Here is a 68,801-nt window from a genome sequence, read left to right as displayed (position 1 = left end):
AACGTTCATTTTTTGGTGACGGTTATGAACTGTCACAGAAAATAACGTTCGGACGTAAAATCAAACGTTCGGACGTTATACCCGACCGATTGGCGTTCGAATGAGAGAAGTTGACGTTCGTTGGAGATCGTGTTCGAACGTATAAAATGTACGTTCGAATGTTAATGCGTCCGAACGTTAATTACATTAAACGTTCGAATATTTGTTCGAACGAAAACGTTAATGTTCAAACGTAGCGCGTTTAATGTTCGGACGTATACTCGAATGTAAACGAAGGAGCGTCCGAATGCAAGTTTTCTGTTCGAACGTTAGTCGCTTTACCGTTCGAACGGTTTGTTCGTTTAAGCGTGAGTACGTTCGAACGTATAGTTTAACGTTCGTACGATTCAATTGTATTTACGTTCGAACGTTTGTTACAGTGTGAACCAACGTTCGAACGATTTTTATTTACATTCGAACGTACAGATCAGAAATACTAATTTCATAAAATTTAAAAACATAATACCAATAGTATCATATTACATACCCAATTAAGAAGTAACAATGTCTTATAAAAGTACAAAATTAGATATTAAAACTAGTCAGAAATATTGATAAAAGTTATTTCTTCTTTTTCCCTCGCCCACGGGGATTTTGTTGCAACGACATAACACGTTCCATTTGCACCATCATCTCCCGTTGCACTTACTCTTGCACTTCATTGCGTATTCTTTCCTCCTGGTCTCTCTGTTGGTCCTGCAAACGCGTCTCTAAATGAGACTGTCGTTCTAAGAGAGACTCTAACTCTTGTTGTCTGGACCTCATATACTCATTCTCACGCCGTGCAGCTTCTAAATCTGCCGTAAGATTATTAATTTGTGAAGCCGATGAGGTTGAGGAGGATGAACATTTATGCTTGATAGATCGTCCCAAACCTCTTGCCATACTAGACTGCGGCCCGAGCACTTGCGTGAATATGTCTATGTCACTAGGAGATGATTCCTTAGAAGCCGACTGCATCTCCAACATTTTGCTCTGCAATTTAAAAGGTAATGATCGTAAATAATTAGTAACGTATTAAAAGAAATAGAAATAAGAAATAAACTATTAAAATATTATATATCTATTTATTTAACAAAATTAACACTGCTTACATAATTATCTGCAGCGACAGGATCCATCCACTCACTATGCTCATTAGTGTGAGCAGCAGCATAGACATGAATGAGGGAAAAGTTTTCAAGATCATCACGTTTCTAAAAAAGCGAGAATATTAGCAATTTTAAAAAGATAATATTAGTACTTATCAGAAATAATATCAGGAAAATAAATGAATTCTATAATTTTTTAATTACCATTTTTTTAGCAAGACGATGGAATGACCTTGAACCGGCACGATGGTGGACAGTCATAACGGATCTATTCTGTGCATTTGTAGAACTCAAGTGCTACAAAATATATTAAAAATGTTAATTGTAATATGTATACATATAATATATAAAACGAATATGAATGTAAATAATTAAAAGAGATAAATGTAAAATACCTGATAATCTGGAGATGCGAAAAGATCACAACACTTTCTCCAATCATCTAACTTCATCTGCTGAAAAGGAGACTGCGCAGCCTCTTCCAACGTCTCAAACTTCTTGAAGTGGTCATGACATCGTCCTTTGTGACGTCGGAATAGTGTAGCCATCAACTCATTCACGGTTCTCAAATCCTCGCTACGGCCAAAGTCGAGGTCGAATTCATCCTAATAAGGGAATCAGGAAAAAAATATAATATATTAATCTAGGTTAAAAAAATGTACTGAAAAGTAAACTCACCAGCACACGACTTCGAATGTGCTCCTTAATCTCATTCGGAACATCTCGCCATGAGCGCACATAAAATGGAGCATAAGCTCAAACTAATGTGCCAATATAGGAGGAAAGCGCTGCTGCACTATCATCCACTCCTCCAGTGGAATTATCAGGAATTGTGACCTTCAGTTTACCATGCCTTCTATTTTTTTCAAGAGAGATTCCACGTGTATAGCCACGACCGCGACGTGCAGATGCATCAACTACATGATAATAGATATACTATAATTATAATTATATAGTTATTGAGAAAAAAGTATTAACTATATATATAATTATCAACGACAATATTTCCTTACTGGTAGGTGTCGACTGGCTGTTGTTCTCTTCTGTGTTAGCTTGATCTTCAGGAATGGATTCCTCGAGTGGGAAGTCCTCAATGGGTTCAGGACTTGGACTTGGCGGAGGCACATTTCTTCGTTGTCGTTTTGGCGGCATTCTTGAAAATAATTAATTATATCAAAGAAAATTAATTAGAAGAAATTATGAAAATTCAAGATATTTTATAGTCACCTATATGAATAAAATATTTAGTACTTTTATTCTTCAGATGAATTTTCCATGCTTGTTTCAGAATCTCCATCAATAACATCTTCATCATCATCATGCACCTCTTCTTCATCATCTTTATCCACCTCCTGCCCGGATTCTGATTCGTCTTCATCTTCTGACTCGTCTTCTTCTTCTTCCTCCTCACTGACTTGAATTGAATGATCATTTAATACAGACGGGTCGAGATGTACGGGTGGGACATCATCTTTACACAAGGGGAGCAACTCGAGTGCACCGAGGTCAACAAACAAGTTAATACCCTCTCCATCTTCCTGGTATGCCTCAACAATCGGAGTGTCATCTTCATCTCCACTATACTCGTAATCTGCACCCGTTCCTGCTTCATATATATTTCGAGGAACAAATTTTGTACGACTCGCCAAGTTATCTCCCCACTATCTTCATCAGCACTTTTCATTGGATCAATCAAGTAATAGACTTGGGTAGCTTGACAAGCCAATACGAATGGATCATCTTCGTACCATTTAGATGCAGTATTGAAACTCGTAAAGTGATTATCCCTATGTATCGAAACCCGACCACCGCCTAGATCCCACCAATCACATTTAAAGACATATGTTACGAACCCACCCAGATATTTCAATCCGATAATATCACGTATGACACCATAATAGTCAATATCATCTGTTCCATGACTCCCCTCGACCAACACACCACAATTTTGAGTCTTTCTATTACGTTCACGGTCCAAAGTATGGAATCTATAACCTCGGACCGTGCATGCAGTATATCGAAGTGCTCTATTTGAGGGACCACGGGCCAATGCATACAATTCAGAAGAAATTGATCCGGGATCACGAGCACGTTGTTCCAAAATCTATAAATTGAAATAGATTATATTGATTATTTCATTATCCAGAGTTAAAAATTTCACAATATAACATATATATAATTTTAGTTCATACACGTTCTTCAAACCATCCGGGAAATTCTTCCTCGTGTCTTGCCTCTATATTTTCTACGCCTTCCGTCCTAAGTTTGTCCATGTGGTCACTGTTATAACATGTTGCAAAAGAAGTATATTTTGAGCACAACAATTCTAATTAATTTAAAGAAAACTATAATTATTCAAAGAAATGAAATGACATACCTAAGATAATCATCAATCTCTCGGCAGTTATTTAGCACATACCACCGAACTTTACCCAACTCTCCATCAATTAAATCGTAACCTGTTTGTGCACCCAAGGGTCGTACATTCTGGGAAAACACTGATAGCTCACGAGGAGGCGGAGTAGCAAGATCAGCATTTCGCTCTTGACGATTAAATCGTGTCTCAACACCACGAAGATATAGAGAGCAAAATGTTAACCATTCATCGTGTATATAGGCCTCTGCTATTGAACCCTCAGCTTTGGCTTTATTCCCAACAGTGCGCTTCAGTCGACCCAAATATCTTTCAACTGGATACATCCAACGGAACTGCACCGGTCCACCCAGAAGTACCTCTCGCGGTAAATGTATTGCTAAATGGACCATGACATCAAAAAATGATGGTGGAAAGATCTGCTCAAATTTACATAGTATAGTAGCAATGTCTTCTTCCAATTTCGACAACACATCTCGATTTACTACCCGAGCGCACAAATCCTTGAAAAACATACATAGTTCAGATATGGCCACACGTACATTAGATGTAAGCTTCCCACGAATTCCCACAGGTAATAACTTCTGCAAAAATACGTGACAATCATGACTTTTCAATCCATTGATTTTCCAATCATCAGGACTCACGCATCTACCAATATTTGAAGCATAACCATCTGGCAACTTCACACCTTGCAACCATTTGCAGAAATCCATCCTCTCCTCCCTCATCATCGTAAAACATGCATGCGGCATGACCACCCTGTTGCCTTCCACCCGTAAATGCAGATTATGTTTAATTCTCATTCTCTCAAGATCTTTCCTCGTCTTGATCGTGTCTTTCGTCTTTTTGTTAATACTCATCAATGTACCCAGTATATTATCACAAATATTCTTCTCTATATGCATTACATCCAAACTATGTCGCAACTTGCATGACGACCAATACGGCAAGTCAAAAAAAATACTACGCTTTGTCCAATTCAATTCTGGTACGGCTCGTTTTCTCTTGTTCTTTCCCCGACCTTTGCCAAAATTGTTCGCTCTAACATGTTCCAGTTGTTCCACTATCTCTTCTCCAGATAACTCTTTTGGTGCAATCCTATCCTCTACTCTCCCATCAAACTTGGCACATTCTCTTCTCCATGCATGATTTGCTGGTAAATAACGTCGATGACCCATGAAACACAACTTCTGAGAAAATTTTAGCCACTCACTAGCAGTTTCTTTATTACACGTCGGACACGCTAACTTCCCTTTCGTACTCCAGCCGGAAAGATTCCCATACGCCGGAAAATCATTTATGGTCCACATTACCGCAGCATGCATCTGAAAAGATGTCGACTTAGATGCATCATAAGTTCTAACCCCTGTTTCCCATAACTCTTTCAGCTCTTCAATCAACGGCTGCATGAATACGTCAATATCATTCCCAGGTGATCTAGGGCCAGGGATGAGTAAAGTTAACAAAAAGTTTGGCGCCTTCATGCACCTCCATGGTGGAAGATTGTACGGAATCAATACCACGGGCCAAGTGCTATAACTTGTACTCATATTCCCAAAAGGGTTGAATCCATCGGTTGTGAGTCCCAGGCGCACGTTCCGAGCTTCTAACCCGAACTCTGGATACTGATTATCGAAAGACTGCCACGCAAGTGAATCAGCTGGATGCCTCATATACCCGTCATTCTTAACTCTTTTCTCCTCGTGCCACCTCATATCATGAGCTGTTTTCTTACACATATATAGTCTTTGGAACCTAGGTTTCAAGGGAAAATACCGCAACACCTTAACCGGAACGTTTTTCTTACCTTTCCACCTCGACTCTCCACATACAGGACATGCTTGTTTCTCCTCGTTCTCCTTCCAGAACAATACACAATCATTCTTGCATGCATGTATGGACTTGTACTCAAATCCTAATCCCTTTCTCAACTGCTTCGCTTCATAAAAGTTCTTAGGCAATGCAGACCCTTCGGGAAGCACCTCGTTAAATAAGTCCAATACCATGTTTATTGCTTTCGTCGACATCCCACACAATGATTTAATGTGAAGCAACCGCACAATAAACGACATTTTGGAATGTTTTGTACAACCTGGGTAAAGCTCGCGCTTTGCATCTTCCCACAGTGAAGGGAAATTTTCACAATCAGTCCCTGATCCACCAGTTGAGGCATTGTCGTTAACCTCATCCATAAACATCCCAGCTCCAATGTCACCCAACATCTCCTCCATCTCATCATGCTCATAATCATCATCCATGTGCCGCAAATAATTGTGATGATCGACCAATACATCTGCTGACCCTTCATATGGCTCACCATGCAGTACCCATCGCGTATACCCCAGATCCATACCGTTCACAAATATATGACGCTCTACTTCATCCAATCCTATCGCACACAAATTTTTACACCCTCGACATGGACACTTAATGTAACCACGACTATCAGCAGAAGCCCGTGCAAAATCAATGAAAGTTCTTACTCCACATGCATAGGGTACGTAATCCTTTCCAAGTCTATCGTCCAGACGCATCCTATTTTTATCCATTTCTAAAAATATCTATATATTAATAACACGTACATTGAAAATTCACATGCATGTCATGCTCCAATTCTCATTACTTTGTTGATAAGGTAGTTGGTCCTATCCCATTCGAGATTATATTCTCCATATTGCACAAATCTCGTCACTCTACTAATTTCTACGTTAGTAGAAATTTCGGCAGCACCTCCCCATAATTCTCCAAGTATACATGTTCAAATATCGGGATTGTCACCCGACGAACAGTATACCCGAAGAACAATGAAGAAGACACCGAAACTTCATATTAAACGTGGAAAGTAGCGAGTAACAAAAATGTGCAATACAGATAATATAATCTCAAACTGTCCACACTGGACAATTCAGGAATCAGTGGACACATAAATGTACACTGATTCCCAAACGGGTCTAAGGGTATTTATGCAATGACACACGCATCTAGCAATATAATCATACAACAATATCTCCATATTTGTTAAACTAAAGAGGGATGGAAGATTATGTGACCCCCTATTTCGTGTCTTGTACACAACGAGGGAGAATGATCTTTAAGAAATGTTTAAATTTTGGTCTAATTACTTAACCGTCACAAACTGTCCGACCTCGACACTCCTCTCAAGGCCGAAAAGACTATGACAGTCAAGCAATTAGACCGAAATTTAGAGATTATAATTGTTATATATAATTTTAAATGTTATTATATAATTTTAATTATTATCATTCTACAATTATAATCTTAATTCTTATACTTAATTTAGTGAGTTATTTACTTATATAGACAATAAGTATATAATTTTTATATAAGAATCTATTTGATCCTTATTTCCTTTCTCTTTAGTTTATAATAAATAAGTATATTTACATATTCAAACTCTACTTATTTAGTAGTTTCAAGACTTTTTTATTGAAGAGTATTTTAAAGGTTATATTATAATTTTAATTATTATCATTCTTAAAATATAACTTTAATTGTTATACTTACACTATCATTCTTAAATTTCAATGGTATTATAATAATTTTAATTATTATAATTCTTAAAGAGTTTTTTTTATTTATTATTACTTAATTTAAAATATTATTATCACAATTTTTCAAATCCATATCACAAAAATACATTGTATAAATATCATAAAATTCAAATAAAGACAAGAAATAAAAATTTTTTCTTACCAAACTCAACTCTCTCTAACTCTCCAACTCAACTCTCTCTCTCTCTCTGTTGCGCGCACGGGAGAAGAAAAAATGTTCAATGGCGCTCCCGTGCGCGCACTGCTTAAGTTCTAAAATTATTTGTTTAAACGTTCGAACGTTTAAGTTGTACGTCCGAACGTTAACTTAAACGTTCGAACGTTTAAGTTTTACGTCCGAACGTTATTTGATAAAATGCTCGTAGCGTTCGGACGTTTACTGTACACGTTCGAACGTAATAATATCTTTATAACATAAAATCTAGCGGGAAAGTTCCCGCACTTTAATCATATATGTTCGAATGTATCACAAGTTTTCGTTCGAACGTTTGTAAATTTAGAGATAAACGTTCGAACATTTAACTTAAACGTCCGAACGTTTATTTCATCAAAGTGTTACCATATTTCAGAGTTAAATTTTCCGCACTAATTTAAGTAACGTTCGAACGTTAACATATTTGGTGTTCGGATGTACATAATTTTCTGGTGATTTTCATCAAATAACGTTCGAACGCATAGTCTACACGTTCGAACGTCTGAATAATCACACACAAACCTTAATCGAGCGGGAAATTTCCCGCTCTTATTTAACGTTCGAACGTTAACTTGAAACGTTCGAACGTACGATTCCTACCATACGAACTTCTTACTTATTTGTAATAATCTAAATATATTCAAACGTCATTCACAAATAATAATTTAAATATTTAAAGTTCATATCACAACATACTAGAAAAAACTCACAATATATTCACAAAATAACATGCCACATGTATTAACATATTTTTAAAGTTGAGTAAGTAATAAACATGTATTAACAAAGCCTAATGAAAATATATTTCTAATAAGAAACACAATATTTCAAATTCATATCACAACATATTTACAAAAACTCACAAACTATTTACAAACTATACAAATAATAATTACAATATTTCAAGAGTAAGTATAAAATCACAACAATATATTGATAAAGTTTAGAAATATACCTAGCACTCACAATATCCTTTTACAAATCAAAATCTTCCAACTTCCCAAAACAAGCAATCCTTCAAAAAAATACAACACTAACTTATTAGAAATATTCTATAACAAAAACACATTCTATAAATATCATAAAATTAAAATAAAGATAAGAAATAAAAATATTTTCTTACCAAAACTCAACTCTCTCTAACTCTCTAACTCAACTCTCTCTCACACTAACACCCTCTCTCTCTCTCTCTCTCTCTCTCTGTCTCTCTCTCTCTCGCTCTCTCTCTCTCTCGCTCTGTTGCGCGCACGGGAGAAGAAGAAATGATCCGCTTCCTCCCGTGCGCGTACTGATTAATACCGCAAATTATTAGTTTAAACGTTCGAACGTTTAAGTTGTACGTCCGAACGTTATATGCTAAAATTTCACCCGCTCATAACGTTCGGACGTTTACAGTACACGTTCGAACGTACCCTTCTTATTTATATCATAAAATCTAGCGGGAAAGTTCCCGCACTTTCCTCATATATGTTCGAATGTATCACAATTTATCGTTCGAACGTTTGTAAATTTAGAGATAAACGTTCGAACATTTAACTTAAACGTCCGAACGTTTATTTCATCAAAGTGTTACCATATTTCAGAGTTAAATTTTCCGCACTAATTTAAGTAACGTTCGAACGTTAACATATTTGGTGTTCGGATGTACATAATTTTTTGGTGATTTTCATCAAATAACGTTCGAACGCATAGTCTAAACGTTCGAACGTCTGAATAATCACACACATACCTTAATCGAGCGGGAAATTTCCCGCTCTTATTTAACGTTCGAACGTTAACCTGAAACGTTCGAACGTAATAGTCCTGCTCTTATTTAACGTTCGAACGTAATATATAAACTATACCATATATATAAATGAATAATATATATTAAATTGTTACTTATTAAATTCTTTATTATATACTAACTTATACTATAATATGTATTCTACATTTTATATATCTATAACTATATACTACATTGTATAGTATGATAGCATAATACTTTAAATGAGAACATAAATGTATATAATATATAAACTATACTATATATATAAATGAATAATATATATTAAATTGTTACTTATTAAATTCTTTATTATATACTAACTTATACTATAATATGTATTCAACATTTTATATATCTATAACTATATCCTACATTGTATAGTATGATAGCATAATACTTTAAATGAGAACATAAATGTATATAATATATAAACTATACCATATATATAAATGAATAATATATATTAAATTGTTACTTATTAAATTCTTTATTATATACTAACTTATACTATAATATGTATTCTACATTTTATATATCTATTTATATCTATATACTACATTGTATAGTATGATAGCATAATAATTTAAATGAGAACATAAATGTATATAATATATAAACTATACCATATATATAAATGAATAATATATATTAAATTGTTACTTATTAAATTCTTTATTATATACTAACTTATACTATAATATGTATTCTACATTTTATATATCTATAACTATATACTACATTGTATAGTATGGTAGCATAATACTTTAAATGAGAACATAAATGTATATAATATATAAATTATACCATATATATAAATGAATAATATATATTAAATTGTTACTTATTAAATTCTTTATTATATACTAACTTATAATATAATATGTATTCTACATTTTATATATCTATTTATATCTATATACTACTTATTAAATAATCAATAAACACCATAAGCTCATAAACTATTCACAAAATTCACAAACAATAATCACAATTATTTCAAGAGTAAGCATAAAATCACAACAACATGCATGTATAAACATATTGCTAAACTTTAGAAATATAACAAGCACTCGCAAAAAAACCAATAATCTAATTGTCAATAATATTATATAACATCGTAATCTATAACATAAACATTTATAATATAATATTAAATTGAAAAACGTTCGAACGTAATAATAATTACGTTCGAACGTTCTGTGTATATAAGGCCAAAACCGAACGTCGAAACGACATTTCTATTACGTTCATCGTCTACTCCGTTTCACGCCGCCACGCCTCCTTCGCCGCCGCCGTCAACTCCGCCACAACCGTCACTAAAGGTAGGCATTCATCTTTTATTCAAGTAACATGTATTTTTTTGAAATTTGGATTGAGTTTTGTGTTAAACCGGATAAGTGATGCCGGATTTTCAACTTCATTTTCCGGCCACCACGGCTAGTCATTTGCCGAATAGTCACCGTAGAAATGTTTCTTGAAGTGTATACTTCATTTCCACGGTGACATTTCGGTATTTAGAACCGTGTAGAGAAATTTTTGAGATTTCAATAATGGCTGAGTCGACTCAGCCATTCTGCGTCGAAACGTTCGAACGTTTCACCAAGACGTTCGAACGTACGACGTTTAAATTACAAAACCGTTACGGCTTCCACGTTCGAACGTTTGATTATAACATCCGAACGTAATGATTTTCTACATTATTCATGCTTCGACGTTCGGACGTCCATATTTATGTTCACACGTAAAACATATACGTTCGAACGTTTTTGTTTTAACGTCCGAACGTACGTCAGCCAATATTTATTTACTGCTTATGTTCGAACGTACATTGTTACATTCGAACGTATTTGTTTTACGTTCGAATGTAAATATATTGACATTATTTTACGTGCGAATTTATAAATAAACATCCGAACGTTTTATCTTTACGTTCGAACGTTATAGATAAAACGTTCGAACGTTACGGCAGAGCATCTTAGAATTAATACAAAAAAATGCATTATTGTAAATAATTTTTTTTTTCCTTTTCTATTTTCAGGATATGGCTCTTCCACTGCATACTAGGAAACGAGGGAGGGAAGGAGCCACGTCGGACACTGCCCGTATTGGAGCTCGTACTGTTATGGTAGAGCGAGAGATCTTAATTAATGAGTTCGACGAACTCTGTTGGCAGCAGACGAACCTGAGAGATGTTTTCCTCAGTAGAGGCTGGGGAAATATCTGCACATTGAGGGGGAAGGTATACCCCTCAATGGTTCAAGAATTCTATATGGGGATATGTGACATGCCTCAGGATGCATCCTCTCACACCGTGACTGTACGCGGTGTTTCCATTGAGGTATCAGCAGATGTCATCGGCGAGCACCTTGGGATTCGTCGAGGAGTGGAGACATTTGCACACTCGACACCCCGTGAGGATGTAGGCACTTCTACATCATCTACTGGTCGGGGATGTGAGCCAGCATCAGCCAGAGATGCAGGCCAGTTAGAGGCTGAGGATACTGGCGTCGAGGCTCGGGATGATGACCGAGACGAGGATTTCTACATCCTCACCGGGAGGGATCGCATGCAGATCGAGCGGAAGAACGCCTTCAACCAGAACCATCTGCTGCATTTCTTCCGCATGTTGCACCTTATTGTTGCAACAAATGTCGATCCTGTGGCTCATAAAACCACATTTAGTCGGCTTCGGGCACAATTTTTGATACGAGTGGCACGTGGAGATCCTATAGATTTGCCATTGCACATCTTTCAGAGGATCCGTTACGAGGCGAGCATCGTCTCCACGGATAATCTCCCATATGGTGTCCTCATCAGCCGACTATTACTTGCACGGGGAGTGCCGACCCAGCCAGAGGACCGGGTCAAAGATCAGATGAGCCCCCTCGACATGACCACGCATCGACGTAGCATTGGACAGGCGAGGGGACGTCAGCCACCCCCTGTAGAGGATCTAGTTCCTCCGACGCAGCCTGAGCCAGGTCATGTCGGGAGTAGTAGTCAGCATACGCCGAGTACATCTGCAGGAGATGTGCGGCCTGCTTGGGTTGATGCGGTCATCTCACAGCTGACTGCGCATATCGATCATAAGATCGATCGATCGCTCGAGGCTATATCGGCGTCTGTTGCCGAACTCACCCATCGTGTAACTATCCTCAACGACAAGGTTGATACCTTGACTGAGGAGGTACGGAGTTCGACTTTTGCGGATAACGTTATCATCTGACTGTTAATATCAAATTTTGTATTTTATTTTTAATATTTGTAATGAAAAATATTATTGAATATTTCTATCGTTTTTTAATTTCAATTTTTAACCTTATTTGATGTTATATTTTTCAACTTTAATACTAAATCACTGCATTTCAAATATATATAAATCAATAATATATATTTATATATTACAAAGTGTGTATATATAAATATATACAATTCAATTTTTTAGACTTGTTCACAAATTATGCACAATAAAAACCACATAATTTTTAAATTAAAGTCATTTAATTTAAATTTACAATGAACGTTCGAATGTTATTACTTAACGTTCGAACATTGGTGCAAACATTTTACGTTCGAACGTAAAATTAATAACATTCGAACGGTTGCGCCAAAACATTTTACGTTCAAACGTAAACAGACATAATGTTCGAACGTATATGTAACGTTCGAACGCATATTTCCCATACGTTGAAACGTAAAAAAATCTCATTCTATCTTTAGTGACGGTTTCCAGAAACTGTCACAGAAAATACCTTTTAGTGACGGTCTAGAGACCGTCACAATTTCCTAACCGTCACTAAAAACCAATTGTGTTGTAGTGAAAAGGATACATGCTCTTTACTTAAATCTTTGTCCTGGCATAATTTCCCACTTCCAACCAAGTCCCTACAAAAGGATGCACCCAGATTTTACTTGTACTCCAACAAGTTCAAAAAATATCAACAATTTCAAAAAACTCCCCACATCCCCATTATTGGAGGATGGCTACGCATCTCCCGGAGTCTCCTGTTGAGACTCCCTCTATGACTCCAATTCTATAACATGATTATTCAGCCTGTCACATTCATTAAAATAAGCTTGCATTTTTGAGACATCACTCATATATGACTCAAGTTTCCTCTTGAAACCCTCCACCTCCACCTCAGCCTTGTCTTCTCATTCTCATCCCCAAGTCGTATAAACTCCCTATTGGACAACAATGATTAAGATGGTTCAGGTATAACTAAGTGGCCTAAACCTCTAGCATAGCCCGATCGAGATCCCAAAACCTCCTTGAACACGGCATTTGCATTTGCATTATCATCCCCCACATCTTCTGGTGGAATCTTATTCAATAGCTCAACCATCATATTCTGCATTAGAATATAAGCATATCAGTTTTAGGCATTATAATGGATTCATCTCTACATATTTCCAGCAAAAAGTAAACGGTCCAAACTGTTTTCACTCACGTAATTCAGTTCAGTAGCTTCAGTGACAAGTCTCCCCTTCTTTGTAGACCAATGCACCTCTTTATAAAAAGCAACATAATTTTGAGCTTGTTCCCGCTTCAATGAATTTACAAACCTTGTTAGTACATTCTTGTATATGAGTTAGAAATTAAACACAAAAAGAAGTATGAGTTTATGCTTTTACCTTTTCCTCCATTAGCCTAACAAAAGACTTCCTGCCACACGTGTGATTTATAATTTGATTGGACCTATTATGTTTGTTCCGCCTTGATAGGTTCTACAATTTAAACAAGTTTTTGAATATTATTATTGTATGAAATGATAAAACCTTTAATAACTAATTAAAACTAGCTAATAAACTTTAAAGAAATAGCTTAAGGAAAGTTGTTACCTTAAAGTCTTCACTTGCCCATCTTTCACACAAACATATCCAAACGGCTTTGTCCACCAACTTTGTCCCTCTAGAAATTGTAGCTTAATGTGTATCACACTCCAGGTACTTGCTGTGCAGTAGGTAGTGAAAATCATTATATTTTTGAGCAATTGCCATTGCCACTGTCTCTTGAAGGTTGCTTTTGGTCCAATCTAATACAAAATCAGCCTATTAAAAACATTGACAGATTATATAAAGTTAAGTAAATACATGTGGATTCAGTAGTTTTTGCCTTATTTGACACAATTCTTACTTGGACATGATCCATTAGCTCATCCTTGTTCTGTTTATCAACATAACTCCAGCTTGCATGTCGCATGTCTACATAAAATTTCACAATCCAGGTCACGCTTGTTGAAAGCATCGTCAAATTTTGACATGATACTCCTATTTGGCCATCCCTAATTTCCACTGCTATTTTGCCAAATTTGAGAATGAGGTCAAATTCTGTGCTTCTAGCTAGTCCCCGTCAACCTTTTTTTTTGGATGGAGCTAGAGAAGAAGACCACACAATTATAATAATATGTTTAACACAAGGATAGTAACTGCTAATCTATTTAATATTCCTAGTATCAAACCAAAACACATGTAAAACAAACTATACTATACCTGCAGGTACATCAATGTTAGACATTCAAATCTCATTAGCTGGAATGTCACCTCCTCAGGGATCTAACTCGATCCTTAAGTGGAGGGCGTCTGAAAATGAAATTGTCTCGTCTCTCAGAATGCAAGCTCGAGGTTGTGTTTTTGCTCCTCTACCACGAGCTACGACGTGATTGCCAGCACGCTCACCTCATGAATTTTTGGTTCCACTCATAGGCTGCACCATTATATAACCAACCACAACCCAAGTTTGATTTAAGATACAAATAATGGACAAAATAGTATGAACTATATGCGTTACCAACCACAAATTTGTACAAGAGAGTGATTAGCCAGGTGACAAAAGAGTCCATTTATAAGTATATATAAAGATACTTATATCTGTATGCACTATACAGATACAAGTATCTAATAATGTCTAAAAACCGAAATAGCACCCAGCTTTACCCAAAGTGTAGAGACCTACTTGAAATACCAAGTATAATATGTTTCTCAAATGTAAACTGACAATTTCAAATAAATTATTAAAGTACGAAGTCCTGGCAGTTAGTGCTTATAAAAGAGTGCATGATCTTCTCATTAGCAAGGACCCTAGTAGTTGAAGCTCAAAACAAATATACTGCTAGATAAATATTCAGAGAGCCCAGCTACTAAATGATTAAAAAAAAAAAACAGATTTCACATGCATATAGTCCTACCATCGACACTTTTTGAGTGCTTAATAAACTTATGAGATTTGTTTCAAAATCGTAACCCATCCCCAGATTTTGTAAAGCTGAACAATTGTGTTTCTTGCGAACCCAACCATATTATTTGAGACCTTTACAAATATCATTACACATTATTTGATTAACCCATTGTTGAGCAGTGGAGATTAAAGGTAATGGAGGACTTATTGGGTTTCTTGGTGCTCAGAGAATATCCTGGCCTCTACCGAGTGCATAACTATGTCGAACTTGGTGTTGCTATAGTTTGGAATCTGCAGTCGTTTCTTAGATAACCCTCAGTTTTCACAATTGCAGAGTGAGAATCTTAGTCTTCGACATGGTGAAGGAAATAATGTAACTAACCATCAATCTAACCATGTATTCACTTGTACCATGGTAAATGGATAGTAGCAGGTATACCAACCCTCATACAGCAGTCTGAAGAGACTGTTCTTTGAAACTAGAGCCAAATTATTTCAGTTTCCTACGTAAATGAACCCCCTTTACCTCACCTTGCTATTGACCTCAGTTTCCAGTCAAGTTTTGCATGAATAGTACTTGGGCAACACAGTTTGGTTGGTCATGAATAGACTTGTTTTTGCATGGATACTACTTGGGCAAGACTTTTTGGGCCATTGGTAATTATTTTGGCCATAATGCAATAGTAACAATTGCTCCATTTATATAGCTGGAATTGTAATGTTACTGAAGCCTACCAATGACCCCAGTTTCCCATTGATGGCATTTACATTATTTCATTTTATTTAGCTCCAATTTCATTGTCTATTTCTAAATTTCATCTCTTAGGTTTATATTATATACATGAAGCTCTTAACGAGATTATTACATTTAATTGACATCAATCTAAATTACACAATGAACCATTGTCACCCATTAAATAGGAAAAATGGTCAACTTAAATGTCAGAAGAGAAGTTTCCCGAAAAGCATTGTTTATTAGATTTTTAATTTTCTATTCTTTTCACATTAAACTAAGTCTACTATATGGTGCTGGTCAATGTTATACGAGATATCTAAACATGTATATGAAATCTTACAAGTTCTGCTCCTAGAAAAAAATATCTCAGCACTTATGGTTTTTTTTTTTTTTTAAATTTTCGTGATGTTTTTGTTTTTTTGATAACAAAACCATGAACTTCATTAATCAACAAAAAAGGATTACATACATAAATCAAACCACAAGGTTTGAGATAAAAAGTCTAGAATACATTCCCTCCACATAGTAATTCTACGAACCTTTCTTGCATAATGAGCAAGACAATGAGCAGCCACGTTTGCTTCTCTATAAACATGTTGAAAACCACATTCCCTAAAACAAGATGACAACTTTTTAATCTCTGAATAAAAACCACCAAGCAGTGAATTAGCCATGCTGTCCTGTTGAACTGCTTCAATTGCCAAGAGACAATCACTCTCCACTTGAATCTTATCTATTCCCATACTTGCACACAGCTGAAGGCCATGAAAGAGAGCAATCACCTCTATGTGCTCTGGTTCAGCAACATCCCTCTCTAAAAAGCTTGCAGCCGTGAGAACACTACTCGAGCTATTTTGCAGAATTGCACCCGTCTCAGCTTTCCCAGCACCATCAACGTTCAACTTGAGCATGTCTGGATCCAGAGGCTTCCATTTAAACACATCTCTCATTTGCATCCTTGATTGTTTCTGAGCTTTCCTATTACTTTTCAGTAGTGAGATTGCATGTGCAGCAACCATATGAGGAGGAAGGAGTAGCTGCTCATGAAAGTAATTATTCCCCCTATACCAAAACCCCCACGCCAAAGCCAAGAAAGTAGCCACAATGTCATACTTTTTAGCGTCACAGAGACCAAAAGCCACCTCAAAAATATTCAAATAATTATCAATAACAAAAGCAGGAAGATAAACAGTCCAGGTCCTCTTTAAGTGCACACAGCTAACCAAAGCATGGTATAAACCTTCTCGTTCAACATTACACAAGCTACAGATCCCATCATTTGGAACATGCTTTCTTAGGAGATTCTCTTTTGTAGGCAAACCATCCTTGTAAGCACATCAAGCAAAAATCTTAATCTTATTGGGCACAGGCATTTTCCATAGCTGTTTCCACACTACTCTTTGGGCACTTTCTGATGAGGACTCAGCTTCTTGTGTACCTTGCTGCTCCAATATAAACTTGTAGCAACTTTTAACACTAAACAAACCATTAAAGAGAGCTCTAAGTTTACTCACATCTCAAGTTCTAGAGTTTGCACACAAAAGGGAACTCACACAATCATTCCTGTTGTCTTCACTAATCACATTCCCTTTCTTAACTAGAGCATTATGACTCGAGATCCATTTATCAAGCCAAATGTTAACAGAATTACCATCACCTATCTTCTATCTACATCCCTCCACCACCAATTTCTTGGCTTCCCAAATACCACGCCACGTATATGAAGGAGAATTGTCGAAACCAGCCTGTAGAAAACTTGGAGCCGAGAAGTATTTGGCTTTGAGCAACCTATGCAGTAAAGTATTTTTGTCTTGAAATAATCTCCACCCTTGTTTAGCTAACATTGCCAAATTAAAAACCCTCAAATTTTTAAACCCCATCCCCCACGACTTCCTTACACAAAATTTGTTCCAACTCAACCAATGTATTCTCCTCTTATTTTTCTTTTTCCCCACCAAAACCGAGCCATCATACCCTCTAATTCCGCACACAAAGTTGAAGGAAGAAGGAAACAACTCATAGTGTAAGAGGGTATAGAAAGAGCCAGGTCCTTTAACAATACTTCCTTACCCCCCTGTGAGAGTAACTTCTCCTTCCAAGTTTGTAATTTCTTCCAAACTCATTGTTTGATGGATTGAAAAGATTGAGCTTTTGACCTCCCAATGATTGGTGGAAGACCTAAATACTTCTCAGACTGTTGTAGTTCAGAGTTTCCCCACAAATGTTTTATCTCCTCTTGAACTCTCCTTGGCACATTAACACTAAACACCATGGCCGTTTTTTCACGATTGATTCGTTGGCCAGAAACAACCTCATACTTCTACAGGATAGCTTGAACTCCCCTATTCTCCTCTACCTTAGGCTTGCAAAACACCAAACTGTCATCCGCAAAGAGCAAATGAGTAATTTTTGGAGTCCCTCTACAAATTTTTATGCCGAAAATATTTTGTCTCGTTCTAGCATCTTTCAACAAAGTAGTCAGCCCCTCAGTACACAAAAGGAATAGATACGGGGACAAAGGATCCCCTTGTTTAAGTCCTCTAGATGGAATAACTGGACCCGTAGGCTCACCATTAATAAGTACATAGAAAGGCACAGAACAAACGCACATTATAATCAGATTGACAAACTCTTGACTGAATCCCATCACATCCATAATGGATTTCAAAAAGCCATACTCAACTCTATCATACGCCTTACTCATATCTCATTTCAATGACATAAAGCCATTTTTGCCTTTTTTCTTAACTTTCAAAAAATGCATTACCTCACAAGAAATCAATACATTATTAGTTATTAAATGCCCTGGTACAAACACGCTTTGACTTTCCCCAATAATGTCAGATAATACCATTTTCAACCTATTTGAAAGGACTTTAGCAATTAACTTATAGACCACGTTACACAAACTTATAGGCCTATAATCAGCCACTCGAATAGGAGACTTCTTTCTGGGAATTAAGGTAATAAAAGTGTGGTTCAAAGTTGAAGGGAAAGAACCTGAATTGAGAGCATGCAAAACTACTGCAGTAACTGAAGACCCTACCACATGCCAATATTTTTCTAAAAATATTGGAGACATACTATCTGGGCCTGGGGCTTTGGAAGGGTTCATTTGTTCCAATGCTTCTTGACTTCAACTTTAGTGTATTCTCAGCTTAACTCTTCATTCATGTCTAAAGTGACTTGGCCTCTCAAAGCGTGTAGAAATTCTAGTGAAGCACTCGGATTGGCAGTAGTAAACAAGTCTTTAAAATAATCAAGGATCACCTTATCTTTACTAGACCCCTCTTGCCACTGCCCACTATCATCTTGAATCCGCACCAACTTTTTCTTTCTTTTCCTTTGTGAAGCTTTCATATGAAAGTATATCGAATTCTAATCACCTTCTTTTAACCATAACGCTTTTGACTGCTGTCGCCACATAACCTCATCCCTCTCCAACCAGATTTGTACGTCATCTCTTGCCCTGTTCAGCACAAAAGTATCAAACCAATGACTATCTTCATACAGCTTTTTTAACTGCATTTTTGCTTGCTGTAGCTTCATTTGAACATGACCAAAATTGTTCCTATTCCAGGCATGCAGTTTCACCCCACACTCTTTAATCATCCCCACTACCTCCTCCATAGTTGACTGGGAGCTACTTCTTTTCCATTGCTCTTTAATAATTTCTTCACAATTTTTATCCCCCACCCTCATTTCATCAAATCAAAAGAGTCGTCTAGTTCTAGAAATCTAAAACTCCCCTTCCAATTGAACCCAAATGGAAAGATGGTTTGAACATGCCACAACACCGTGACTTACTCTAGTAGTTGGAAATAAGTTACACCAAGCCAAATTTGCTAGAAACCTATCAAGTCTTTCGCTAACACAATGACGTCCCACCCTTCTATTAGACCATGTAAACTTGTAACTAGTAAAGCCCAAATCATGCAGACCACAATCCTCCACAACATCCCGAAAGGCTTCTAACTGTCTCTTAGGTCTGGGCTTGCCTCCCTGTTTTTCATGTTGAAACATAATTTCATTCAGGTCCCCCATCACTAGCCAAGCCTCCCCATTTGATCGACACAGACCCTAAGGAGATCCCAAGTTCTATAACGTAAATGTGCCTCAGGGTAACCATAAACTGTGGTTAGAAACCATTTACCCCCATCCACTATAGCATCATTAACAACGACATCAATGTGACATGAAGAGTAACTAAGAACCATTAAATCAAAATTCCTCCCCCATAAGAAGGCAATACCCCCCTTCTGTCCAATAGCACTAACAGCTAAACAATTCGGTAAGCCAATCTGATACTTACATTTTTCGACTTCACAACCACTGAGATGCGTCTCTTGCAGAAACAACACATTGGGCCCTTCCCTCTTGACTAAATCACAGAGGTTACGAATGCCCCGTGGGTTCCCAAGCCCACGAGCATTCCAGCATAGTGTTTTCATGGCTATCGGCGGTGTTGTTAAATAGCACTGCCTATAGCACTGAAAATTCCTCATGAGTTGCATTATCACCGCCGAAGCCATTATTCGTAGCATTGTTTTCAGACTTTAGCTTCTTCCCAGTTGACCGTAAAGCAGCACCTTCCTCTCTCCTTTGTTTTCGTTTCTTAGACCCCACAGAGAGATGACCTTCGAGATCGGCAGACTTAGGTTTTGTCCCTTCATTTCAAAATGACGAAACTCTACGCCATTCATGACAAGGTAAAGGATCAGGCTTTTATAGTAGGCCCTGGCCTATCGTTAAGCCACTGGGCCTAGCACCATCTACCTCCTGCCGCTTTGATCTCAATCCATCAGCTAACTGGCAATCTCCACCAACGGCCCTAGCTTCAGTTACATGTGACGTATCTTTAACTATCCCTGAATCTTTGCTCCCATCAACTTCCCCCTGAAAACCAGCCCCCACTTCCTCTTCTACCAGCTCCATTAACACTGTTTCTGTTACAAGTAAAGCTTCCCCATCCCTTCACTACAGGCATTGGTAGAGCTTCCTTCAGCAGCCATGGCTTCTCCACCCCATTCCATCTGCATGGAACCAACCTTTAGATGAGAGGGAACACCACCACCCCTCACACCATAGTTACGGACCACTTTCTCAGAATCAATTGCACGAAATTGCCCCTTATTATTGTGATCATTAAAGCTTCCTATCCGAAGCCATACTCCAAAGGGTTGAGTCACCATATTCTTCACCTAAGAATCTTGCTCCCAAACTGCACAATCTTTGTCGGTATGACCAATTCTACCACACCAATAACATTAGTTTGGAAGGCGCTCATAAGAGGACTGGATCCACACTGACTCACCTCCACCAATAGGTAACCTAGAACCATGTAGTGATGGCTCTATAACATTGAATGTAACCCACACCCTTAAATATTCACCCCATTCCACTTCCCCCTTCTCCAAATCCACCTCGTCAATAGAACCCAATTTTTCTCCAAGCTTATAACCAACAAATGCATTCTTGGCCATAAGAGGTAAGTCATGAAGTCGTACCCAGAACGTAGCGATTGTCATCTGCACCTGCTATACTTGAAGCCTGCTATCCACTTCCTTTAGCAAAACCAGATGCTTGTCAAACGTCCAAGGCCCTTCCTTTAAAATCTTTTCCTTATCTCTACCATTTTCAAATTCCACTAGAAAAAGAATAGGAGAGATCTCCTGAAATCTAACCCCATGATAGTCCACCAAACTTTCCTCATTGTACCTTTGAAAGCTTCCTTCTTGTAGTATTTTTCAGTAAATAATTTCATAAACAAACACCACTCCCCAAACGGAAGCACATCCTCCAGATCGCCCTTGTCCACCACCACATCTTCATTTTCCTTCTCTGTTAAGGACAGCTTCGTGTGTAGGACATGGAGATCATCCTCCATGATCATAACCAAAAAATATCGCAAACTGCACCACGACAGTAGAAAAATGCCCATACAGAGGAAACCCTAGGAGAGGAAATTATATAGAAATTCTAAATTATAAATTAATATGACATGAACTAGAAAAAAAAAACCACATTTCTAGACAGAAATTATACTCCTCTGAATAGCTTTGAAATTATTGCTCCATAACACAAAAATGCACAGGTATGCTCAATGAATAAATATGTATATATTTCTTTCATATTTATATACTTTCATATTTTAGATTTTAGATTTTTCCCCCATATATGCATATGATTATTATGTACCACGTAAAAATTATAAAATTTCTGACGAGTAATAATAATAAAAAAATAACTCAAGCAATCCAAGTGGGTATAATGGCCTTAATAAAAGTGTGACTACTGTTTGGTGATGGGCATCTACATTGGGGCAACCCAACTTAGTGTTGGAAATATTTTCAAAATAATATATATTACATTTATTATTAATAATATATATTATATTTATTATTAATAATATTTTGGAGATTTATTTTTTGAAGTTGTGAATTATTTTGGAAAGAGAGAAGTTACGAAAATTTTATGAGGCTTATAATAGTTTGGGTCCATATGTATATCATAAGCCTTTAACTGGCTTAGTGGTATTGAGGCTCTAGGTTTACCCATTGGATTGGGTTTGAGCCACACCTCTTTCAAGAAAGGAATTTTTGTTGATTTATGGAGAGCCTGCTTGTAGACTGCGTGAAAAGGCATAGCGCCACAAAGGCAAAACTCTTGGCAAATAAAATGCCAAAAATCGGACCAGTAGGTTTCGAACCTATGGGAGATGGATGGAGGGAAGCAATGTGACCATTGGACTAAGTCCAATCGTTGTGTCACTTAGTAACATGCATAATTAATATACCTGTTGGGATCAAATTTCAAAAAAATGAAAAGTTACAACTTTTCATTCACATCCTTTGGTCCTCTATAAATAGACTCATTGGCCTACGAATTTGAATAGAGAATCACAGAATGATAGAGGACCAATGAGTGAATGAGAATCCTCACCTCCAAGATACTTGTTTTGGGTTTCATTGTATCGTGGAGGTAAATTTTCTTGTAACCCGTGTGCAGATTGTTATTGGTAGGGGCGAATATTGTCTTAAGGAAAGCGACATTCGTAACTGGCCATGAAGCAAACTTTTCTCTCACTATTCTCTCTTTTGCTGCCCTTTGCACCAACATTAGTCCATAACAGAGGATGTGCTGATAACATGCTAAGGAAAATGGAAGGAGTAGATGCCCAACTACTTAGTATGCATAAATTGATGGTATCTTCAACACCTGCAAATTGGGCAATTGTTGAATCTCATAGCAACTTTTTCAGGACAGTTTGCTAGTTTCTATGCAGTCCAAAAATATACATAGTAGAGCTTAATGTTTCTAGAACTCGAATGCAATCATAACCAGTCAGCTTTTTCCTTCTAAATGCCATTTTTTAGATTTATTACCATTAGTTCCCAATTTCATCTTCCCTAGTCTTTGTATTCCAATTCACATAATAGAGATACATGGTGGCCTAATGTGTTGAAGAATAATTCACACACATCATATCTAGTTTTTTTCACCATTCCAAGGACTATCAACTTTTTCCTTCCACTATATGACTAAATAGCAAGGAAGTTTGACTATTAACAAATATCTATAGGTAGTCCCTAAAAATATCACCTATTGAGGTCTACAACAAGTATGTATTGTTAATCCAAGTGAACCTGATATATTCAAACATGCAAATCATATTTATTTTCACACATTTTTCTGATACCTACGTAAAAAACCAACCAACATTCAGGAAGTCGAGTTTTGTAATTAAAGTATGGCAATTTTTTAATAATTAAATTATGCAATTCAACTAGTCATTAAACATGAATCTGTCTTTAGTCAGAGTTCAAAAAAAGTCAGAGTCTATTTTTGAACTCGAGTGCAAATCTTCCTCATCACCATCCTCATAATGGTCAGTATTGGGATCATCGTCAAAAGTGTCACTGTCCACTTCATCGTCAATAAAAGATTGGTTGGCATCATTCCCAACATCACCGTGTACCGCAGTTAAGTCATTAACTGCAATTGGTTCTTCATCCTCTTGATGCAATTGATTCAGCAAACCACTATCACTTTGATTAACTGGACCATAATCATTGGTAGCATCTTCCTCTTGATATGCCTCAACACCAGAGGAGTCCTCACCATCGTCTAGGGCCATTGGGATGGATGGAATGTCGTACACATTCCTATTGGTTTTCTTTTGTACCACTTTCCAATTTCCAACCAAACTAGGGTCTTTCAAGTAAAAAACTTGTGAGCACTGACAAGCAAGGGCAAAAGGCTCATACTGATACAATTTTCTAGATGTATTCACACTTGTAACATGCTCACCAACACGTATGCCTCGTGTATGATCATCAACATCCCACCAATCACATTTAAACAAGTATATAAGATGCCAGCCCATGTAGCGTAATTCCAAAATATTTGTCAACACACCATAGAAATCAACCGAGTTCGACCGATGAAACAATGACCCGACTACTTTGACTACGCCGGTGTTGTTCATGGTCCTTTGTGTGAAACCTAATTCCATTCATTATGCAACCACTGTATGACCCGTCCCGTGGATCTGGTCTACATGCAAGAGCATAAACTTCATCTATAACTTCACCCGAGTTCAAGTTGTGCAATTCTTGAATCTATTGGCAACATTGAATAGAATCTTAAGAATCTTACATGCAGGAGATGAAATATATTTTGTGTAGAAAACTTGTCAAGCAGTTATGTAAAAAATGTCTTGATTTACATGGTTCTTGAACCAGTTGGGGAATTCGGTTTGGTGCCTACAATCAACGTTGTTAGTGTCCTCTTCTTTAATCTTATTGTAGTGTTGTTTACACACAGAGAAAAGTAAAATAGCAGATTTTATTTTCAAAAAAGGGTACTTCATCAAAGGTTGAGTATGCAATTCTGTTTAGAGTACTATAGTACTTACTCTAGGTAGTGTTCAATCTCAGGATAGTTGTTAAGCACGTACCACTCTACTTTTAGAAAAAAGTGGATCATCCAACCTTTTAGCGGAGGGCAAACCCATTAGTCAAACCTTTTGGGACAAAACAATCAAACTGCCTTCTCGATGGTCTTGACCGATATCCACATTTCTTTCCTCTCTATTAAAAGTTGTCTCAATGTCATGGAGATAAGTTGAAAAAAATGTAAGGCACTCCACATGAACATAGGCCTCGACAATTGAGCCTTCTGGACAAGTTTTATTCTTGACATAGTGCTTGAACTTTCCTAGATATCTTTCAAGAGGACACATCCACCTATATTGCATAGGTCCTGCAAGCTAGGACTTGTGTGGCAAATGGATGGCGAGATACACCATTATATCAAAGAATGTAGGTGGGAATATCATTTCCAGTTTACAAAGAAGAATAGAGATGACAGTTTGACAATCATGAAAATATGACAATCATGACTTTTCATGCCTAAAATCTTTGATTCACTAACATTAACAAAAAGATCTATTCTCATGTTTATTTAATTGGTAACATGCCAGCCTCATGGCATAACGATCACCATCCTACTGTAAGTGTAATTCTTTCCGTATGCCAAGGTTGGCTAAATCCCTTTGTGCATTGGCAGAGTCCTTACTTTTTCCATCAATATTCATCAAAGTTCCTAATATGTTATCGCATATGTTCTTCTCAATATGCATGACATCGAGATTATGTCTCAAACCCAAGGAAGACCAATAAGGTAGCTCAAGAAATATACTTATTTTTGTCCAATTCAACTCATTGGCTGTGTGCTTCCCTTTCTTTGAAGTTTTGCCAAACTGTACATCTGTCACTTCTTTCAACTGTTCCAAGATAGGCTCTCCTAACAAATGTATAGTGGATGCCGATGGTCCATATTACCATTAAAATCAGCCTTTTTAGATCTCCACATGTGCCCTATCGACAACCACCAACTATGACTCACGTAACAATGCTTTTACCCATGGTCCAACCACAATGAATCTGTCTCATCATTGCATGTTGGACATGCCATATTTCCCTTTGTGCTCCACCTAGAAAGATTAGCATACATTGGGAAGTCTTTAATGGTCCATAGTAATGCGACATGTAAGGAAAACCTAGATGAGGCAGATGCATCGTATGTATTAACTCATTCTTCCCACAAATATTTCAATTCGTCAATTATAGGGCATAGATAGAAATCAATATCATTACCAAGTGCTTTTTTGCCAGGGATTAGCAAAGATAGCATGAGGTATGGATCTTTCATGTATAACCAAGGGGCAAGTTATAGGTGAGTATCATTGGCCATATACTGTACGGTTTAGCTATATTGTTAAATGGGTTAAAACCATCACTCGCTAAACCAATTCTCACATTATGAGAATCTGAGGCAAGCCTAGGATACTGGAGATCAAAATCTTGCCAGACCTTTGAATCTGCTGGATGCCTTATGACGCTAGCATCATTGACCCGTTCACAAGCATGCCACCTCATTGCCACGACAGTCTTACTTGACACAAATAGTCTTTGCAACCTTGGGATCAAAGGAAAATATCTCAGCACTTTATGTGGAATTTTCTTTTGCTTATTAGTGCTTAACACCCACCTTGAAGTGTTGCATTTAGGACACTTTTCTTTATTAGAATGTTCCTTCAAAAATAGAACACAATCATTCAAACAAGCATCTATCTTGGTGTAATTAAAGCGGAGGCCACGTTCCCAGTGGCATGCCTCATTGTATGAGTCAGGGAGAAAAGCATCAAGAAATGCATCTTTCAAGAGCTTAATAACCATGTTAAAGGATTTAACACTCCAACCACCAACTGTCTTGATATGAACCAACTTTACGAAAAACCATAGCTTTGAAAACTTTAGGCATGATGGATAGAGTGGACGGCATGCATATTCTAACAATTTAGCAAAGTTGGCACCTAGAGACCCTTCTGTTACACCATCAATAGGCTCTAGCCTAAATGTCATCCATCATCTCATCCATATCATCAATGTAGCCATCATTCAAGCTTGACTCATCACCATAATTTGAGGAACTAACATCCAATACTTCATCCTCACATTGGAATATCCAGGCCTTATAAGAAGGATCAATCCCTATGATAAATAAATGCTCATTGACCACATTTATTGGTTAGAAGAACATATTATGACATCTACGACATAGACACGTAATGTCAACTCCTCCGGGTGCATGTTCCCGAGCCATAGTCATGAAATGGTTAACACCCGATGCATATTCGTTAGACACAAATCTATCTTCAATATCCATCCACGTCTTGACCATCTAGATTTGATGCCATAAATGAAAGTGTGAAATCTATACAGCTATTGATGAATATACAAAGTTCGAAACAAATACAAAATAACGAAAGGAACAGTTATAGAAAACATACTGCATGAAATTTTGGATTTTTGCAGTGATAGTGCTAGTCAGAAAGAAATGCAATCTGATTCAAATTATGTACATTATGATTGGGTATCACTGAGAGTTTTAGTGTTGCCCTGATGACTATTATACATTAAAAAATCTTGGAAATACAGAGGTTTACTGTCCTAATGATAAACTGAAGTAAAGATGAATGGTGATATTACCCTTTCATTTTATAAATAGGGGGTTCAAATATGTTATTTCTGCTTGCTTAAGCCTATATCTATTTAAGAAAAAAAAAACAATATGTTATTTCTGCTTGCTTAAGCCTATATCTATTTAAGAAAAAAAAAAAACTTGGATAACCAAATGGAAAAAGTTCACTCTAGACCTTAATGAATGTTGTTGTCCTAGACTCACCCTCTAATTTGGATGATATCAAGTTGATATAGGACCAATATCAAAGTGCTATACATTGTATGTCTACTACAAAGAATATAGTGTACAGTGTAGGATATCTTAAGAATCAATAGAAGAATGTAAACGTATGGTTGGAACAAAAGATGTGTGCTTCAAGTCACAAATAAGCCCATAATAATGAAGGAGAAATTATAATCCATCAAGCTAATAGCTAAGTAGGGTTATAGTGTGTGTATTCCCTAACTCTATAGGCTATTGTATGAGGTATAGTTGATATAAAAAATTATTATATATGTATATTTTTGTAACAGGAAGCTAATTTCCAGTTAGGTGTAATAAATATAAATTATAAAAAATACCATTAGAATAGGTCATGGTGATCACATTGAGATACCCATATTACAAGATAGTTTGCTAGTCTTGATTTTACCTTAACTTTAAGAAGGTCATATTCGTGACCTAACTTCTCATTAGCACGCGGACTTGTCGGATACCATCTGAATTAGTGCTCATTTTTTATATATCTACACAAACACAGAGAGAGAGAGAGTGAGAGAGAGAGAGAGAGAGAGATGTTGAGAGAGGGAGATAGATAAGATGGTTCAGCAATTATGCACATTAACTTTCTAGTTAAACTGGGCATAAAATGCTCTTAATACGTCTCCCTACTCCAATGGTGTTATATATATACCTAAAAGCACGAAGTCTTTTAATGCTGACCTTGAACTTTGCTATTCTTTGTCACACCAACAATTATATAAGAGATCAAAACCACTAATGTCAGTACAAGTGCCAGAGAACATAACCTGAAGACAATAAGAGAAAGAAAAGACTACAAGTAGCGATAGTGCACATCTCAAATCTATTTTGGATAGAAACTACTTGATATTTTTCCTTATCAGTATTTAAACACACAAATTTATAATCTGTGGATTTATAGAAGGAAGCATAAAATAGATTTGAGAGATTGTTGTGCATATACTGCATTACTGAAACTTTTACAATACAATAATGGCAATTCAATATGCTATGACTATATACATATGTAATCCTCAGTTAATGTTCGTAAGAGGGTGAAAGAAGTCCGACTTCTCGTATAAGTGTTGAATATGTTAGTGTATGTCTATTCAAATGCGGTACATAGTCAACCTGTGTTGCACTAAAAATAGTAAGTAAAATACCAGTCCGCATTGATCATCCAATAAAGATCTGACCATTTTAAAATTGAGATGTGAAATGTAAAAATTAAAAAAAAAAAAAAAAAAGAAAAAGAAAAACCCACAGATTGAGTTGATTATGCAAAATGTGGGTAATGCAGTGATTAACCATACACGGCAGCAAATTGAGTAAACTAGGTATATCAAAACCTAACTATTACTGCTATTTCCCACCCAGGTAGGGCTCCGATAACTAGCTCTTACTCCTTGGATGTAGGTGGTAAGTTAATAGTAGAGATACTAAATGCAAGTTGTGGAGGAAAGCAGAAATGAAAGTTTTGATTCAACTAAACTGCTTAATCGAACAAAAAAAAAAAAAAAAAAAGGTTGCATCATAAACTCCACATCTAAAAACTAAAATACCATAGGATTCCCCAACCCACCTATATCATTGTATAAAGGTGAGACAAACTAAAATATGGGAGTAAACATGCTTAATGTGATTTTGTTATATCTATCGACAACACGGCATGAAATGTTTCTCTATTCTGCCCTGGGAGCATTGTAAATAACAAATGACGTCAGTGAAAGATACATTAAATTTAATAGGAATTTAGTCCAACTTCAACACCTAGACCATCACATTATATGATGACTAAAGTTGCCAATAGCTGCCCCAATAAACCTGATGAATAATTTCTTTTTTCCGTCTAACCATCATCACTGCAACAGACTTAAAAGCGCCGTAATATAACAATTCTGTCCATAGCTTTTACGGCCACACTTATTTTCGCCTAAAAAAGAGCTTTTTCCTCACAAAATGCTGAGATGTCGCAAGTTTAGTGTCTCAACAGAAAAAACGGGTTTCTTGCGGCCAGATTATTGTTGCTGGAAAAAATTTTGGCTGCAAAAGCCACTTTCCGTTGTAGTGATAATCTAGGTAGTAGAATAGCATCAAGGAACATCCAGACAATAAAATAAAGCCATTGCAAACTGAAAAACAAGCACCACAAGCGGAAAAAAAAAATGCATATTGTGATCCTATAGCAGATGAAAAAGAAGTGAAATGGAAGCACAGAGTCGAGTGGCATTATTACTAAACAAAAATGGATTGACAAGAGAAAGAAAAATTGAAAAACTTCTAGACGCAAAAATCTCAAGAGGACAAAATTGATAAAATGGTGATTAAAGAAGCTTTATTGAAAATAAAGAGAGATGCATATGGTGCGTAGCAGCAGCAAGCCAAACACACGTGAAGCGTGAAGAAAAAGTTGGGCCACTTTTTTAGAGGTTGCAATAATTAAAGGTTCCCAGTGCCACTAAAATAAAATCATACCAATTTGTACAACAATAAAACTAATAACATTTTAAGAATTCTACAAAATCACGTAGCCACCCACCAAATATTGCCTATATTTTTTTGCTCTACCTGTGTCGTGTGTGTTTGGAGAGAAGAGCGAAAGAAAACAAAAGACGCAGGGAGAGAAAAGCAAATGAAAATAAAAAGAGGTGAGAGAAAAAAAAAAAAGATGGAATAATGTTTGCCTACTGTTACAATGTCTTACATATTTGTTGAACTAAGGCTAAGCCAATGTAGACCATTTTTTTACACAAATTAGCCGTTATATATTTAAGTTGCAATGGTATATGGATAAGCGAATATCGATAGTACTCTCACAACAGTACATGAGCAACCCAACAATCAAGACAAGAAACTAAGAACGAGACAAATTCATAATTCATTTAAAATTGCACAAAAAAAAAAGTTGTCGAAAACAAGCTTTATTTTAAGTTTCTGGTTAGTTGAAAATACGTCACTTTCTAAAACTCATCCCTTCATGTCTTTCTTTCTCTCATCTTTATTCCATTTCTATGTATTAGTTCCCTAGCTAGTACCTCCTCTATGCTATTATTAACCTTGCCCTTGTTTATGTTTTTTAGGGATAGGTAGTCATTGAGAGGAGGGCCTTCAAAAACACTAATCATTTTTCAAATCTTTAATAAACATTGTAACGATAAAGATAACCAAGGTGCAAGCTATACAGAGAACCTAATGAAGCATCATGACTTGCACATGCCACCAATTATGAAGACTCTTGGCAAAGTAAATCTACTCTTAGTCTTCAATCCTGCTCGGTGTCCACATCATCACTCGGAAAACGTTCATAAAACATTGCATTGAAACAGAACTTAACTTGACTTTAGGCTTATCTTGAAAATGTTTGCGTATAATCACACTTGAAAATAAAGCATGTGTATCATTCAATTGTAAAATATGCGAAATTTAAGAAGTATCATGGCAATTCATGTAACTTGGATGAGTAAATGATCCACTCTAATGCATCGGTCCAAGATTGTTCAAAAGAGAGAAAACCTTAATACCCATGACAATGTTGAGGGTTCCTTTGGAAAGTGTGTCGATATCAATCCACAAATAAGATAAACTGCCTTGCACCAATGGAGGGTACACTACAACAGAATGTGTCTTTTGTGACAGAGAAAACTGTCACAAAAAAATGGGAAACCGTCACTAAAGATATTTGGTGACAGTTTGTAACCGTCGCCACGACCGTCACAGAAAACAATTGATGACGGTTTACTGTTCAACCGTAACAAAAACAATTTTTAGTGATGGTTGGAGGTGTTCTGTTTGGTAGAACGTTCGAACGTTCCATTTTTTGTGACGATTGAGAACTATCACAGAAAGTCACGTTCGGACGTCAAATTAAACGTTCGAACGGTAACCCGACCGATTGGCGTTCGAATGAGAGAAGTTGACGTTCGTTGAATATAGTTCGAACGTATCATATTTACGTTTGAACGTTTATGCGTCCAAACGTTAATTAGAATAAACGTTCAAAATTTCGTTCGGACGTAAACGGACTAATGTTCAAACGTAAGCGTTAACGTTTGGACGTTATTTCGAATGTAAACAAATGAGCGTTCGAATGCAAGTGGTACATTCAGAGGTTTGTTGGAACGTTAATCGTTGACTCATTCGAACGTTTTGTTCGTTTGAGGGTCAGCACGTTCGAACGTAGAGGCCGACATTCGAATGTTAGGATACACAATATGTATTCACGTTCGAACGTTTTTACTTTACATTCGAATGTACAGATCAGATATACTAATTTCATAAAATTTAAAAACATATTAATTATTTCATCATATTACATACCATCAATTAAAAACTAATAATATCTTATAAAATTTTGAAATTAGATATTAAAACTAGTCACCACTACAAAAGACAAATTTATTTCTTCTTTTTTCCTCGCCCACCACAATTCTGTTGCAACGACATAACATGCTCCATTTGCACCATCATCTCCCGTTGCACTTGCACTTGCACTTCACTGCGTATTCTTTCCTCTTGGTCTCTCTGTTGGTCCTGCAAACGCGTCTCTAAATGAGACTGTCATTCTAAGAGAGACTCTAACTCTTGCTGTCTTGACCTCATATACTCATTCTCACGCCGTGCAGCTTCTAAATCTGCCGTAAGATTATTAATTTGTGAAGTCGATGAGGTTGAGGAGGATGAACATCTATGCTTGATAGATCGTCCCAAACTTCTTGACATACTAGACTGCGGCCCGAGCACTTGCTTGAATATGTCTATGTCACTAGGAGAGGATTTCTCAGAAGTCGACTGCATCTCCATAATTTTTTCCTGTAATTTGAAAGGTAATGATCGTAAATAATTAGTAATGTATTAAAAGAAATAGAAATAAAAAATAAATTATTCAAATGTTACATAAATAATTTATTTAACAAAATTAACACTGCTTACATAATTATCTGCAGTGACAGGATCCATCCACTCACTATGCTCATTAGTGTGAGTAGCAGCATAAATATGAATGAGAGAAAAGTTTTCAGGATCATTACGTTTCTAACAAAGCGACATTAGCAATTTTAAAAATATAATGTTAATACTTAAATAAAAGAATATCAGGAAAATAAATGAAATCTAAAATTTTTTTAATTACCATTTTTTCAGCAAGACGGTGGAATGACCTTGAACCGGCATGATGGTGAACAGTTAGAGCAGATCTATTCTATGCATTTGTAGAACTCAAGTGCTACAAAATATATTAAAAATGTTAATTGTAATATGTATACATATAATATATAGAACGAATATAAATGTAAATAATTAAAAGATATAAATATAAAAGACCTGATAATCTGGAGATGCGACAAGATCACAACACTTTCTCCAATCATCTAACTTCTAACGTCTCAAGCTTCTTGAAGTGGTCATGACATCGTCCTTTGTGACGTCGGAATAGTGTAGCCATCAACTCATTCACGGTTCTCAAATTCTCGCTACGGCCAAAGTCGAGGTCGAATTCATCCTAACAAGGGAATCAGATGAAAAATATGATATACTAATCTAGGTGAAAAAAATGTACTCTCAAAGTAAACTCACCAGCACACGACTTCGAATGTGGTCCTTAATCTCATTCGGAACATCTCGCAATGAGCGCACATAAAATGGAGCATAAGCTCGAACTACTGTGCCAATATAGAAAGAAAGTGCTGCTGCACTATCATCCACTCCTCCAGTGGAATTATCAGGAATTGTGATCTTCAGTTTTCAGTGTCTTCCATTTTTTTCAAGAGAGATGCCACGTGTATAGCCACGACCGCGACATGCAGATGCGTCAACTACATGATAATAGATAGTATAATTATAAATTTTATAGTTATTGAGACAAAAGTATTAACTATATGATTAATTATCAACGCAATATTTCCTTACTGGTAGGTATCGACTGGCTGTTGTTCTCTTCTGTGTTAACTTGATCTTCAGGAACGGATTCCTCGAGTGGGAAGTCCTCAATGGGTTCAGGATTTTTACTTGGCGGAGGCACATTTCTTCGTTGTCGTTTTGGCGGCATTCTTGAAAATAATTAATTCTATCAAAGAAAATTAATTAGAAGAAATTATGAAAATTCAAGATATTTTATAGTCACCTATATGAATTAAATATTTAGTACTTTTATTCTTCATCTTCGGATGAATTTTTCATGCTTGTTTCAGAATCTCCATCAATAACATCTTCATCATCATCATGCACCTCTTCTTCATTGTTCTTATACACCTCCTGTCCAGATTCTGATTCGTCTTCATCTTCTGACTCTTCCTCTTCATCTTCCTTCTCACTTACTTGAATTGAATGATCATTTAATACAGACGGGTTGAGATAGACGGGTGGGACATCATCTCTACACAAGGGGAGCAACTCGAGTGCACCGAGGTCAACAAACAAGTTAATACTCTCTCCATCTTCTTGGTATGCCTCTACAATCGGAGTGTCATGATCTTCATCTCCACTATTCTCGTAATCTGGACTCGTTCCTGCTTCATATATATTTCGAGGGACAAATTTTTGTACGACTCGCCAAGTTATCTCTCCACTATCTTCATCAGCACTTTTCATTGGATCAACCAAGTAATAGACTTGGGTAGCTTGACAAGCCAATACAAATGGATCATTTTCGTACCATTTAGATGCAATATTGACACTCGTAAAGTGATTATTCCTATGTATCGAAACCTGACCACCTCCTAGATCCTACCAATCACATTTAAAGACATATGTTACAGACCCACCCAGATATTTCAATCCGATAATATCACGTATGACACCATAATAGTCAATATCATCTGTTCCATGACTCCCCTCGACCAACACCACAGTTTTGAGTCTTTCTATTACGTTCATGATCCAGAGTATGGAATCTATAACCTCGAACCGTGCATGCAGTGTATCGAAGTGCTCTATTTGAGGGACCACGGGCCAATGCATACAATTCAGAAGAAATTGATCCGGGATCATGAGCACGTTGTTCCAAAATCTAAAAATTGAAATTGTATATATTTATTATTTCATTATCCAGAGTTAAAAATTTCAAAATATAACATATATTTAATTTTAGTTCATACACGTTCTTCAAACCATCCGGGAAATTCTTTCTCGTGTCTTGCCTCTATATTTTCTACGCCTTTCGTCCTAAGTTTGTCCATGTGCTTACTATTATAACATGTTGCAAAAGTAATATATTTTTAGCACAACAATTATAGTTAATTTTAAGAAAACTATAATTATTCAAAGCATGGAATGACATACCTGAGATAATCATTAATCTCCCGGCAATTATTTAGCACATACCACCAAACTTTACCCAACTCTCCATCAATTAAATCGTAACCCGTTTGTGCACCCAAGGGTCATACATTTTGGGAAAACACTGATAGCTCACGAGGAAGCGGAGCAGCAAGATCAGCAATTCACTCTTGACGATTAAATCTTATCTCAACACCATGAAGATATAGAGAGCAAAATGTTAACCATTCATCGTGTATATAGGCATCTGCTATTGAACTTTCAGCTCTGGCTTTATTCCCAACAGTGCGCTTCAGTCGACCCAAATATCTTTTAACTGGATACATCCAACGGAACTGCATTGATCCACCCAAAAGTGCCTCTCGCGGTAAATTTATTGCTAAATGGACCATGACATCAAAAAATGATGGTGGAAAGATCTGCTCAAATTTACATAGTATAGTAGCAATGTCTTCTTCCAATTTCGACAATACATCTCGATTTACTACCCGAGCGCACAAATCCTTAAAAAACATACATAGTTCAGATATGGCGATATATACATTAGATGTCATCTTCCCACGAATTCCCACAAGTAATAACTTCTGCAAAAATACGTGACAATCATGACTTTTCAATCCACTGATTTTCTAGTCATCAGGACTCACGCATCTACCAATATTTGAAGCATAACCATCTGGCAACTTCACACCTTGCAACCATTTGCAGAAATCCATCCTCTCCTCCCTGGTTATCGTAAAACATGCATGTGGCATGATCACCCTATTGCCTTCCACCAGCAAATATAGATTATGTTTAATTCCCATTCTCTCAAGATCTTTTCTCGTCTTGATCGTGTCTTTTGTCTTTTTGTTAATACTCATCAATGTACCCAGTATATTATCACAAATATTCTTCTCTATGTGTATTACATCCAAACTATGTCACAACATGCAGGATGACCAATACGGCAAGTCAAAAAAAATACTACGCTTTGTCCAATTCAATTCTAGTGCGCCTCATTTTCTTTTGTTCTTTCCCCGACCTTTGCCAAAATTGTTCACTTTAACATGTTGCAGTTGTTCCATTATCTCTTCCCCAGACAACTCTTTTGGTGCAATTCTATCCTCTACTTTCCTATCAAACTTAGTACGTTCTCTTCTCCAGGCATGATTTCCTGGTAGAAAATGTCGATGACCCATGAAACACAACTTCTGAGAATATTTTAGCCACTCACTAGTAGTTTCTTTATTACACGTCGAACACGCTAACTTCCCTTTCGTACTCTAGCCGGAAAGATTCCCATATGCCGGGAAATCATTTATAGTCTACATTACCGCAGCATGCATCTGAAAAGATGTCGACATGGATACATCATAAGTTCTAACACCTGTTTCCCATAACTCTTTCAGCTCTTCAATCCACGGCTGCATGAATACGTCAATGTCATTCCCAGGTGATCTCGGGCCAGGGATGAGTAAAGTTAACAAAAAGTTTGGGGTCTTCACGCACCTCCATGGTGGAAGATTGTAAGGAATCAATACTACGGGCCAAGTGCTATAACTTGTACTTATATTCCCAAAAGGGTTGAATCCATTTGTTGTGAGTCCCAGGCGCACGTTCCGAGCTTCTATCCAAACTCTGGATATTGATTATCGAATGACTGCCACGCAAGTGAATCAGCTGGGTGCCTCATATATGTGTCATTCTTAACTCTTTTCTCCTCGTGCCACCTCATATCATGATCTGTTTTCTTATACATATATAGTCTTTGTGACCTAGGTTTGAAGTGAAAATACCGCAACACCTTAACCGGCACGTTTTTCTTACCCTTCCACCTCGACTCTCCGCATACAGAATATGTTTGTTTCTCCTCGTTCTCATTCCAGAACAAAACACAATCATTCTTGCATGCATGTATGGACTTGTACTCAAATCCTAATTCCTTTCTCAACTGTTTCGCTTCATAAAAGTTCTTGGGCAATGCAGACCCTTCGGGAAGCACCTCGTTAAATAAGTCCAATACCATGTTTATTGCTTTCGTCGACATCCTGCACAATGACTTAATGTGAAGCAACCGAACAATAAACGACATTTTTGAATGTATTGTACAGCCTAGATAAAGCTCGCGCTTTGCATCTTCCCACATTGAAGCGAAATTATCACAATCAGTCCTTCCGCCACTTGAGATATTGTCGTCAACCTCATCCATAAATATCTCCACTCCAATGTCACCCAACATCTCCTCCATCTCATCCTGCTCATAATCATCATCCATGTGCTGCAAATAATTATGATGATCGACCAATACATCTGCTAACTGTTCATACGGCTCACCATGCAGTACCCATCAGGTATACCTTAGATCCATACCATTCACAAATATATGACTTTCTACTTCATCCAACCCTATCACACACAAATTTTTACACCCTCGATATGGACACTTAATGTAACCACGACAATTAGTAGAGGCCCGTGCAAAATCAATGAAGGTTCCTACTCCATGCGCATAGAGTATGTAATCCTTTCCAAGTCTATCGCTCAGACATATCCAACTTTTGTCCATTTCTAAAAGCAGCTATCTATTAATAACACGTACATAGAAAATTCACATGCATGTCATGCTCCAATACGAAGTTGCTTTTTTGATAAGGTAGTTGGTCCTATCCCATTCGAAATTATATTATCCATATTGCACAAATCTCGTCACTCTACTACTTTCCATGTTAGTAGGAATTTCGGCAGCACCTCCCCATAGTTCTCCAAATATACATGTTCAAATAGAGGGATTGTGACCCTACGAATAGTTACCCGAAGAACAGAAGAGGAAGACACCGAAACTTCATATTAAACGTGGAAAGTAGGAGTAACAAAAATGTGCAATATAGATAATATAATCTCAAACTGTCCACACTGGACAATTCAGGAATTAGTGAACACATAAATGTACACTAATTCCCAAACGAGTCTAAGGTTATTTATGCAATGTCACACGCGTCTATAAAAAAGCACTACAAACAATATATTTATGTTCTGTGTCTAGATTGTCAAACAAATAGTATTACATGTTATATTGTTAAACTAGAGAGAGATGAAAGATTATATTCACAAGTTTTGTATCATGAGTAGATACGAGGGCGAATGATCTTGAAGAAATGTCTATATTTTAGTCTAATTGCTTAACTGTCATAGACTCTCCAGTCTTGACAACTCTCAATTAGTAACTGTCAAGACCGGAAGAGAGTAATCAAGGCTGGAGAGACAATGACAGTCAAGCAAATTGATAGACATTTCTTCAAGATCATTCTGCCTCGTTGTTATTATATAATTGTTATTATAATTGTTATATATAATTTTAAAGGTTATTATGTAATTTTAATTATTATCATTCCACAATTATAATCTTAATTGTTATACTTAATTGAGTGAGTTATTTATTTATATAGACAATAAGTATATAATATTTATATAAGCATTTATTGGATCCTTATTTACTTACTCTTTAGTTTATAATAAATAAGTATATTTATTCCAACTATATGTATTTGGTAGGTACAAGACTTTTTTATTAAAGAGTATTTTAAAGATTATAATATAATTTTAATTATTATCATTCTTAAAGTATAATTTTAATTGTTATACTTAATTTCAAATGTTATAATATAATATTAATTATTATAATTCTTAAAGAGTTATTTTAATTGTTATACTTAATTCCAAATGTTATTATAACATTTTAATTATTATCATTCTTAAAGTATCATTTTAATTGTTATACTTAATTTCAAATGTTATTATATAATTTTAACTATTATAATTCTTAAAGAGTTATTTTAATTGGTATAATTAATTTCAAAGGTTATAATATAATATTAATTATTATAATTCTTAAAGCGTTATTTTAATTGTTAAACTTAATTCCAAATGTTATTATAACATTTTAATTATTATCATTCTTAAAGTATAATTTTAATTGTTATACTTAATTTCAAATGTTATTATATAATTTTAATTGAGTGAGTTATTTATATTTAATAAGTAATTATTAATTATAGTTATTGTATGTATATATATATTTTATATATAGTTAAGTTATATACTTTTTTTTTTCTTTTTTTAAAAGCAAGTTTTATACTATAGTTATAATTAGAATAATAATCATATTCTAACTAAATTAGTATGAATATATTATATATACTGATTAAATGTTAGATATTAAATCTCATATTAAATGTATATTAAATGTTTTTAATCTTTACTTAAATTAAAATCCTAAATTTATAATTTTCTTCTCAAAGAACAAATTTAAAAAACACAAAAGAAATTATTATATAAAAAATTCACATAAATACAAAAAACTAAACACAATATATTTCTAACCATATAAACATATATTCACACGAAATTCACAAATAATAATCATAATTATTTCAAGGGTAAGCATAAAATGATAACAATATGTATTAACATATTCCTAAACTTGAGTAAGCAATAACTATGTATTAACAAAACCTAAAGACAATATATTTCTAAACATGATAACATATTCAAACAAAATTCACAAACAATAATCACAATATCTCAAATCCATATCACAACATATTCACAATAACTCACAAACTATTCACAAACTATACAAACAATAGTCGAACCCCTCTCTCTCTCTCTCTCTCTCGTCTCCCTCAAAGCGCTTGTTTCAAATCTGGCTCGAGGAGGTGGGAGCTCCGACTCCTTCCCCCTCCCTCCTTGTCTTCCAACCCCGTCCCCTCTGGGTAGTACTCCATTTTTGTTTTTGTGTTTTGCAGGCTAAATAAGGGAGAATCGTGGATCTGGTGCTTCCGGCGACCATAAATCAGCATGTGCCTCTCCATGGCATTGCCCAACCGCCGATCCTCAAGACTACCGAAGGCGGCGCCAAACGGAGCGGCGAGTTGCTCGTACGTGCGGTCAGTAGAATCAGAGGCGTTTAGCGAGTGGCTTTCTCGCGCCGTCGGGAGGCCCTCTGCCATCTCCATGCGCGGCGTCGCTGGGTTCTGTGAGTTCGGAACCTCCATGATCGGGCGTCGGTTTTCTCCCAGGGCGGCGCGTGTACTGCAAGCGCCTCCGCAGCTGCTTGGAGCCTTTTCCTTTCTGTTGTTGCAGTTGTTTTCTTTGTATTTTAGTGTCCTGTATAATAAAAAAAAAAAAATCCAAACATTTTGTCCCTTCAGACATTGGTCTGAATGGTGTGATCCCCCCTCTCCGCCTAGGAGGTATATGGGGTTAGTGCACCCTACTTCGCGTAGTCGGGATAGGGGTTTTGTCACCTGGTTACTGTTTACTCTGCCGGGACAGAGATATGCAAGATGGATCTCTTAGACTTAGGTCTTTAGAGTTCTGTCGCCTGGGCTAGACCATGTCAGCCACGAAAGTGTGCTGGGGAGCTATTAACGTTTGTAACTGACTTGTTTAAGTCAAAGTTGTATGTCCTATATTAATGAAATGTGATCTCTTATTATAAAAAAAAACTATACAAATAATAATCACAATATTTCAAGAGTAATCATAAAATGTATAAACATATTGCTAAAGTTTAGAAATATACCTAGCACTCACAATATCCTCTTACAAATCCAAAGCTTCCAACTTGCCAAAACAACCAATCCTTCAAAAAAATACAACACTAATTTATTATTTTGTATTATATAACAAAAACACAATAAAAATATCATAAAATTAAAAAAAAAGAAGACAAAAACTCAATATTTTTTTCTTACCAAAACTCTCTCACTCTAACTCTCGCTCTCCCTAACTCACGTCCCTCTCTCACTCAACCCTCTCTCTCTCTCCTACAGGAGACTCTCGCTCAACTCTCTCTCTGTTGCGTGCAAGGGAGAAGCAGAAATGAGCCGTTTCCTCCCGTGCGTGTATTCATTAAGTCTAAAATTATTAGACCAGACGTTCGAACGTTTAAGTTGTACTTACGAACGTTATATTATCCCGCTCAATTTTAATATGACGTACGAACGTAAGAAAATAGGATAATTTTTCTGCGTTAGGACGTTTTATATAAATGTTCGAACGTACCCTTCGTATGACAGAGCATGAAATCTAGCGGGAAATTTCCCGTACTTTTATTTTTATGTTCGAACGTTAAGAAATTTGTCGTTCGAACATTCATAGATTTTCATTGACTAACGTTCAAACGTACAACTTGCACGCTGAACGTTCATATCATCAAAGAGTTACCATAATCGAGCGGAAAATTTCCCGCACTAATTTCCTAACGTTCGAACGTTCAAAAATTTGGCGTTCGAACATTATAATTTTCTAGTGATTTTCAGTCACTAACATTCGAACGTACAGTATAAACGTTCGAACATTTAGATCATCACATAGATACCTTAATCGAGCAGGATATTTCCCGCACTTTTAGTTTAATGTTCGAACGTTATAATTGAAATGTTCGAACGTACCCTTCCTAACAGATATAAAAAATACAGCAGGAATACATTATTAAAGTTCAAACGTTAAAAAATCATGGTCGGGCGTAAATTTGTATTCAATAGTTAGTATTCCTTAATATAATAGTTATATATACGTATTATTTTCTAGATACTCACAATATTTCTCTTCATTATAATTCTTTTTTTTTTTTTTAAAGTTGAAAAAAATATCAACTTCTTCTCACTATTTTCTTATTTCATACAACCTAGTTGTTCGAGATATTCTTTGTTACTCCATAAATTCTACATTATAAACTATATTATAGTGTAGTATATATACTATATTATATATATATATATAGTATGATAGCATAATACTTTAGATGAAAACATAATAATATAGTATATATACTATACCATATATATAAATCAATAATATATAATTAATAAAACGAACAACAAAACTTATATATATATATATAATGCACTATATAAATACTATATAGTAATGATTTTCTTGAATCACATTATCGGAGGGTCATAATTTGTATGACTTTCAACTTCATCCAACCCAGTTTCATACCGTTCATAAATATTCCTGACTTTCAACGACTATCAGCTGTTGCAGTACGGATGGGGCTACCACTTAATGGACACCTATCTCGATGTCTGAGGATACGTACGACCCACTTCATAGCCACAAACGCAACAAATGAAGGTACGCAACTATAACGTGATCACCAAGCTATCTAGCTAGTCGGTCTTTTATATATTTATTACTTGTAACATGCACAATCATGGAGGATGTTTGAACGTTACTTTGAAAATAAAATGGATCGATCCTCCCCAAAAAAATGCACTTTGCTATTTACTGATCCAATAGCTAGCCCCGTCTTTGATCTCCTTCTATATGAAAAAAGTATTATACTTTATATATAGTTAAGTTATATACTCTTTTTTTTATTTGTTTTAAGACATAAGTTACACTATACTTATAATTTGAATAATAATCATATTCTAACTAAATTAGTATGAATATATTATATATACTTACTCCATGTTAAATATTAAACTTCATATTATCTGTATATTAAATGTTTTTAATCTTTACTTAAATTAAGATCATAAACTTATAATTTTCTTATTAAACATATTCAATAAAAATTCAAAAACAATAATCACAATATTTTAAATCCATATCACAACATATTCACAATATTCTCACAACAATATTTATACTCATATTAATTCATCAATGAACACCATAAACTCACAAACTATTTATAAAATTCACAAACAATAATCACAATAACATATATAAACATATTGCTAAACTTTAGAAATATAACTAGCACTCACAAATTCAAAAAAATCAATTAATCTAATTGTCATTCATTAGGGAGAGTAATTTGATTCCAATCAAATTATTTAGGAAATTCTGTCTCATAACGTTCGAATGTTTCACCAAGACGTTCGAACATATGACGTTTCGATTACATAGCCGTTAAGGCTTATATGTTCGAACGTTAATTTTTTACATTCAAACGCTATTTTCATAAATTTTACGTCCAAACGTTTAATGAATACGTCCAAAAGTTCGAACAGATTTCCCATCGTGTCGATGTACTAAACGAGAAGGTCATTATATTGATTGAGGAGTTTCGCACAACAACATGATTTGTGAACAACACGTTGATCTGAGTGTTGTTTACAAACTTCTATCATATTTTTTACTTTATTTTTATTATATGTAATGAACAATATTATTTAATATATCTATTGTTTTTTAATTTCAATTCTCAATCTTTTTTAATTTTAGCTTATCTAACTTTAATGTTAAATAACTGTACTTCAATTCTCAACCTTTTTTAATTTGAAATATTCAACTTTAATACTAAATCAATTAACGTTCAAACGTGAATCACAAACGTTGGAACGTTGGCGCCAAATATTTTCATGTTCGCACGTAAATAGCCTCCATGTTCACATGTACAAGGAACATTCAAACATTAATATGTATACGTTCGAACGTAATGCAATTTCACAGTTGTCTTCAGTGATGATTTCCACAAACTGTCATAGAAAACTATTTTTTGTGACGGTTTGGACACTATAACATTTACAAAACCGTCACAAAAACTCATTTTTGTTGTAGTGTAAAGAAGTAGATCATCAAATCATGAGGTAAGCACAGGGCAAGTTGTTTGGTTATGGGAATATTATGCGGGGGTCAGAGCATACAAAACAATAGCTTTAACTGACTAACTAGATGAAAAAAACACATTTCAAACACACTTTAATAATTTGTTTGGGTTGATCGCTTTGAGAAAAAAGATTTAGATATTGATGTTTAAAATTTTAATTTTTTTTTAGGCTAACATTTAAAATACTTGTTTGGACCATATATTAAAATTAATTTATAGATCTACTTCATGCATCTGTTAAGCTCATATCTTCTTACTCGATCGAGAGATAGATGAACCTTGCCTCTATGCTCTTAAGAATCTGATAGTACAGTCTAGATATGAGGTCTAGTTGAGCACGCTGTCTAAAGATGATTGAGAATTCAAGTGAGCATCCTAACATTTATTGAAAACAAGGCTTACATGACTCCATCCCTCTAGGGTTCAATACAAGGAAAAATGATTTTTTTGGGCAACATTAAGTTGCAAGAGAGAGCCATAAATCAGTCGCAAAATAATTATTTCTGATTATTTCCAGAACCTCCAAGCTCGCAAAATAATGTTGTATGCGGCAGTCGCAAAATATTACTTTTTCGGCAACAATTATCGCCTGAAAAAGCCTAGCATTCACTGAACATTTCCCAAGCAATGATGTGGACACTGAGCAGGATGGATCTACCAGTAGATTTTCTTTGCCAAGGGCCCATGGGTCTTGATAATTGGTGGCATGTGCATGTCATTATGCTTCATTAGGTTCTCTGTGTGACTTGTACCTTGCATATCTTTATTTTAGTACAAGAATATTCTCTCCAAATTTTAAAAGTAAATAAAAAAATAAAAAGAAAAATTGTTTGCATTAATTTGTTGTTTTTCAAAGATTTGAAAAATGATTAGTGTTTGTGAAGGCCCTACTCTCTATGATTACCTAGTCCCAGCAAGAAACATAAACAAGGGCATGGTTTTTTTTTGATAAGAAATCATCCATCCATTTCATTAGAGAAAACGATTATAGACATTGATCAAGCCAAAGTAACTTGATAAATAAAGTTTGGAATACAATCCCACCACATTTGAATATTCTCAACTCTCCAAGCATTACGGGCAAGTAGATGAGCAGCCTTATTCCTTTCCTATAACCACGATTAAAGGAACAGGAAACAAACAATGCTTAAGCCTTTGAACTTCTGTAAATAGTACACCTAACAAAGAATCACCCATATTATCATTTTGAAGAGATTGAATAAGAAGCAAACAATCACTCTCAACAATAATATGTGAGATGCCCATAGTAGAACATAGCTGCAATCCTCAGAATATTGCCAATAACTCAATCACTTCTAGATGCTCCACTTCATTTTCTGCTCTACATGCAGCTATAAGCACTTTGCCATTTGCATCTCTTAGAATAGCTCCCACACATGCTCTTTGCAAATCTTCAAACATAGCCCCATTTGTGTTTAGCTTTAACACTAAAATAGGAGGTGGATTTGAACTGAAGTGAGGTCTCAACTGCACATTAGTTTTAACCTTAATTTCTAATTTAAAACTCTTCATAAGGCCTATAGCATGATTAATCACATATTTTGGACTCAGCCACACTTCTTCAAATTCCACCTTATTTCTTCTGTACCAGGAGGCCTAAACTAAACTAAAATATAAATCTAGTTTATCAGCTTTGTTGTCTTCTACTAGCTTCAAAGCTATGTAAAAAACTTTTAAGCTAGTGTTGCTAGGCAGAAAAGGAAAATACTCTTTCCATTCCTCCTTAATCTGAGGGCAACTAAGGAAAGCATGATGCATATCTTCTTGTGACAATGCGCAAAGGCTACACAAGCCATCAGTTAAGACCCTTTTCTTTAGCAAATTTTCCTTCGTTGGCAAATATTGTTTGGGACCTGCATCTTCCATAATACTTTCCACAATCTCTTTTGCTTGCTCATACTTGAAGATTCGGCATTACAACCCCTTCCTTGAGTGGAAATACAACGATAGCAGCTCTTTACTGAAAATGACCCAGACCTCCCATAGCTGCGAATCCTTTTGTCTGCTACATTACCAGGACAGATAACAACTTTAGAAATCTCTGCAACAATTATTGGATTAAAGAGAGATCTAATCTTTTGTATGTTCCACCATCCAGTTGTTTCATCAATAATAGTAGCAACAACATCATCATTGTTCTACCCAACAAGACTGTCTTCCTCCATTAATAATCTATGATTTAGTAGCCATTGATCTATCCATAAGTGAGCTGACTTTCCATCCCTAATGCGCCATCTACATCCTTCCTTCACCCACTTGTTAGCGTCCCATATACTTATCCAAGTATAGGATGGACAATAACCCAAATTAGCATCAAAGAACCTAGATTTTGAGAAGTACCTAGCTTTAAGCAACTTGTGAAGAATTGAGTCATCATCCTACAATAACCTCCGACCTTTATTTTCAAGGAGAGCAAGGTTGGAATTTCTGAGATCTTTAAATCTCATACCCCTTCTTGTTTTTTTTTTTTTTTTTTTTTTTTGAGAGATAGGTAACTTCATATTAATATCTCAAAAGTGGAGATTGTGAATACACTGAGGATAATCCTCTACATGAATTGAGTCCTCAGATAAGTCTGGAGAACTTTTAGCCAGATAATGCGCCACTTTATTGGCTTGTCTAAGTACATGACAAACAGACTAAGAGAGGTAAGTGCCTAATAATTTCTTGATGTCTTGATAAATCAGTCCCACCGTGCTCCAATCTTCAACTGAATTATTTATCCCATTTACCACTTGTTTTGAATCCCTTCAAAAATGACATTGTTGAGTCCAATCTCAATGCCAAACTGCACTACTTGCAAAGCAGCAAGTGTTTCTCCCAGAAGTGTGTCAGGAAAAGAGTAAAGGGGCTCTTGAGAGTTGCTGTCACAAGGCCAAACCAATCTCTGATTGACACCCCAATTCCAACCCTGCAGTTTACCTTGTTCCTGGCTGCATCCCAATTTAATTTGTAACAGTTGGTTGGAGGCTTACACCACTTGGCTAGGGTTGATTCTGAGAAGTTATCTTCTGTAGTTCCTTTCCAACTCATCCAACTCTGTAATACTAGTGGAGACAAGATTTAAGACCTATTGTGGTGAAGCAAATTTGGACTTAAATCTAAACTTGTTCCTTCTGTACCAAAGGTCCTTAGCTGTGAAAGCTAACTTAGTGTGTTCCTCTAAAGGAAGTGTGGATAGAAGCTCTGTAAGCAATTCATAAAAAGGTGCCTCCTCAATCCTACTTTTCTGTAACCTTCTTGAGCTATTACTCCATACATCCTGGGCTGCTTTGCACGTCCATAAGACATGGGACACATTTTCTGGATGAGTTAAACAGATAGGACACATGGGTGAATCAATAATCTTCATTTTGTGCAAGTTTACTCTAGTGGGAAGAATGTCCCAAGCTGATCTCCAGAGAAACATTTTGACTTTGTTTGGCACTCTAAGCTTCCATAGCAATTTCCATAGGACCTCATGATTAGTAGAGTCTGATGCTTGCCCCTTGTTGAGATCATTCACAAAGACTAGTAGATGGTATGCTGATTTAACTGAGAAGATCCCATTCTTAGTGCACCTCCAGACCAGCTTGTCATCGCTTTTACAGGGACTGATATGAATTATAGAAATGATAACAGCCTCCTCAAGGATGAAAACGCTCTGAACGAGAGGTAGGTTCCAAGAGTGAGTGTCTTGGTCGATGAGAGAGCTAATAGATGCTTTTGTGTTGAGCACCTTGGGAAGACACTGAGTCTTGTAAGACATTGGAATAGGCAACCATCGATCTGACCAGATCTTCACTTGGTTTCCATTACCAATCTTCCATAGAAGGCCCTCATAGAGTAATGGTCTGGCTGCTGTAATACTTTTCCACACAAAGGAATCACCCTTTCTAACTCTTGCAGAAGAAAATTCAGTTGAAGGGAAATATTTAGCTTTTAGGACTCGAGAGGCCAATGATTGAGTATTGGTGATGAGCCTCCATTCTTGCTTGGCTAATAAAGCTTTGTTGAAATCTTCAAAGTCTCTAAATCCCAAACCCCCAACCTGTTTACCCTTTCCAAGACCCTTCCAATTCAGCCAATGCATCTTGGAATTCTGGTTTCTAATCCCCCACCAAAAGGATTGCATTAGTTTATTAATGTTCCTCAAGATGCCCTTGGGAATTAGAAAAATACCCATGCAGTAAGTAGGTATGGATTGAATGACTGATTTCAGCAAGACTTCCTTACCTGCTGGGGATAGCAGGTTTGTTTTCCAGCTGCTCATTTGAGCTTTGATTCTGTCAAGGATGGGAAAGAAAGCCCTTGACTTACTCTTGCCTATGTAAGAAGGTAAACCCATATATCTTTCAAAGGGCCCCAAGGCTTCAATCCCAGCAGTAGACAGGATAACTTTTGGATCTCTTGCCTTGTATTCTTGCTAAAGTAGCTTGAAGACTTCTCAATATTTAGCCTTTGACCAGAAGTTGCTTCATATGAAGAGAGGATGTTACATAGCCTACCCCATTCCTGTGTCTGTGCTTTACAAAAAACCAGGCTATCATCTATAAAAAAGAGATGATTAACAGACAAGAAGCCTCTAGTAATAAGGAAGCTAGAGATTAAGCCCTTTCGTTCAATTTGATTCAATGCAAAGGTGAGAACTTCTAAGCATAGAAGAAACAAATAGGGTGAGAGAGGGTCTCCTTGATGTATACCCCTTGAAGGCTGATTGAGGTGAACCATTTAGTAAGATTGAGTAAGACACAGTACGAATACACTGCGTAATCAACTCAATCCACTCCTTATCAAAACCCATCTGTTGAAGCACAAGCTGTACAAAAGACCATTCTAGCCTATCATAGGACTTGCTTATATCTAACTTGAGGGCCATAAAACCTTCTTTGTGATTCGTCCTTCTGTTTTGCATTGAGTGCATTAGTTCATAAGCCACTACAGTGTTATCAGAAATCATCCTTCATGGAACAAAGGCACTTTGGGTGTCTGAGATTAAGTGAGGCAGAATGGTTTTTAGGTGATTAGCAATAACCTTTGCAATGATTTTGTAGAAAAAATTGCATAGGCTTATGGGCCTATAATCTGTGACAAATAAAGGGGATTTCTTCTTGGGGATGAGGGTGATAAAAGTATGGTTGATACCTTGGAAACCTGACTTGGTATTGAGGAGTTCTAGAACAGCAGCTACCACATCATCACCAACAATGTGCCAGTGCTTTTGGAAGAAAATAACAGGGAAACCATCTGGTCCCGGGGAACCCAGAGGGTTCATTTGAAAGATGGCTAGCTCAATTTCCTCTCTAGAGTAAACCTTTGTTAGGGAAAAATTCATCTCAAGCATGACAGTAGGTCTGAGGTTCTCCAATAGAGAGTTAGGGACAATAGGATTGAAGGAAGTGAAGAGGTCCCTAAAAACTGATTGGAATTCACCCCCAATGTCATCAGGATTTGTCAAGATCTGCCCCACCTTAGTTTGAAGTTTCTGGATAAGATTTTTCTGTTTTTTAACCGAGGCACATTTGTGAAAAAACTTGGTATTCCTATTACCATCTTTGAGCCATTTCTGTTTGGCTCTTTGGCACCACTTAAGATCAACTTCCTCTAGGGAAGCATCAAATTCCTTCTGTAAAACTCGAATGTGGTCATTATCCAAACCAGTATTGGAAGCTTGCAGAGATCTCAAAAGGTCAGTTTTGATATTTAAGGCCCGTTGGTGAGAAATTCTAGAGATGTTATACCACTCTCTCAGTTGATATCTACATCTCTCAAGTCCCCTTCTTGTGACATCTGCCTTTGAACCCGATTGGAGTGAGCCTTTCCATGCCCTTTTGATCAGAGACTCATAGCCCTCCTATTTGGTTCACACACTTTAGCCCAACTAATCCAATGGATTCTTTTCGCATCATGCCTTTGCCCCCACCAGAATCTTGCCATTAAACTCTCCAACTCAAAGCATAAACCTGATGGTAAAAGGAAACAACTCATAGAAAAAGATGGGATAGACAAAGCCACTACTTTCAATAACACTTACTTTCCACCCGTAGATAGTAATTTTTCTTTCCAATCTTGAAACCTCTTCCACACCCTTTGTTTAATAGACTGGAAAGCTCTAGACTTAGATCTACCAACTAAAGGATGTAACCCAAGATATTTTTCATTTTGTTGAATCTCACTATTACTCCATAATAGTTTAATCTCTTTGTTCAACCCCCTTTCTACATTACTACTAAAAGCCATAGTTGTTCTATCCTTGTTAAGTTTTTGCCCAGAAACATTTTCATAAGCTTCTAAAACAGCTTGGACTCTTATATTTTTCTCCACATCAGCCTTACAAAAGATGATATTGTCATATGCAAAAAGCAGATGGTTGATATTTGGAGCACCACTACAAATTTTCAATCCGGAGATCTCACCTCTAACCCCTGGTTATTTTAATAGAGCTGAAAGTCCTTCAATACACAGTAAAAACAGATAAGGGGACAGAGGGTCCCCTTATCTCAAACCTCTGGAAGGATAAATAGGCCCTTTGGGATCCCCATTAATCAAAATAGAAACGGAAATTGATTGCACATAATACATAACCAACTGAATGAAGGACTGCTAAAAACCCATAACTCCCATCACAGTTCTAAGAAAATCCTATTCAACACGATCATAGGCCTTACTCATATCTAACTTAATAGACATAAACCCTTTTTCCCCTTTTTTCTTATGCTTTAAAAAGTGTACCAGTTCATAAGCAATGAAGAAATTATCAGTTATTAACCAACTAGGTACTAATGCACTTTGAGAATCACCAATAATTCTTGGCAACACTAATTTAAATCTATTTATAATTTCCTTAGCGATAAGCTTATAGGCCACATTACATAAACTAATGGGCCTATAATCAGCAACTACAACAGGAGCAATTGGAAGGGGGTATAACATCCCGTATTTTAGTGTATTTTCACTGAAGGATTATTTTTATTAATTCAAAAATTTATTCTCTTGTTTTAAAATTTATCGGATATTTTAAATGATCTATTTTATGATCTTTAAATTGTGGAAATTAAATTTGATATGCTTTCTTAATATTTATTATTGTGATGCATTTAAATTGTTCTTCTTTTTAAATTAATTGATTGTTGGATTTAATTATTTTATTTTCATTGTATCATTACGTTTAAATTATTTTAATTGATTTGCTGTTTAAAAGTCATTTTCATTGGATCATTTTTGTGACCCAAGATGTGAGGATTGTACCTCACTTCTTTTCCCCACTTTTCTTTTTCTTTTTTTCTTTCTTTCTTCCGCTGTTTTCCTTCTCACCGTGCGACGCCCCTCCCTCTCTCTCCCCGTGCGTTGCTTCTTCCTCACCCAACCCGCCGCCGTCGGGCCGCCGTGCGCGACACGCCCCTCCCATCAGCTTCCCCACCGGCCGGTGACCACCTCCCTCCGTTTCCAGCTCCTCCATCGCGGCCGATAGCCCCCACGCCCAACACCAAGCCGTGACACCTCTTGTGCTCGCGCGCACCCGTCGCGCCACCACCAGCTACCATCTCTTCACCGCTTCATCCTCGACCTCATAGTAACGCAATGGACCCAACCCCAGCTCCAATCCGTCACCGGTGAAGCTTATTTATCTCCATTTCTGATTTGGACATCTTTGTCCTAAAACCACCATTTGTGCAACCACCCACGGCAAACCACCACTACCATTGGCTCCACCGACCTCTCTAAGTCCGACCCTATCAATTTCAGGTCTTGGTTTGTCTCCGTTCAAAAGTGGATTTTTGAGACCCACGGCCACAGTGCATTTTGCACTGTTCTGCAGCTGTGTTGCCACTTCTTGCACTTCCGGGATCCTTCAGAAATTATTATATAGCACTGTAAGTATTTTTCCAAATAACTATCATGATTTAAATGTATTTTTGCACTAACCCATATTATTGTGATTTGGTTGGACATGCCGGACTGAGTCCGAGGCGTTCGGGGGTCGGATGGATTGTGGACAGAGTTGTGTGTTTGGTTGGTATTGTGAAATGTTGGTTGTTGGTTTGGTGTTGTTCATGTACATGGCATATTGCACGCATGATCATGTTTGTAAAGGAAACTGGATTTTCGTATAATTGCATTCATGTTCATGTGTTTATTGAAAACTGGGTTTTCATGTGTTAAAGGATTTTGGGTGCGTGTGTATCACGACCCCAAGCTGAGATGGGGCATTATCTCGGTGGAGCTCCTCTGGTCACTCGGGAGTGGAATATACTGAGTGACGTCCCCTGGATTGTTGCTGGGCGATGATGGGATCGGACGAGATTGTCTCGTGCCGACTCTGTGGCCCCTCTGCTGGTGGGGGCTAGAGGATGCTTGGCCACGAACGCGCTGGACACGGAAATGGGCATCGCTACGAAGCCAGGACGTACAGATGATCCCTAAGGGAGATCATGGTGCATTGGTTAATGGATTAATGGGCTGTTTTCTAGGCAAATAGCGTGTGTTGAATAAAATGATTTTATGTGATTCATTTTCTAGGAAAATGAGGTTTTATTTATTTGGGTCATTTTCTGGGAAAATGACGCAGTATTATTTTTGGGCCAAAATGAGATTTTGGTGTGTTGAAAAATATTTATTTTCGGGGAAAATTATATTTTGGATCTGAAGCATATTTCATCACATGCATGCATGTTAGTTGCACTAATATGTTTTTATCTCGTGGTTATTTGGTTTATACTTACCTGCGGTACCGTTCTATGGAAATGCAAATTTCGATGCAGATGAGGCTGAGGGTGAGCCTGAGGATTCGGCTCTGCTCGAGGAGTGATCTGGGATCACTCGTTTTGGTTTCGACTTGTAATATATTTATTTTGAATGACTGTATAACTTTTAAACCACTTTTACTGATGTTTAAATTGTGTCTAAATTCTGGTACTTAGTTGACTTATTAAATTTATCCGCTGCGTTATTATTGTACACTGTTGCATGTACACACACTTGGCACTATCGTTGGGATGCGTGACCGTGTTGTCACCATCCTAGTATCTCGATTCCCGTGTCTCCTTACATGGGGTTGGGGGCGCCACAGGGGGGAATATCTCTCCCAACGTCCCCATATGATTAACGTTGTTATATCTTAGTTATATGGTTTTGCTGAGATTTCATGTCTCAAAAGTTTGATAAAGGATTAATTTAGATTAATCCTCTTACAAAATTAGCTCATGAAGATGTGATATGTATTTTGATGTAATGAATTAACGTGGAAGATCACTGAGGTTTGATTGTAGGACTAGCTACACCGTTCAAACAATGTGTCACAGAAAATCTGGTTTTGGTTTGACAAAGGATTAATTTAGATTAATCCTCTTACAAAATTTGCTCATGAAGACGTTACATGTATTATGACGTCAGGCAAAGAAAAATGAATTAACGTGTAAGATCACTGAGGTTTGATTGTAGGATTATATTTCTTGGATTTTATATATGGATAATAATTAGGTAATGATTAGATAAAAAAACTAAAAATTTGAAACAAAAATGTGTTTTGTGTTTCAGTGATTTTGGGAAAGGAAATATCAGAAGTTTTGAAAATATCTCATTATCCAAACAAGGCCTAAGTTATGGTTCAAACTCGTCTTGAGAGAGCGCCACGGACTTCTTGCCATCTAGGCTATCCCTGTTTGGTTCCAGTAGGTAGGGTGTTACTATGGTTTTGCCAAGGTAATGAAGCCACCTCCGTTGCACTCTTCTAACCTATTAACAAAGAGAAAAAAGTAAATTAAAAAATTATTAAAAAAATACTATGTATAAAAGCATGTTATGTAATATTACATTTTTGGGAGTTTAATATATTAATTAAGATATAAATTTTGCTTATCTCCAGCACTTTAAAAATTTTTGCATAACCAAGGCATCAAACGATTAAATTCAAGACTTCTACGTACCTCTCTGTGTAGAAATATATTACCTCTCTTTTTAATTTCACTCTTCGATCCGTGAAATTAGAAACCACTAATTCACCCATCTTTATTACTACAAAAGAAGAATATACCAGTTAAAATACAATTCAGTCGGTATAAAAGAATCCAAGACTTCTACCTAACTTTAATAATTAATATTGTTTTTAATTATTCGAGTGACGTATTATTGAAGGTAAAATTATTATTTTTGTTTAAAATAATTATAAAAAGGCCTCAAACCATAAATTATGGGTGGCAACATGTGACACACCCGTATACCCAACACGAACACGACACAAAATTAGCGGGTTTGACTTTGATATTTAGCAGTTCGGTTCAAAACGGGTTGAAAAAAATGTTTTGGACCCAAGAAAATGAGGTTTGATTGTAGGACTAGCTACACCGTTCAAACAATGTGTCACAGAAAATCTAGCCAAAACATATCGTATCATTCATTAATAATGTATCATTGTTAGAAGGATAAGATAAAATACACCTATTTAAAAGAGAACGTTTTGAAAATCTTCGTGACATATAAATAATCCATCAAGAATTTCTATAGGAGATGCAGCAATTTTTAGCTGGGTTATATATAAAACAAATTATGTTTTCAAGTTACTGCTAGCTCCCAGCTCGATCCAGACTTTAAATTCTTCCTTGTAAGAAAGTTTGAATTTTAGATACATATATTGTTTCTAAATAGAGAATTATTTTTTAACTGCCAGAGTGTTCTTTGCGAAAAATCCCTTTATTATAATAATAATGTTCAAATGTTCCAAGATTAAGGTTAGTTTGGAAATATAAGTGTTTTTAGCTATTCTCAGATTATATTCTCAGAAATTCTATATTTTCTTGTTAAGTATCACTCAAATATAAATAATTTTAATTATTATTACAACTTTCTCAAACTTAAAAAAAAAAATTCAAATTACAAAATAAAGATTATATTAAAAAATTACATTCGAATAAAATTTTAACTTTATAATATTTTTATTCAACTTTTTATCTCTCATTTCTTGAAACTTAATAAAATATCTTAACTCAAAATATTTCATTATTATTTGAATAGAGACTAACCCTTTCGAATAAATGTTAACTTTCTGTTCAAACATATGTTTACCCGTTTAAATGTATTTCTAATCTTGAGACGATATATTTTGTCACAAAAGATCTAATTCAAACCCCTTAAAAACTTCATCTATGTCACTACAAGAAATTGGGTCTTTCCCGGTGCCACCTTTTGCCGTAAATAACCCCATTTTTCACCGCAAATACATATTCGCAGTGATTTTTGCTGCGCCAGAGGTTCGTCGCAATTCTTGACTCATTTAAAATATTACCCAGCAAAACCGAAAAATCGATGCAAAAAAGATTTATTTGTAGCGAAAATACTCGCTGTAGAAATTGTTGAGTACGCCGCAAATATCATTTGAATCCAAGTGTCATATCGCTGCAAATATCTTGTTGCAGCGTTTCACGTCCTTGCTAATAAGCTGAAAGTCGCCGCAATATATTCCCACTCATTTGTAGCGTGTAAAGGCTTCGCCGCAACAAATATTTTTCGCGTCCCATTAAATCACCGTGATTATTCCTAGCGACAGTTAAATTCGCCGCAATAGACTCACACACATCCCCAAGTCTGCCGCGAATGGTTCAATGGGGCGAATAGTTTTTCACAGAGACACCTTTTTGCATCGAAATATTTTTGCCACCAAAATCCTAAATGGCATTTTTACTCTTTCACGACCAGATGTCATCGCCAAAAAAAAAAAAAATCGTGTTTTTAAATTTTATTCGCGGCGACCTGGAAATCACCGCGAATAGGTTTTTGACCCTACTACCGGACCAGCATATAAAATTCATCATTTTTTTAGGGTACCTAATTTCCTGTCGAAGAACTCATTTACAATATTACCAGAGAGTACTTTTAATCCAATACAAAGACCATAATAGCATATATATAAATTAAATTCAAGTTTCCATCCAATACATCAATACATTAGTATCTCAGCCAGCCTTTAAGGTTACTACTATACACTGGCATAGGGTGCATTAATTGAAGGCAATTAAACTACAAATGGGAGCAGCTAATCATGTCTCTTACAAGCTTTAAAGTACAGAAAACATCCACAATACAAATGTCCATCCAGTTAAAACAAATTAGAAAACAAGTGGTGGGTGGACGTTGATCCGTAACTTCACACATCGATCATTGATGAGGCAGACCTGGTGATTGAGCAGTAAACACTCCAGCTATCTGGAACTGTGTTATCACCCAAAGATACACTGCCTTCTACATGAGCTGCGCAAAAGAAATATCCAACATTTGCAAATCTCCAAAGTGACAATTTTTCTTGAGAATTTAGTTGCACACGAACAACACAGCAAATAGCCCCATTTTTTCTGCTATTAATGTTCGATATTTAAAACATTTTTTTACATTCTAAACCAAAACATCTAGGAAAATAAATCATGTACATGAACCATGATGAATTCTAGCTAGCTATCTAATAGTAATGTCCAACATTTGAGATGTAACTAATAACCCCATATTTATCTTAACTGATATTAGTAGAGTATATATTTTTAATCTAATGTAAAAAGGTATTGAAGATGATCTATATATAAGAAAAACCATATATTTGTAATCTATATATAGGCATTCCTAGTTTCATGATCTGTATGAAACTAGCTATGACAAACCCAAAATTTCGAAATAGTGGTACATTATATTTGCATACCATAATATCGAAAAACATCATAATCAACAACAATTTGCATCTAATTAATGAGGAGTTGGAAGTTCGGAACCACAGGAACCAAGTGTCGGGATAAAGAAAAACCTGATGACTGTATGCCAATTAATTGTTGGGTACACTTGTTTGGTTCACCCCTCACCACCAGCTATTGGTGCCGAACACCTATGAAGCACTCTTGCACAAACCATGAAATATCGTTTTCCTGCATCTTCACAACGTTTCCTGCCAAACAAGTTGCAGTATTTAGACCTTCAAGATCACTTGGAATATGAACCAAACAAGTTGCAGTATTTTGACCCACATTTTCATGATCACCTAGCTTTGATTTGGTTCTTTCACTTGAATTCATGATCATCATCATCAATAAAAACAAATACACTTCTACAAAAATAATATTGGAACAAAAGAGCAAGTGGGTTTGCATCAAAGGTTATTAAAAGAACCTTTGGTCAATAGGGCACATATAGGGTTTGGATCAAAGGTTATTAAAAGAACCTTTTCCACCTAAGACTTTTGTTAGAAAACAGTGTGACGTTTTGAGATTAAACAAAAAGGAAAACAAAAATCGCTCCAATGAGAAGTGGACAAGATATAAAGTGTACAAGTTTCATAAACTCTCTTGAAAGAAAGTTAATGGGGTATCTCACTTTTCTTTAAAGGGAGGGCGTGAAGCTCGTATACCCTAAAATTGTATCTGGTATTATTCTTTTTATAATTAAAGCATATTATCTACCATTCATGATAATTTGAAGTTTCCTACCATATCCCGATAATTTGAACATGATATGTATTATATATACTTTTTCTATAATGTTTGAAATAGAAGAAACTCCATACCAAAACAAAAAAATTAACATTATAGTGATTATCTCTACACATTGAGGAGTAGGGTCTAGCTTAAAATATAGCTAAGCTGATTGATTCCTAGCACCTGATCGGTAGAGTGAGACAGGGAACAGAAGAATAAAAAAACTAAAGAAGAAACAAAAGAAGGGAACAAAGACAAGCTGAAAAAATGGAAATGAGTAGGGTATACGCGAAGCCTTCACAAACTGATCTGAATTTTTTTTAAAGCTGGTCATGTTTAACAACTATTGTTTTGGTAATATGATACATATAATTTGCACAAGTGGTAGACACTTGGATCGACAAGCATCAGATAATGCATGTACTTTTTTTGCAATTGCTGCATCATGTACTTGGCCTAGCTTATTTGTTTTGCTCAAGTAGTACTGCATCATCACCGATCCCTAGCTATCCAATAGTTTCAATGAAGTTTCCATTACTTTTTAAGCAAAAATGGAAAGAATTCATCTACTTTTATGTTACATTTGATGCTTGAGAAGAGTAAAGTCTATATTTTGATCGTTATGCAGTTTAATGAGAGATGATCTGGGATGTGAAGTTTTAGCCTAAAGCTAGCTAGCTACGTTTTCTGCAAACAAATCTTCAAAGGTAGTACTTATTAAACTATATACATATATATATATATATATATATATATATAAATTCAGGCAACCAATCCATGAGACAGTACAATCATATAATATGGTACAAGAAGCTAGGGACTGACCCATCACAATGCTTTGGCAAGCAATGTAGATAAGATCGATGCAACTAAGTGGACAAATCTTATTACGTACGTATAAGCTATAGACATCATCGACTAATTGTTATTTATAAACAATAGAGGTATACATATTTAATAAAGAAATTAATATATATATAAATATAAAATATTGGTACTGCATGCAAACTGATCATGAAAATCAATAAATTAATTAACTTTGTCCACCATTTCTCGACTACCTTCTAAAGAAAACTGATCTGCATTACATAATATTTTGTTTAATTTGTTTGGTTGTTTATAATTTTATACTCCAAAAAAATACCATTACCGACAAAATTAGGTGTGGGCACATGAATAACAAAATTTATTAATATCAAGTGGAAGTTACACATATGACAAACTGATGATAATATCATGTTATTAATATATATATATTGGAACTGATATGGTGCACAGACGTAATTTCACATAGGCACTGCCTAGAATTTGTGAAATATAATGGGACACAAAGAAAACCCATGAATTAAAGAACAAGATGATTTAGGGATCGACATGAGAGAAGGTGGAAGTAGCAAGCATTTGCAGGTGATAATTCTGGAGAATGTAGTGATGCATCCAGATGGAAATGGCACTTATATGCAGAGAACCAGGTAGCTAGGGATGGGACCCAAAGAATAAAAGCATGCATTTTCTTCTTGAAGTGGGAGCCGGGAGGTAAAGGAAATATGGGGGAAAAACCGATATATTAAGTAAAAAAAAAACCATCTATTAACTGTAAATCCGTTTTAAGAATTGAGTCAACTTATATAACTAGCTAGCATCTAAGCTAAAAAACCATTTTGACCAAAGCTCAATGTTTATAATTATGTCATTGAAGTTTCAAACTGCGATAGAAGGGACACTACAATACTTGGAATATGAAAACAATGAGGTATTGATTTGTAAGGTTGCCACTCAAACTGCTGTATAATAATGCTCCAATAATTGGTATACTAAAACAATAATTATTATTTTGTTACGTTTTATATTAAACACAAAGTTGAATAATATGGACGTCAACAAAAACTTTAAATCATAAACATGTTAAATATAAGATTTCAAAATGAAAACAAATTGAAAGAATGTTTCAGCTTTTAATATTGCTGAGATAAGGTTTTGAAAGAAAATAAATTGTGATTTTCTTATAAACTATTTGGTAGTCTATATTGAGAAAGAATGTTATAATTAATGATATATATTTGATAGAGATCAATTGACATATAAAATGTTTTTATTTTTATTTTACATTCAAACTCGAAACTTCTTATAATATACTTATGCACGCTATTGAGTTGTTTTTTAATTTTTATTATATACAAATTTTTATATATCCTACACCCCTTCTTAACATAAATCGTAACTTTGTCACCGTGTACAACCTTGGCTAGAAGAACAAAAATGTAACTACACAAATGGCTTCCAACTTAAAAAGACACAACACAAAAAAATATAATGTTCGTTCAATGTAATGTTCGCTTGCTCATGTTGTAATTGAGTGTTTAATTAGGGTGATCAAGTTAGAAGGAAAAAAGTGTAAAGTATTGACATGAAATATGGCCAACAGAATACATGAACAACAAACATTTTCAGATTAGTTGTAACATCTCGTATTTTAGTGTATTTTTATTGAATGATTATTTTTATTAATTCAAAAATTTATTCTTTTATTTTAAAATTGTTGGATTTTTAGTGGATTATTTTTATGATTTTTAAAATATGCGAAAATTAAATTTGATATGTTTTCTTAATATTTATTATTGTGATGCATTTAAATTGTTCTTCTTTTTAAATTAATTGATTGTTGGATTTAATTATTTTATTTTCATTGTATCATTACGTTTAAATTATTTTAATTGATTTGCTGTTTTAAAATCATTTTCGTTGGATCATTTTTGTGACCCAAGATGTGAGGATTGGACCTCACTTCTTTTCCCCACTTTTCTTTTTCCTCTTTTCTTTTTCTTTCCTCTTTCTTTTTTCTTCTTTTTCTTTTTCCCCCAGCTCTCTCCCGCGCGCGACGTCCCTCTCCCTCTTCCCCGTGCATCCGCGTCTTCCTCACCCAACCCACCGCCGTCGCACCGCCGTGCACCTCATCGCCCCTCCCATCAGCTTCCCCACCGGTCGGCGACCACCTCCCTCCGTTTCCTGCTCCTCCATCGCCGCCGATAGCCCTCACGCCCAACACCAAGCCGCGACACCTCTTGTACTCGCGCCAGCCGTCGCGCCACCACCGGCCACCATCTCTTCACCACTTCATCCTCGACCTCCTAGAAACCCAATGGACGCAACCCCAGCTCCGATCCGTCACCGGTGAAGCCTATTTATCTCCATCTCCGATCTCGGCATTTTTGGCCTAAAACCACCATTTGCGCCGCCACCCACGGCAAACCACCACCACCATTGGCTTCTCCGACATCTCTAGGCCCTACCCTATCAATTTTGGATCTTGGTTTGCCTTCGTTCAAAAGTGAGTTTTTGAGACCCACGGCCACAGTGCATTTTGCACTATTCTGCAGCTGTGTTGCCACTTCTTGCAGCTTCATGATCCTTCAAAAATTACAATATAGCGCTGTAAGTATTTTTATAAAGAACTTTTGTGATTTAAATGTATTTTTGCACTAACTCATTTCAACTGTGAACTGGATGGTTATGCCGGACTGAGTCCGAGGAGTTCGGGGGTTGGATGGATTATGGACGGAGTTATTGTGTGATTGGTTTGCATTGTTGGTTGTTGTTGTGGTGTTGTTTCATGTATATGGCATATTTACACGCATGTTCATGTTTGTAAATGAAAACTGGATTTTCACATGATTGCATACATGTTTATGTGTTTATTTAAAAATTGGATTTTCACGTGAAATAATTTTGAGTGTGTTTGAAATGACTGGATTGACTGGTTTGAGAAAAAGGGAAAGAGACTGTAGGGATGGTGGTAAGCAGGGATGGTGGTAGAGTCCCGCCTGTGATTCCCGCCTACGGTGTACGCGGTAGGAATGCTGGTAAGCAGGAATGGTGGTTGTGTCCCGCCTGTGATTCCCGTCTACGGTGCATGCGGTAGGGATGGTGATAAGCAGGGACGGTGGTAGAGTCCCGCCTGCGATTCCCTCCTACAGTGTCCGATAAATGGTTTGTTTTGTGTGAATCATTTTCTGGAAAAATGACAGACTATCTTTTTGGGCCAAAATGAGATTTTGGCGTGTGTTGGAAATAATCATTTTTCTGGGAAAAACGGTATTTTATGGCTAAGTGGATTTTGTCGTATGAATGCATGTTGGTTGCATTAATATGTTTTTATCCCGAGAGTTGCTTGGTTTATTCTTACATGTGGTACCATTTTATGGTATCGCAGATTTTGATGCAGATGAGGATAATGAGCTTTAGCTTGGCTCCGTTGGTGGAGTGATCTGGGATTGCTCCTGTTTATCGAGCTTCGTTTTTATCAATTTATGTATTTACCTTTGTAATATATTTGGGATGACTGTATAACTCTTTAAAGGTAATTTGTTTTGAATATTTGTATTTAAACTTCTGGTACTTAGATGACTTATTTATATTATCCGCTGTGATTTTTATTATGCACTTTTGCATGTTGCACACACTTGAGCACATTTCGTTGGGATACGTGACCCGTGTTGTCATCATCCTGACGTCACGATTCTCATGTTTTTGTACGTGGGAGTTGGGGCATCACATTAGTTGATATATCAGGTGCATTTTTTCAAAGCACAAGTATGTAAGATCATTGTGCATCTAAAATGAAAAGCACGACTCTGATATGGTATGAATCTAAAATGAAGAAAACTAGCAACATTAAAAGACAAGTAGAGTGCATAAGCCAATATATCAGCAACTAAACCTAACAAGCAAGTCATTCCATCAATGAAAACAGGAACTGTTAAAATCAGATGTGTGAAACAGTTTAATGTTGCTAATTTCTTCTCTCTGGCTTTATGAAAATTAGACTACATACAAGCAAGCAAATTGATCAACAATTCCTCATCCCGCATCCATTTAGAATGATAATTTTAAACCATTGCATATAATTAATGAGATGCTAATGCTGTTGTATTAGGTATAAAAGCAAAATCATTGGGTATAATTTGTCCTGCCCGTAACTCAATACTAAGTTATATTTGGTTGACTTTGAGCCTGTCTTTTTAAAGGAAGAATAATTACAGAAAGGGAATTTAGTTTTCTCTTTAGAACATTAATGGATCACCCAAGCATTATGGAGTTTGTGGTTCAATCGGAAAGAGCCATGTGAATGGTTTAATATTCCTCACAAACACATGATGAAACACACTCTCGCTTACGGGATTGTCCAATGTGTGTGATTCTGAAAACCTAAGCAACAATATTATAGGTAAACATCCCTGTTTCTACTTCACATTAAGCTAGGCTTTCATTAAGAACCATGAAGACATAAAACATAGTTTCATACCTTGGGAAATCGACTCCAACTGAAGGGATGGACAATCGACTCCAACCCACTAACTTAGGCCTTGGGCTGACAATGATGAAGAACGAAGCCTTAGGGTGTCGAGAAAATGGAACCTTTTTCACTGGTGTGGCCTCGGCAAATGCGAGTGAAGACGTCGATTACTGGGTTTTCGGTGGGGTGGAGCAGAGTAATTTGCTTACGCGATAATCACTGGGCTAGAGCCACGCCGATGTTAGTGGTTTCATTCAGTGGAAGGGACATGGTGAAAATTTTGAGTGGGTTTTGCAATATGTGCAGCTAGAGAGAAATAGAGAAGAAGAAATTGGGGACGAAGTTGAAATCGGGATTTGGGGGGAAATCTGATGCTCTTGTATCGAAATTGTGGTTTTGGCGCCGTCTACATTAAAATGACAATTGCAGCAAAATTGGGCGTCGGCATAGGTTTTTAACCTTATACAGCGGTATAATTCGCCTTAACTATCATTAAAGTTGCTGCAAAAGTCGGGGTAATACTTGCGGCGCCAATTTAGCGCCGCAAATGTGTTAAAAATCGCTGCAAACGGAATCAGTAAAATCGCACGGGTTGTAACCCGCGTCGAGCAAGAAATCGCCGTTAATAACTAGTTATTGCGGCGATATTATTTACAGCAGACCCAATTTCGCCGCAATAGACCCAATTTCTTGTAGTGTGTTTTGAGTCGAAATTTTAAATTTTGTTCTAAATAAATACTTTTAAGAATGAAATTAAATTCACTCCTAATAAATTTCGTATCTAAAAGTTAAATTAATTGTAGTATAAGTAGTGAAAGGAGGTACATGTTAGTGAATTGAACTAGACAAATAATTGAGGAAAAGATAAGAGAAAAGAGAGCTAGCAGCCTCCAATTATGAGTAGTGCTAGGCTGCGGTACGTCTAGCATTGACTGCTAGTTGTGCCGCTAGCACAAATTTATTATTTTTTTTGTAATTTTGTTATTCACATTTTTTTATCATTTTTAGATATTTAAAAAAATATTAAGAAAATATAATACTTTATTAATAGTAATTTCCTTAATTATTAAGTAAATAATAATAACAAATGATTAAAAAAAAATATTCCATATATAATACTATGTTGGCCAGGTTCGTAGGAGGTAGGACCAACATGGTCTAAGATTGTGGCCTGGTTCAATGTAAATTTATTGCAATGACTTCCGCAAGCTAAACGTTAAATCGCATATTAAATTTGTTGGAGTGTGTCTGCGCGCAGTATCGCTCTATGCAATATCTCTAAAAAGAGACCTATTAAGTCTCGATATCAAATATCATAAAATTAGACTTAATTGAATGCATTTTTCTTAACATCAAATTGTTTTAAATGGATTGTCAACTCAACTATCCGACAAGTTCATGTATCGAGATGAAGGGTTAGTTTGGGAATATAAGTGTTTTTAGTTATTCTCAAATTATATTCTCAGAAATTCTACATTTCATTCTTAATTAACTTTCTCATACTCTCAAAAAAAAATATAAAAAATAATAAAAAATTTTTAAATTTCAAAATAAAAATTATATTGAAAAAAAAATTAACTTTATAATATTTTTATTCAACTTTTTATCTCTTTTTTCCAGAAACCTAATAAAATATTTTAACTTAAACTATTTTACTATTATTTATAAATATTTTAAGATATTCCAAATATTAAATCGAGCCATAAACGTCATGAATTCAACTAAACCAATTACGTCAATTCAGTTTTTAAAAATAATTTATCAAGAATTTTACGAGATGCAGTATTTTATAGCTGGGCTATATAAAACAAATTATGTTTTCAAGTTCCTGCTAACTCCCTACAGATCTGGTCAGTTCGTACTTTGAATTCTTTGAAAAAAAGTTTGATTATTAGTAAGAAATTGCATGCTTTTGATCTTCTTTGCGTTCTTTAAATTAGGAAGGTTAGATACATTGTTTTTTAGTAGAAATTATTTTCTAGAGCTAATGGAGTGATCTTCGCGAAAAGTTATTCCAATAAATAAAATATTATAGACATAAAAGGATTTTACAAATAGATCCAACTTACTGATATGAAAGTTACAGTGGAAGAAGTAGTGAAAGGAGGTACATGTTAGAGAATTGAACCAGATAAAGAATAAAGGAAAAGATAAGAAAAAAAAAGAGCTACATGCCTCTAATTACCTCTAATTACGAGATATAGATATATAATATGTTTTTTCTCAGGTTCTTGTCTAGTTTTTTTTTTTTTTTTTTTTTTTGATAGCTAAGGAATGCGCTTAATTTGGATGTAGTTCCACGTGTTAGTCTAAGGTCGCTGGCGGCTACCTCGAGAAAGAGAGATAATAAGAAATTGAATAGTGATAAATATATAACATTTTACATAATATTTTTTACAATACATAATAAAAATAAGAATATTTTTATAAAATGATGTTAGTTTTATAAGGTATTTTATAAAAATATCCCTCCTTTTAAATGTTGTTTTATAAAATATTGTATAAAGTGTTGTATATTTATCATTTTTCTAAGAAATTATATTTGAATGGTGCTACTCCTGCAAAAGTCCACCGAAACAACCACTGAATAGGTAAAAAAATCTTTTTTTTTTCAAATTCATTAAACATGTTTTAAAAAAAATAAAAAATATAAATTCATTGTAAAATACTTGCTTAACAATTACCTAAAAAAAAATGCAACACCTTCAGCAGGAGAAGCTAGCATTTTCCATTATATTTTTAATCAGTATTAGGTTCTGTATAACTTTTTTAAAAAACTAGTTTTTTAACATTAGATTTTACTTTTTTATTTAAAATGATTACGTGATATTTAAAATATTATTTTATAATATTTTTATTCAATTTTTTATTTTTCCTTTCTCAAAATTTAATAAAATATCTTAATTCAAAGTATTTCACTATTATTCATAAATATTTTAAGATATTCTAAGTATTCAATGAGCCATAAAGGTCATGGATTACACTAAACCAATTATGTAAATTCAGTTTTTAAAAATAATTTATCAAGAATTTTTACGAGATGCAGTATTTTTTAGCTGGGCTATTTAAAACAAATTATGTTTTCAATTTCCTGCTAACTCCCTCCAGATCTGGTCAGTTCGTACTTTGAATTCTTTCAAAGAAAGTTTGATTATTAGTAAGAAAAATGCATGTTTTTCTTCTTTAATTGCGTTCTTGAAAGGAAGGTTAGATACATTGTTTTTTAATAAAAAATTACTTTCTAGAGCTAATGGAGTGTGCTTCGCGAAATGTCCTTTTCATTTGTTCTAATAAATGTTTTAGTGTTTATACCACATTATTAGTAATAATACTTTTAGCGCGTTACCAAATATAGAAATAATTATTCTAATTTCAAGTCGGTAGATAGAACAGTAAGATTTTATTTATAAAATTCAAATCTAGTCTCAATTGAGATTCGACCCTCATGCAGAATCAAATTTCAAATTTGACCGCTGTTACGTATTCTATCCACTCTATTTAGAGAAGTGATAATTGCAATTATGAGTGCGCAAGCGCCACGCAGTTACTTTGATAAAAATTAATATTTTAATAGTAGACCTCACTCTTTTTCAAAGCTACTACACGGCGTTTGAACACTCCACGACTGTATGTGGCATTACTTCTCTATTTAATAGACAACATGTTGTAGTCTTACAAATAGCCACGTGGCAGTCTTACATACAACCATTTGGTATTCTTATAAATTAAAAAATAATTTTACTTTTATATAAAACTTAAAAGAAATAATCTTTAATATTAAGAAATTATATAATTAAAAATTGCATTCTTTTAATATTTAAATAAATACTAAGTTATTTTTAATATAATTCTTAAAAATTAATTTATTTTTAAGATTTCTTTTTCTAACAAATTCTTATATGGGAAAATAATTTATTTTTATTTTATAATTTTTAATAAAAATAAATAACTTTCCCGTAGAAGTCTGTAAGGCTGCCATGTGCCTTTTGTTGTGTAAGGTACTGAATGGGATGTGGAACGCCAAAATTTAAGTTTGAAGGACCTAGGTTTGACTCGTGTGTTGAAATAATGCTCGGCCTTCCTCTTCTTGGTCGCCATCCGTATCTCCGCTTCATGTCTTCTTTCTTCTAGCAAGTCTAACTACTCCAATTTCTCATTGTTGGACCTTCAATCGATGTGTTGAACCATGGTGGTTGGTACACCTATCTCTGTCGGAACTACTGCCTCGCTACCATAAGTGTGGGCGAATGGTTTTTCCCCGGCCAGTGCCTTAACAGTATTTCAGTATGCCCACAAGATCCCTGGGAGTTCTTACACCCGGTTCCCATTCTTGTCTGCTAGCTTGTTGTTTAGGATTCCTAGCAGAGTTTTGTTGGTTGCCACGACCTATTTGTTGGACTGTTGGTGACTCAGGGAAGAATACATGAACTTGATTCCAGTTCTGCGAACCAATTGCAATAATGGAGGGAGTCAAATTGTTGCCCATTGTCCGATATGATGCTTCACGGGACGCCAAATCGACAAACAATGGCTTTCCATAGGAATCTTGGGAAGGCGCCAGTGGTTATAATCGCCAGAGCTTCTGTTCTACCCACTTGGTGAAGTAGTCCACAGCGATGACTACAAACCTTATGCCCCCTTGCTTGCAGGTAAAAGCCCGACTAAATCCACTCCCCATTGTGCAAACAACCATGGAGACATGATTGATGTCAGCTCCTCTGGCAGCAATTTGGTACTAGTGCATGTATCTGGCACTTTGAACACTTCCTGACAAATTCCACCGCATCCTTGAAGGCATGGGGCAAGTCGTACCCTGCCCTCATTACCTTTCAAGCCAATACTTTGCCTCTAGAATGATTCCCATAAATTCTCCCATGTATCTCGACTAGTATGTATTGTGCTTCTTCCAGTGAGACACATCTCGGGAGGGACTCCGAGAAGTCTCGCCTGTATAAGACAGCGTCTACCAAGGTGAAGTGCACTGCCTTGATCTTGACTTTTCGAGCTTCCCATTTTTCATCCAGTACCACATTGGTGTCCAGGTACTTTATCACATCCAATGCCAACTCTGGAGCCCCCTAGTGCACCACCTCGACCTCGACCCCTATGGCGGGGACCTCTACCATCAGGGTAATCTTGGGTTCTGGCAAGGGTGAGTCTTCTCGTATTTAGGCTGTTCAGGCTAACTTATATGCGCTTTGGTTTTCTTCCGTCGACATCTGTTGGATGAGGAAGTAACGGAAAGATTCACGTTTCTCCCACACCAGTTGCAAATACTTTTATAGCTTCTCACCTTCCATGGCGAATCCGCACTTGTTTAACGATTACCTGGGACTTGACCTTAACCTCGATCTCTGTTGCACCCAACTTCTCGGCTACCAACAGTTCAGCAGGTAGTGCTTCATACTCAGCTTCGTTATTTGTGGTTTTGAAGGCAAGTTTAATCGCATAGTTGTGCTCCTTTCCCAAGTCTGTGGTGATGTGCACCCCTACTCCCCCTCTAGCCCGGAAGGACGAGCCATTTACAAAGACCTACAGGGATTTCTTATGGGTGCAACAGGGATCTCTTTTAAACTCAACTACAAAATAGGCCAATATTAGTCCTTTTAAGTCAGTACGTGGAAGATACTCTATGTTGAACTCGCTTAGTTCAATAACCTAGTTCATCAAGCGGCCTAAGGAGTCCGGCCATTGCAAAATCTTCTTAAGGGTTGTTTCAATTAGCACTTTCATTGGGTGGGTTTGGAAATACGACCTCAATCGCCATGCCTCGATCACTAGTGCAGAGGCCATCATATCCATCCACAGATGCCTTTCCTCAACTCCCCTGGAATGCTCAACTAGTGTAGTGCATCGGTTTCTGACATCCATTCGCCTCCCGTACCATGATTGGTGAGATGGTGTTTGGGGACACCGATAGATATACGGTTAGGTCCTCCCTCGGCTCTACATGGCTAAGGAGTAGGGGGTGAACCAAGTACTCCTTCAGCTTGCCAAATGCCTTATTACATTTGTCATTCCAAGTTAGCGTCTTTCTCAAAACTTTAAGGAATGGTAAGCACTTGTTTGTTGACCGAGAGAAAAATTGATTGAGGGTGGCCACTTGTCTTGTCAACTTTTGTATGATGTTTATTCTTCATGTTGGCAGCATGTTCATTATGGCCTCAATCTTCTCCGGAGTGGCCTCGATCTCCCGCTCCGAGACCATAAAGCCCAAGGATTTTTTCGGATTCCACCACAAAGGTGCACTTTGCCAAATTCAGTTTCATCTTATATTAGCGCAAGACTGCAAAAGCTTCTCGTAAGTCATCCAAGTGGTGTTCAGGTTCGTTACTCTTGACCTGCAAGTCGTCCACATAAACCTCCATGCTACGGCTTATCTGATTTTTGAACATCTGATTGATCAATTGTTGATATGTTGCTTCTCCGTTCTTCAGTTTGAAAGGCATAGCTC

At 36.0% G+C, this 68,801-nt stretch overlaps 1 protein-coding gene and 1 long non-coding RNA gene across 2 annotated transcripts; both read right to left on the bottom strand.

The window, feature by feature from the left end:
* Positions 1 to 13,994: 13,994 nt before the first annotated feature.
* Positions 13,995 to 14,228, bottom strand: LOC121253913. The gene is made up of 2 exons (XR_005938529.1): positions 14,178 to 14,228; positions 13,995 to 14,092 (listed from the first exon to the last, which is right to left on the bottom strand). It is a non-coding gene; the product is annotated as an uncharacterized LOC121253913 (long non-coding RNA).
* A 25,431-nt stretch (positions 14,229 to 39,659) lies between these two features.
* LOC121255185 lies at positions 39,660 to 68,218 on the bottom strand. The gene is made up of 7 exons (XM_041155461.1): positions 68,117 to 68,218; positions 67,676 to 67,879; positions 48,752 to 49,460; positions 48,310 to 48,544; positions 46,750 to 47,715; positions 46,360 to 46,560; positions 39,660 to 40,143 (listed from the first exon to the last, which is right to left on the bottom strand). The coding sequence occupies exons 1-7, from the start codon at positions 68,216 to 68,218 to the stop codon at positions 39,660 to 39,662; spliced, it is 2,901 nt and encodes a 966-aa protein (XP_041011395.1).
* Positions 68,219 to 68,801: the final 583 nt, after the last annotated feature.

This window comes from Juglans microcarpa x Juglans regia, chromosome 3D (assembly GCF_004785595.1).
Source record: "Juglans microcarpa x Juglans regia isolate MS1-56 chromosome 3D, Jm3101_v1.0, whole genome shotgun sequence".
Taxonomy (NCBI): Eukaryota; Viridiplantae; Streptophyta; class Magnoliopsida; order Fagales; family Juglandaceae; genus Juglans; species Juglans microcarpa x Juglans regia.
The sequence above is the reverse complement of the archived record's forward strand: the minus strand, read 5'-3'. Positions and strand labels throughout refer to the sequence as shown.

Bases quoted from the DNA above. Each gene is read 5' to 3' on its own strand.
- LOC121255185 (XM_041155461.1), bottom strand. From the start codon at position 68,218: ATGGATGTCAGAAACCGATGCACTACACTAGTTGAGCATTCCAGGGGA. The intron at 48,545-48,751 runs GTATCAACCATA...ATAACACTGTAG, and splicing joins TACCAAGTCAGGTTTCCAAG to TGGCTTATGAACTAATGCAC. The intron at 46,561-46,749 runs GTACAGAAGGAA...ATTGGGATGCAG, and splicing joins TTCACAGCTAAGGACCTTTG to CCAGGAACAAGGTAAACTGC.